At 40.0% G+C, this 72,089-nt stretch overlaps 2 long non-coding RNA genes across 2 annotated transcripts; both read right to left on the minus strand.

The window, feature by feature from the left end:
* Positions 1-27,776: 27,776 nt before the first annotated feature.
* LOC140002032 (uncharacterized) lies at positions 27,777-29,222 on the minus strand. The gene is made up of 2 exons (XR_011807888.1): positions 29,162-29,222; positions 27,777-28,445 (listed from the first exon to the last, which is right to left on the minus strand). It is a non-coding gene; the product is annotated as an uncharacterized lncRNA (long non-coding RNA).
* A 6,719-nt stretch (positions 29,223-35,941) lies between these two features.
* Positions 35,942-60,288, minus strand: LOC106016792 (uncharacterized). The gene is made up of 6 exons (XR_001189752.5): positions 59,969-60,288; positions 55,378-55,439; positions 49,778-49,895; positions 37,323-37,448; positions 36,370-36,530; positions 35,942-36,051 (listed from the first exon to the last, which is right to left on the minus strand). It is a non-coding gene; the product is annotated as an uncharacterized lncRNA (long non-coding RNA).
* Positions 60,289-72,089: the final 11,801 nt, after the last annotated feature.

Raw genomic sequence — 72,089 nt, forward strand, 5'->3', positions numbered from 1 at the left:
CACTACAATTAGAAAAGCGCAGTGGTGAAGATATATTCAAGAAGCTGCTGCAGATGCGCACTTTTGGCCGCCAGCAGCAGCGACCTAGATGTGTATCTGGCCAACGTTCGGAGTGTGGCTGTTCCACTTCTATTAGCAGCAGCTAGTGGTCAGCCTCTCTGAACCACGCTTCACAAAATAGCATGCACAAGCCTCGCTGTTTACACGTTATGGCCACTATCTGGGGTAAACTGAACATCCTCTCTCACTGACTACAAAGCCCTACAGAAATGCTTTTATCACTGCTGTCGTTGCTTTCTTCTAAGATGGCCCCATCTGTCACAGGAAAAATAGGTCCCGAGATCAACCAAGATCAACAATTTGCATGTGTATTTTTGATGCTGCTTGACAATCTGATAAAATCCAGTGTTTATCACCATTAAAACACTTGCAACTGAAAAGTGGCCCGTGAGCCTTCGCACATCCACAGAGCACAAGCAGCTGTGCTCCAGCAGGATGTGCGTTTCTCATTACTCCCAGTTTTGTCCATGAACCTCATGAGGAAAAGCTATCTCAGAAAACCAGAGCATAATTCAATTCTCTACCTCCATACAGCACCTGCCCTCTCTGCCAAGCTGGTGAAAAGTCCCTGGAGTGGCTGATCACCAAGTTTTTGTCTGAGATCTGCAATTTACTACCTGTGATCTGAGAAATAGTGATCATACTCAACCAAAAGAGTTAGTTTGCCTTCCTCTCAATGTTAGTCCTTCAAGAGTCTACTGATACTGCAGGTATTAATTAATCACAGCTTATTTCTATAAAATATGCTGTAGTAATTTAAGCAGTACTCAGGCAAAAATAGTGTTAAGATTGGCTAGCAGCTTGTAATTATGAACATTTTCTTTGTCACAGCTTACTTAGAAGTGATTTACACTTGCCTCAAAATGTTGAGCAGACCTGAAGCGAATGCTCGCAAAATTCTCAAGATCCTTTTTGAGATTTCTCTGCAACCAACAAATTCAGCTTCTTACCAAAAGCAGCAGAATTTGATACCTTCCAACAGAATGACAACTATCTTCCTTGCAGCACACCATTTAGCCACTGATCTGTATTTAGAGTCAGCCAGGGAATTACGGGGTCATTGGATCTGTAATCTTTCAATAAGGACTGGCACCAAAACTTTTGGCTTATGTATGATGTAAGTTGTTTCAGCTCCAGAATCCTTGAGAAAGATCTATAAAAAATAAGAAAATCTCAGGATCTGGCCCATGTATACAATTGTTATGAGTTTACACTAGCTACACTTGTGCAAAACTAGACTAGTTTCAGCCTAAGCAGATCTAACACCTTTAAAAAGAAACCTTAACATTGGCATTCATATCTTAAACCTTCCAATCAGTCTTACAGAAACCCTATTTTTGTGCTTTTTCATGTGGAAATGAATGACTTGCTGTTCTTTTGTGTGATAATTTAGCTAAGCAACAATTATTACTTTGTGTCCTCAGCTGTGGAAAAGACAGAGTTGAGTTACTTCAGTTCATTTGCCTTTCTTTCTCTCTCTGGATTTATGAATTATATATTTTTTTTGTCTTTATAAGCAGAATAAAGTATACATTACTCTAGAAATTCATTTTCTAATCTAAAAAAAAAAAAAAAAAAAAAGATAAAACTTTGCATTCATATACATGTAGGATGGATTTTTTTTTTCCAAATTTTTAATCCATTTTTCAAATTCAGGCCAAATTCTGCCCTTTAGCTTTCTTCCTTCTTAGAGGGATCTGTACATGGAGATTAAGAGAAAAAAAGAAAAAAAGAAAAATAAAAGAGAAAAAAAGATGGGATGGAAGTACTGCCATGGAAAGAAAAGACACAGTGTATGTGTCTTTTCTTCTTATGAAAATCTTCCATCTTTGGTCATAACATCCTTTTATTCCAGAATTGTGATTTTATAGAGTCTTTAGAGAAAGCCTGTAGATAGATTAAAATATGGGTTAATATAAATGCTACAAAGTTGTCTTTATAATAATACATCCAGCAAGTCACACAGTACAGTGGTGGGCCCAGTAGCACAAACATAGCTAATGCCACTGCAAAAATTCAAAGCCCAGTGAAGACTTCCATGTACAAACTACACTAATCACTTCTCAGAAGCAGATTACCTTCAAATGAGAAAATGCGAAGAAATAGCACCAACTGCAGCAAACAAAAACCCCACCAGTTATTTAAAGAAAATTGCACACAGCAATGCTGCCAAGATGCCACAGTGTCTCCGTCACAGTCGGAGGTGGATGGCTTCTGTAGGCTTGGGCAATTCACATTTCAGATTCTTTTCCCACTGCCCACATGTTCAATTTTACTCAACAGCAAGCCCTATTTGTCCCTTATTTACCTTCTAAAGCAAAGCCCACATTGGTGGGAATGAACACCGAGGTGACACTTAGAAAAAGCAACATCATTTGAACAGCTGTAGACAGTCTGTTATTTATCAGAAATTTTAACAAAGGCCAAAGGAAAAAAGCAGCAGTTCAGTAGAGAGCGAGTCCTGCCCTAGCACAGCTGTTACACAAGATGGGAAAATTTCAAAATGAGAAAGTAAACACCACTCTATATTCTAGCGAAGAGGGAAGAGATTTTTCTTCCCAATCCTTGGAAATGGCAAACTTAACACTAATGAAATGCAAACATTCCCCTAACCCCCCAAATATAAAATAGAGCTGATCCAGTTGTGATTCTTTTCTTGTGGCATTACTTTGCCCACACTACCCACAGGGTGAAAAGCTGTGGATGCTGGAGCAGACCCCCATCAGCAGTAAAATAGGATTGCCTTATTGATTGTCACGCACTGACAGTATTGCTGGGCAGAGGCAGAGTTCCCAGTCAGCCTCTGCCAAGCTCGCTTCTTGTTGTGCTGAGATTTGGGGAAATGCCCATGGGGGTAAATAAACTCTTCCTCCAGTAAACAGCCATAATAAAAACACTGCAGAGGGATGCTTTTGAGAGTCCTTTCAACAGGTTCTTGTTCAGGGCAAGAGCCAATGTTCCTTTGATAGCAGTATTCGGAATTTAAAACTGCTCCCCTTCTGCATCAGGGCGCAAACCAATGACAGAGCCAGCATGAACCAGCCTGACTTGGCTCCTCTGTCATTCGGAGGTTCACATCCCTCAATGCTGTTCACTTGCTACTCAGGTGACAAATGCACTGTAGGAAAAATAATCCCAACCCTCTAAGAGGGGTACTGAGAAGACTCCCACCCTGCAGCGTCAGGTGTGCAGAGCACAGCTTTGCACCAGGTAATATGTAGACCTGCAGTGTTTGACCTAGAGACACAAAAGTACTTTACAAGCCACCTGTGGAGCAGTGTGGTCCTCACAACACCCACCCATCTCTGAGGAGAGGTGAGGAATGAGTGCCCCACTGCTCACCCACATGGACTCAGGCCTGTAACTGATGCATGGGGCCTCTCCTGGGGATGAGCAGCGAATGGAGCAGGAAAGGCAGAAGCTCCCTGTCCATGGGTGCTCATCACAGGGTCCTCCCAGCACCTCCATCACCCTCACTCCCTGTAGCTGGTTCCTAAAAATCAGAATGGGCTGGTTTTCCCAAGGCAAAACATGCACCTGGGAAACCATTCAGAGTTATATATTCTGATCTACCTCTCAGGCTGCCAGAGGGTGTTAAGAAGTGGAAATAGTAGCAGCTGTTTCTAGCACAGATATTCGCTATCCTTACCCCTCACCTGGGGTAAAACCAGGTTTGGGGCATTGGCCTCCCCTACTCATCTTCCTTCAAGAAGAGGATATGGGACTCCCACTCTGCCTCAGTGCAGATCTCAGACCAGCAACAGCCTCCAGAGAAGGAGATGGCCGAGATTCCTGTCAGGCACTACCACAGCTAAGTGGTCTTCCAGCCAAGAGCAGTGCTGGCCACCACAGAGCACCCAGGGGTCCATACACCACTACTGGGATGGCACAGGTAAACTGGACATTGCTCAGTACCTTACAAGCTAGTAGGAGATAATTTACAAGCAGGAAGGAATTTGTTGCTTCATTTATGGTTGGACCAGATGATCTTGATGATTCTATGAATCTTAATAATTTAATGTTGTATTCTACTTTTAGCAGTTTTCTTCTCCTTTTATGTCTAGGAAACAACGTGTGGAGATCTGGGCATCTCCTAGAGCAGCTGTGTTGCACAGAAGCTTGTGCCTCACAGCACTGTCACAGCAGAAATCAGTCACTAATCAACACAGGCACTGGACAATTTCTGAGCATCAGTCACGTCCTTTGAGTATTTTTCTTACAAAGAAAAATAAAAAGGCAGAGCACCACAAGAACAAACATAACCCGGTAGTTAAGAGGACAGCTAGGAGACACTGGATACAGAGTAGAGTCTTAGACCTTAATCTTCTACCTCCCGTTTGAATGTCTGAGTCACTGGTTAGGATTATTCTGGGCTAAGCTCTATCCACCTCCCTTGTTGGAAAGGCTTCCTTTTGTGTAAACAACCAGATCTTAGTTGGAAAGTGAACCTCACTCATAATCTTCCACCTCTTCCACATGAAATTCCTCATTGTAAAAAGTAGTCTTTTTCTCCATGATTCAAAGTATATTTATTTTTACAAACAAGAATAGCTTCTATTTGGGGAAGTGAGAGACTCATGAAAAAGTGCTTCAGGGGTCTCTTCAGCAAGCTACATTTCTCACCCTACCTCTAACCACTGGGATGTGGTAAGGCTGGGTAAGTTCAGGGTAGGTGGAGCATCTTGACCAGAAACTCTCTGCAAATGTTGTCAGAGTTAATGCATCCCAGGGTTATGGCAATCTGACATTTGTCGATGAAAAACTGTTTAGTCAGAATTTTTTTCTGACAGTCCTTCCCCTTGACTCTGTTGTCCAACTATTTCCCCTGATTATTCAGTGAGCAGCAGCCGGCTGGAGCACACGGAATGCTCTGTGCCTTATATCATACCCCAAAGGTCCAAAGCAATACACCAAAGAAATAACACTCTAGCTGTGTTTCTGAGCTTTAGCTTAGTTATAACACCATGGGTAATAAGAAAACTCAGCGTTCCAGTTACTAATAGAAATTTTACTAACTTCTGAAAGGGGAGTTTTTAATCATTCACTTGCAATATTTTCCTTTTTAAAACAAATATTCAAGTTTCTAGGAATTTCTGACTACTGAGCTCATGAAATGGAGCCCATTTTTGCTGTGTCTAGGGAAGGATAAAGAAAACATGATGCACAAACCAGGAAAACTGTAGAAAAAATATTGGCTGGAAAGTCTGTGTTCCTGAAGACAACCAAGGATAACATTTAACCAGAAACTGCTTTTGACATTCAGCTGTCAGTAGTTCCCCTAAGCACTGGAGCCTCTCAGTCTGCGAATAAAATTCTGATTCATAAAAATGCATACACTAAATAAGAGTATGAACCTACCAAATTTCTTCAGAAAATTCAATAGGAAATGACCCTTCAAAAACTGATTTCCAAAACTCCAAAGCCTGTTTTTTATGCATGCAAATTGATAAATACACTCATGTATATATAATGCATGATTTTATAGGTTTCATTTCAATTTCAGTGTAAAATCTACTTCTTATTAGGAGAGAAGGATTAGCATCTAAATGTTAGCCAGGTGGTTACAGAACTTGCCTGTATGAAACATGATAGGTTAAATCCCATTTACACTAATTACATCCACAGCAATGCTTGCACATACAACCTCACATGTGTTTCAGCTTTGGAACTTAAAGCACATTAGCTCAAAGTTAACTTAGGACATCCATGTCTTTCTCTGAAATAAGCTGAAGAATTTTCCCTTGATTTTTTTCTTACCCATCAGCAGCTCACCAGAGGCTCAACATGTATTTTCCTGTTCACAAATTACGCCAATTGAAATGCACAAGCTGTGAAATAGAAGAGATGAAAACAAAGACAACAAAACTCCTACCACTGGTCAATCTGCACATAAAATCACACATCAATATAATTTATTATAAATTCCCTAACACCCCCACTTTGAATTTAACTGTTGTCAGTGAAACTGGATATATTGTCTTCTGAACAAATATCAGTTAACAGAAAATATTGCCTGTTTCTCTGGTAAAATAACTTCTGAGTTTTCTCATCAAAGGATTCTTCTGTCATTAGTGGGTCATTACCATACATACAGTACTCTGTACACTTTTTATAGCTAAAAATATATGTATATCTTTATACACAATACTGGCAAAGTTCTGGGATCCATTACTATTATTTTGTAGGATTCAAAAAAGAAGAGAAAAAGAAAAAAGGCATCTCCTTATCCTCCTATCACTAAGGCATAACTGGGGTTGATGAACTGAAGAGACAGAGCAAGAAAAAAAAAAAACAAGGTTACACCATTGTAAGTCAGACGGTTTCAGGGAGAACAACGAGAAAAAAAAAAAAAAAAAAAAAAAAAAAAACACACATTGTCACACTTACTTTAAATAAATAAATAATAGAAAGCATAGAGGTTCTGAACCATATCCTGTCCAAGTAAGTGGAAAGATACTTAATGGCTACAGTGGCTAATATTTTTATCTGATTTAAGCTGAGATCATAAAGCATTTTAGTTCACATGTAAATTCTGTTAAACACAGTGAACCTTATGTTTTGCAAATGCCTGATGAATGTCTTTGAATAGGCTATGCTATGAATAAGATGGGTTTCAGGAAGACATTTAAATGGATAGCAATAACTTTTTCTTGCAGAACACTTTATTCATGTGAAAACCCTGAGCTGGAAGTTGCTGGAGGCTGGTATTGCATGATATACAGGTGCCCTGCACCATCCATGAGCATCTCCTGCCAGTCTGCCAAAAACAGGACACCAAACTGTGGGGGTTTTGGCTAAAATGGCCTTTTTAGGCAAGATATTGGAAAATCAAACTGGTATCTTCACAAAACTCTTCCTCTCCTCTCCTCTCCTCTCCTCTCCTCTCCTCTCCTCTCCTCTCCTCTCCTCTCCTCTCCTCTCCTCTCCTCTCCTCTCCTCTCCTCTCCTCTCCTCTCCTCTCCTCTCCTCTCCTCTCTTACACAGTCACTGTTCCACACATTTTCTTTCTAAAAATTTTTCATTTTAAATAACTGTCAAATTAAAATCAGCCTCACAGGACCAGCCATACCTGACTGCAACAAGCAAGTGGCTTAAACTTATTTCTTTTATTAACAGAGTCGTGTAGTGCTCTTCCTGCCTAACATTTTACCAGAGCATCTTTCAGAAGCATTAGCAGAAGATTACACAGTCCTCCTTGATTATCTCAGACCTTAAATTTATTATGCCCCTATCGCACACAGCTATTATAGTCAACTGCAGGTTTGTAATTGCTCTCAGTGGGAGAAGGTTCAAGCCCTTTATTTCTTCCTCAGAAGGATATTGGGCCTGATCCAATTCAGGCCAGGCTCATACTGTTTTGTTCTCTAAAAATCTATTTCCTTATTTTTACATTAATTCAAACTAAAAGATAGCCATCTTTATCTCTGGCCCTTGACCTTAGAGATAACCCTTCTATATTCCAGAAAATAAATGTGTAGCAGAACATAATATTAATTAAAAGGCAGTATACCTTTGATTTAAGCGTCAAATAAAAATATGACAATATCACAGAAGGAAAAAAATCCTAAATATGGTTCATCATATAGACGGTGGGTAAAATTAAAGTGCAGCTGTAAGCCAGTACCAACAACACATGCATACTCTACTCTGACGCAGATGCCATCGTTCAGCTGGGTCATTGCTTGAATTCAGGGGTCAGATCCTTGCCCACACGCAAGCAGCTTAATTTACCTTCACATCCCTGTTAAATCCTGCCAACCTACTCAGAAAGGGAAGAGCCACTGTCTCAAGGGAACCTTTCTGTGGGGGTCCTTGACTTGATGGTGGTATGAAAAATATGAAATGTTCACCTCTACGCACACATATACATCACCTGCAGTTGTATTCTGGTCAGTTTGCATCTGGGTGTTTTCTTAAAGGAAGATGCATTTGTCTTACCAGTTAATTGTTCTCTGTGAAAACAAACTTTGATGTTTATTTTTTCCAAGATACCTAAAAAATACCATTTCTTATTAATCAGCGGGCATAAAAAAAAAATGTAGCTCAAAGATTTTGTGGGAGGAGGCCAAAATAACAGTGGTTGGGGAGGGGGACAGAAATCATTCAGTTGCTGCCACTCTTATTTAGGCTTGATGGGGTTTCCAGGAACACAGGGTTTAACAGTAGGTCAGCAGTGCAAATGGCCAGTGTGTAGGCTTGGCTTTCACACATCACAAGTCTACAAAAGCTACCTCTCCAAAAAGATGCCTTCATTACTCATGGCCCTCCCCTGGGAATCCTACACAATAATTGCTTCCAAAGAGGGAAATCAACAGAGTTCTTCATCGGACAGAGAGACACTATAATAAGGTTTAGGAAGTGATTATCATAGAGAGATGCCTGATTTAGGAATTAATGTGTGACAAGTCCCCTAGCACTTGATTTTGTTCATAATCTGCACTGCAAGGGCTGCTACTCTTCCCATTCCCTCAGTATTGAGTTTAAACAAGAAGAGGAATAAAACCAGCTTACAGTATTTGCCAGCTACAGAAGCTGTATTTGTCTTCTCTTTAAATGCTACGAATTTCTCCTCTACTACATTCTCAGATTAAAAAAAAAAAAAACAGTTGAGGGTACAAAACCTAGATTTATTACCCATTGTATGCGGAGAAATCTTTCAAAGCTCAGGACTTTGGGATATGGAATTTCCATTTTATAATATCAAAAGGTTTAGACAGTAACAAAATTTTGATGTACCTATTTTTATCAAACAACTGACCAAGCTAAGCTGTAATAATGAATATTTGGATGCTTAATTTATGTTAGTGAACTAAAATGCCTAATAGTTAAAAATTAATTACATGATAAATAACACTACTTAGTAAAGTTAATATTCTTTGGATGGGTATAATAACTGCATTTTCAGAACCTAAAATGTTTTGATTTCATTGATGTGTCATTCTAGCACTAAATTTCCTGTCTCAGATACTTGTTCTAGGGTTAATTTCAATATATGTGTTACCAGAAATTACCATCAATTTTAACTAAATTTTAACATTTTTTCTACTTCAGAGTACAAATCCATACTGTTTCCTCCCAGCATCTCCAGTCTGCTCCATCACAAATTACTCCTAAGACCCCAAATATTGGTGTAAACATTTATAACATAAGTGCTACCATACTTTGTTTTGTGTTATGTGTATTTAGACAAACCCAAGTTTTGATATTGAAGGATTTCTACTTTAGAGAAGCTCTGAAACCTTAACAATTGATATGCTGGACTGCCAGAGAGACTCTGGGAAGGCAATAACTGAGCAGTGATGCTGTAGCATGACAGAAAGATCCAAACTGAGGATGTTTGTAAAAGACTTTCAATGAGCCAAAGAGATTTTATGCGAATCCATTCAGTATAGCATTATTATGGCAAAACTATTAGGGCAGCTCAGTTTACACAGCACAATCATATTCCCGGTGTATGAAAAAAAAAAAAAAAAAGTGTGAAAGTAGAAGACTACTTAGGTTACAAATACAAAAGCTATAATGCTCAGCAATTTAGGGAACTTTCGCTGTTTCCTATAACAACCTTATCACATTTTCTAAGATCTGTCATAATAAGGAAACACTTACAGCATTGATGTACTTAAAACTTTGCTACTGAGAGCAGTCCATTTTACAAATTGCCAATTAGTCATGTTCAAGTAGTTACCACTACAAATTTGCTGGAATAAATGAATAAAATAACAACAGCTTTGATTTTCTCGTTTTTTAATCTTCTGCAACTTGATCCTTGGGAAATTGAGATTTTGAAAGTGCTCAACATGCTGATTTAAAATATGGAACCTGGAATTTGCCCAAAATGATGATATCCTCATAAAAAGGCAGGCTGGTCAAATTTGTTAGTATGAAGCATAGACATCCAGGCTTTAAAGACCCATGTGCTGAGAGAGTCTCACATTGACATGGCTTTAAAGGTCACATACATACTCTGCCTCAATTGAACCCCAAGGGATGCTGTGGCTAAGCACACAAGATGTTCAGATACTACAATTAGGTTTAAATGGGCATATGGCAGAAGAAATCTGTTCCCATAGGAGGAGGAAAAGGAGAAGTAATATCACAAGCAAAATTAAGAAAAATCAGGATGACAGCATATTACTAAACTAATAGAAGGGGTGATACAAAAGGGAGGAGGTTGAGTTGCAGGGAGACACTTGAAATTAAGAAGCCAATTGTGGGAGCATGGCAATGCATTCAGTGCTCGTGTTGACCTTCAGCCAGAGGAAAATGTCATTCCTTTTCATTCATTTGGATTTGGATATTTTTCACATTTATCTAGTGTTTTAGGTACAAGGCAACTAATCTCAAAAACAAGCTTGGTTTGAAAGCTTAATAAATGTGGGAGTTCACACAAGACAAAGAAGTAAATGAGTAAGAAACATTTTTTTTCCCCTCCTGTTCAAAGACAAGCTGTCCTCATACACTAGTCTCCAGATCTCAGAATCTCTCAGATAACACTGTCTATATCTGCCAGGCCTCCTTCACAGAGCAGAAGCTAATTTGGCTAACAAGTTTGGACCCAAATCTAAGATACTTCTTGAGTAGTCCTTTCCTTGAGCTAATAAGATACAAATCAGCCTCAGAAAGAATGAAAATCTTGTGCAACAGTTTTACTTCTGCCATGTCTGAGCTCAGCTCTAAAAGTGTAGTTTCAAATGCAGAAAGGGTCATTTGTCTTCCAAAATGCATTCTGGGGTAGCACTTAGCCCTGCAGTGTCAATAAAAGGGTAAGCAACAGGGTTGTGGCATCCTCTTCACTATCTGCAAAGGAGCATGACACATCTCACTCATTTTTCCATTCAAAAAAAAAATTTATATGAACACAAGAAATTCTTCACATATCTACTATCCTGTTTATTTAAAAAAAAATCCAGAAAACATTAAACATTCACAAGCCCTCCCATTTAAAAATTCCTCAGGTCTACAAAGTGCACCTACCTGGAACAATGTCATTTTGGGAAGGATTTTTCCGTATGGACAAAAGATAAATGATGCAAGAATCCTCTCCTGACACCTCCCCTATTGTATCCATAAGACAGGAAATATCTGGTAGCTCTCACCAGGCTGGGAGCCATTAGAGCTGAATATGGGGTAAGAGAAGGAGAGTCTGAAAGAGGCTACTAAGGGAGAGGGGCAAAAATCTCAGAATCCTCATGGAATTGCCCCTCAGTTTAAGCTCTGAGTCTCGTGTACAAAGCACAGTGCAGACTGTAAGCATCCTTGCTGTGACTTGGAAGGACTGCATGGAGTACATCCCAACTTTCACAATTTTGTGGTCCATTTGTTTGCTTTGTTTTCCTTAACAGCACATTCTAACAAGATTATTTTAATTAGAGTCGTATCTATATACAACTTTGACTGCATCTTAATGAAGGGCTTTTTTTTTTTTTTTTAGTCTGGTATTTTTAATTTATAGCTAAAATATCTAATTACCAAAGAAAATATAATGAAATCCACTAAACGTGAAACAACAAACAGCAATTCCAATTAGCAGGGGGACTGATAAAAGAATTTACATTTCCAAAGCTAGAGCCAGATACTTTTTCTTATTATGTTACCTGCTATTCATTTCATGCTATCAAAGCTCCTTTGCACAACAGAGAAGCATTTACAAATTCCACCCGTGATTCTTCCCCCAGATAACAGCACAGAGGGGGAAGAAGGAGTGGGCAGCAAAGAAAGAAGAAACCAGGGAAGTTTCAGCAAGAGCTTGTGGGGAAGAAACTTGGAGCTTTTTTGCCCCTTTCCTATGTGCAGCTTTTATCTGCAGAAGCACACACAAATCCATCAGACACTTCTGTAAATGTTGCCTGTAGAGCAAGTAGAGCATTGTGACACTAGCTTCAGCTCCTAAGACTCCCATAAAACACTTTGCCTGCACATAGGCAAAATTATGCCAGGAGACATCTGGCTACTGCTGCTTTCATTGATTTTGCTCCCAGGAAGACTCATCATGTACCTCAATGTCACTCTGTATCACTCTGCTGAGGAGCTGCACCCCAGCTTTTGTGTACAAGCTTTTAATTACCGAGCGTGGCTCCCACGAGCGCGGGGACTGATTCACACAATAACCAGCACTGTCACCTTCCCTGTATTCAGCCAGACGCTGGAAATGATTAGCCCGATGTGATTTCTTACAAGACTGAATTGCAGGCTAGACACTGAAGAAAAACACCTCTTTTCAACATAGAAATGGGAATTTAGCAGACGTTAGATGGTACAACTACAGTTGTAATGACATTATTCTGGTGCTTATCACATAAAACTCCAGATTCAAAACTCAGCTCTACGGCATGTTTTAGCTTTGTCAGTCAAAATATTCAGCTGACATAAAAATCAGACAGAGTGAGGCAGGGATTTTTTCATGTTTCGACTTTCCATCCTGAGGAGCCTGAGGACAAATAACTACCCATTTCTAGCCTTGTATGAGAAACCCAAACCATTCCATTTAAAGGAAAAAAATAAAGTTGTGGAGGGCTGTTCATTTTCATTGTGCTGCTTTGATGGGAAATTCTCTTTCTGTTCACTGCCTCCTCTCCTTCCTCCATCTGGCTCAGGAGGCATCAGTGACAGCCAGGAGAGCACACCTACAGGGTGTAGGTGGCACATGAGCCAAACTCAGCCCCCTTTCCAGGCCTGCTAAGAGCATTCCTTGAAAGTATTGCATCTGGCCAGGGTGTAGCCTTGTGCCCAGTGCCTTCCTAACTCCAGCACACAACAGGAATGGCTGCAGGGAGAACTGGTTTCTGATCCAGAAACCCAGAGTAGCGATGTTTCCTGCCCACACATCCTTGTTCCAATCCTGGGAACTCTCCTGACAAATATTGTGAAGGTCAGCTATGGCTATCAATAACAATATGCACCACCAGCTCTGATGACACTGCCAAATAAAAACATGGAGCTGATTTTATCCTTCTCCTCAGTCCTCTTTGAATCTGAATTTTGATCTGTTTCATCTTTTCTTATCTTGTTCCCTTTGTATTTTCTGCTTCCTGTCCCAAAATGTTGGGTAATACTGCTGTGCGCTGGTAGAAAGGCACTCTGCTCCCCAGAGCTGCTGGCAATTCAGCGGTGTGGGAACTGATTCATGTAGCCACATGTAATTTGTATAGCACTTTGGGACCCTTCTGGAAGAAAGACACTATAGAACAGCAAGACCATTTGCATTACAAAGGTTCTGGTGGCTGTTTCTTGGATTAGACACTTTAGATTTGTATTATGTTTCTATGTCAGAAGAAATGGGAGCTGAAATGAAGTATAAAAGTCTTTTCCCCAAAGTCAGATATGCATTCCATATATTAAGTACTGTATATTCATTAGCTTTCTGATTTTTCCTTTCTACTTTCCAAAAAACACCTATTTTCCATATTCTGTTTCATTGCTTAAAACAAAGCTTTAGAACATTCAGATTAAGGTATTGCATTTTGAGTTTAACATCAACATTGCTCTTTCACAGCAGAAACCCAGCCTCAGAGGCAATTCCAAGAATTCAGCTTCCCAGATCATTAGATGAAATAACACAGTTGCACTCTCTGATGGGAGTGTCCCTGTCTTGCAGGGGAAAGCGTTCATCAGTGCCTTCTACAAGTCAGTGTCCAGAAAGGGCCAGTAAGGTTGTTCTCAGGAAAGATGCCAGATTGTCTTTTCCTGGGGAAAAGGTACCTGGAGAAAAAGGGGGCAGAGGTACATGTGAAGAGTCCTAGGTTTTAAATAAAGAAAACGACACATTTTCATATATGAAAATAAAGAGTTAATATGAAGTCAAGCATAAGAGAAACTGTTCCTGAATCCTCTGGCCCAGATGTATAACTGATATAAATAAGATTAGCTTCACTGACTTCAAACCACAATTTACGCCAGATAAAGTTCTGGCTGACTTATTTTTCCCCCCTTAATTCATTAAAACAATTACATGACAGTATCTATAGCCCTACCTTCAGCAACAGGTGAGCAGACAGCATTCTCTAACAATGACAAGAATCCATCCTTTCCTAAATAGCTTTTAGTTTTAAAATGCCCCATTGAGTGTTTTCTTACCCACGCCATAGGACAAACTTCTTCCAACAGGGATATTCCAGACTGCTGGAATTACTCCAAACACATTCAACCGCAAATGACAGTGCAATCATTCAGTATCCCTCTGACCAAACTTATATATACATACCATACACTCCTCTGCCAGCACAACGCTAACTGTCACATTTTCATGTCATTCCATATAAACAGACCCTTTTCCTTTTTTAACTGATTTTTCATAGTGAAGAAGTTGTTTAAATTGATTCTTTTGAGTGGGGGACACAGTCAGAGATTGCATTTTACTTATACAATGAGAGCATCCTATTTTAAGATATTTCAAAGAAGTCCTGTGGTTTATCTACTCACAACATGATGTCTGACTCGATCTGCCTCCTTACTGCATGACGGTCTAATTGTTCTGCACTTTCTCCCACTTGGAGAGGGACCAAAAGTCCACTGACTTTACCACAGCTCCAGCTTTGGGTCAGGACCTCATTTCATAAGAAATGGTCTGTCTGCAGCAGGATTTACTGCTGGTGGAAACTGCTATTCAGTGTGGCTATGGATGTCACAATCTGGTCCTGAGTATTTTTAAATGCATTCTTCCCATAACTTTTCATGCGTGTTCAGAAAAGTTTGAGTAAAACCTTCAGAAAAGATGATGCTACAGCAAGCTACTGCAAAGAATACCACAGTAGAGAGTGTGTCAGTGTTATCAAATAAAACAAGACATACATCTGTTATTTAAGTTATTACAAAGCATTTGGTGTCATACTCAATAAATAATACTCCAGGAAGTTTAAATGTTACCCTGATGGACAGTTAGCAAAGAATAATTTTAAAATGAATAGCATATGTGGAGAGTATCTGATGGTTTTCCACTCTGAAAACTGAAAGAGAGCTATTTGTGCCAGAAATTGACACTCTTCCAGTCATCACCGTGCTAGGGTAGCTGTGCTCCAATACAGTATACAGTGTGCATAAAATATTCTCGCAGTTAAATGTGGGCCAGAAGTGTAGGAGAGAAAGAAAAAAAAAAAAAAAAAAGAAAGAAAAAAAAAAAAACAGCAATGTAGTTAGGAATTCCAGGCTGCTGGTTATTAAAGTGCCCTTCGTTCACCTGCTACATCCAAATCACAGCGCGGTGATTGGCGTTTGCTCTTGTAAGCGGGCATTGTGTAAGCAGTGGGCAGCTGGAACCCTCCGAGAATCTTCACTTGTCAGAGATGAATCAATCATCTCAAAAGATGTCAGCATCTGCCCAAACCATTTTATATTAGAATAAATGGCAGATGGTGGTGTTTTTATATTTAATCAGTTCCACCAAATGCAGTTTCATCTCTTATAAAACTAAACCATCTGCAGTGTGTAGGTGTACAAATCTAGCTAAATGCCCACTGCAGAGCCTTTCCTCTTAAAGGTAAACTGTACATGTTTAACATTCGTGGATGCTAAGTTCAATAAATTTCAAAAGCTTTAACAAACTGCTCTGTTTTTATAAATACTTTTTTTATATTTTTATATTTTAAATATTTAGTATCAGTGGTCTGTGCCTACCTCTCACTTCTGAATCTTATGTAAACTGCTCATACTTGACAGTATTAAAATACTTTCTATGAAAGATCATTCCTCCCTTCTTTCTATAAAAGTGTAAAACTCGGGTCCAGCCTTGTAAAACACTGCACAGGAAGAAACTCAGTGACTTGTCCAGTACAGAAGACCCCAGCTGTGGTATAACTCAGAAAAGAAAAGATCATCCTTGCAGGATCAGATCTGAAAGTCTTGATCTTAGTACGGTTTTATCTTAATTTTAGCAAGGCTTTCAACACTGTCTTCTAGAGCAGCCTCATAGACAAACTAAAGAAGTACAGACTGGATAAATGGACAGTGAGGTGGACTGAAAACTGGCTGAACTTTTGGGCTCAAAGGATTGTAATTAGTAGCACCAAGTCCAGATGGAGACCAGTTGCCATTACCACAGAGACTGATACTGGGGCCAGTGCTGCTTAACTTTTTCATCAGGGACCTGGAACACGGGACAGAGCTCACCCTCAGCAAGTCTGCAGATGATACACAATTGGGAGGAGTAGTTGGTACACCAGGTGCTTGTGACATAGAGATGATCCAGAGGGGACCTCAACAGGCTGAAGAAACAGCCACAAACTGAAATACAAGAAATTCCATTCAAACATAATTTATATATATATATATATTATTTTTTTTTTTACTGTGCATGTGGTTGACCACTAGAATAGGTTGCCAGAAATGTTGTGGAACCTCCATCCCTGGAGATATCCAAAGCTGGACTACATGCAGTCACAGGCAGCCAGCTCTGCTGCTGACCCTGCTCTGCACAGGGAGATCAGAGTAGGCAATCTCCAGGGGGCCCTTCCAACCTATTTAATTCATTCTGTTATCCTGTGGAAATTAAGTGTTCTTTAACTTTCCCTTTTTTTTTTTTTTTTTTTTCCTAGTTTCTTCCTGTGTGGCAGGCTGTTGCTGTCAACTTCATGGAGACACCCATGATACCAATATAAATTTCCCCAGCACCACCTGGGTGAAGCCTGACCAACAGCAGGTTAGACAGCTGATTTCCTACAGTCAGGCGGGATTTGATGGGAGCGAGAGGAGTAACAATAAAGCAGCCACACATCTTAGCACTGACTTCAGTCTTTGCACTTTTTCCATTTCATTCAGTCAACACCAATGTTGGTGCACAAAAACTAGCACAAATTAGAACTACTGACGTATACTGGACTCTGCTCAGATTTAAACTAATAGTGAAATCACTTGGAAGGTCTCAAAGTTCCCAAAGTTTCATAAAGAAAAATATCTATATTCTCTACGAGAAAGAATTAGCAATCCAACAATGGAAAATATTAAGCATCTATCTAGTTATCTAACATTTCAGCAGCTTTGGAAAGTGATCTAAAAATAAAAACTTGCCACAAGTTTAGAAAAAAAAAATCATTTGCTCTGTCATAAATCTGCAGCACTAAAAGTAACATTTTCCTTAGCACAGTGTCAATAAATACAGTGTCAGGCTTTTGTGTATCATTAAATAATGTACTTTTCAACCCAGCAGAGGCTATACCTTGGGGAATGGCTATAGACTACAAGAAACCAGGGAGAGGGAGGAGAGGAACATTCTATATTTTTTCTACTTTTCTATATTAAAAAAAAAAATAATAAATGAGACTGAAACACCCTTATAAAGCTGCCACCCAGGCAGTCCCTGGAAAGGCAGGCACAGAACATGTGAGCGAGGGCTGCAGCCCAAGGTTTGCAGGGGAACAAGCTGCCCGCAGAGGCTGGACACCCCAACAGCATTGGCACGACAGGGACAAGACTATGCCAAGAGCAGCTGGCAGGGAGAAGGGCTCAGCTCAGAGGGATTTACACCTCCCACCTTACACCCCACGCAGGAGAGGAGCAAAGCAGGGCTTGTAGTTGAACAACCATTCCTTCCTGGCGTTGTATCTAGGACAGTGGACTTTGCTCAAGGTCACCTCCTAGGGCTTTCTTCTGGTCCCCAGGGAACGAGCAGAAGGAGGTATCTCAGCCGGGAAGTAGGGCACCCATCTAGGTTATCACAGTGGTTTCCGTTTGCAGCAATTCATGGAAAGCTTTTCTTCAGTTTCAGCCCAAGTGCATTCACAAACACTCCACTCGGGTTTCAGTCTGAGCTTGCCTGTCAAATACGGCTCATTTGAAACAGTTACTCCTGAAACTCCTGCTTGCTGCATGAAAGTGAAAACTGTTCCTATGCTGCATTGTTTAAAAAGTTGTCTTTTTTTTTTTTTTTTTTTTTTTTTTTTTTTTTTTTTTAATTCTGGAGAGCTCAACACTTATTTTTGAGTTACTAATTAAGTTTTGGGCCTTGAATTCCCCCTAGGTCAGTCTTTTTTCAAAAAAAATTTTAGGAGTCATCCAGTACATGCCTATTCACCTTACCAAATCCTAGTTTCTGTGTGGGAATCATTTGTACTTTCACATCAGGCTGTTTTCACCACAACTTGCTTCAATACAGTTTGTGTTAATAAGCAGGAAAAATCCATCTTTGAAAATGTTTCCTCTGAGGGTTGGTGTCTGGGCACCACAGCAGGGCAAAGAGAGGGCTAAAATCTAGGAAAAGTCAGACTGTCTGCACTGAGTGCTAGAGCTGGAGCCTGGGAATTTTCCTAGAGGCAGAAGAATGAAACAGAGCATTGATACAATCCTACAGAAGCACATACTTTCCCTTGATAAAATCACACAGATTAAGAAGCTGGGGAGGGCAACTTAAGCAACAAAGAAATCAAGACAAAGAGATGGAGAAGGCAGTGGGCCAGGGAAGGAAGTAGGAACCAAATGAAACCAAGCCTGTGAATCAGAGAAGCTGTACACCACATGAGGACTGTGGGCTCCTGAGGAGGTTCTGATATAGACATGAGGAACCCCTGAGCATGGGGAGACAAAAGGCAGAGAGTGTACATATGATTTCTTCTTTTGAGACAGAGAAAGATGCATATACACACATACAGATTTTTGTACATAAGCACACATTTAGCGTTCATAAATTTGCATACCATACATATATATGCATCCATGCAAGTGCATGGATGTGATATTTCTTGTGCTATTTCAGTAGCAATCTGACTGGTGCGCAAAGAGCGCAAAGAGTGTTTGCCTGTTTGCTATCAGCTGCCACATCCCCGAAGAATAAATTGTAAACTCACTTTTCCAGTAGGACTGACGTTCTCAGAAAAGATGAGATGACGTTAGTCAGGAGCTTGGTGGGGAGGCCAAAGGGGCTAATACAGCTGTGAAAGCATAACAGGCAGACAGGCTGTTTATTGGAAAACCACCAGAGAAGCCAAGGAAAGAGACCATGCCACAAACCACTCATTCAAAATGGAGCTTGGGAGTGCACCACAAGCATGAAAGCATAGCTTAGCTTAGCCAGGGGTGCCCTACCAATGCTGTGACACTTTTGAAATGATAGCTTGATATTTGTATGAAATACTTACTTGATTCATTCTAACTGGCAGGAAAATCATTGGTCCAAAGGGAAAGTCTCTGCATTATTAATTTAATAATCAAAAACGTTATTCAGAATTTCCAAACAGATTTTTTTTTCCCTCCCAGAACTGCACAAGTGTATAAACACTTCATCTACAAAATCTATGTGTTTAGCTGCAAGGGACTGCTATAATTATTTTAGCTGTGGATAACACCATGAAGTACTGTATCCAGCCACTGTCCTCAGATCATCGAAATTAACATATATTCAGAGATTTTATTATGGTCTACAGAGATTCTGTATACGCAGCTTTCAAAAATGCAGCACCACCAGAATAGTACTGATCTTAGCCCACCCAACATACATAAATATACAGCATCTACGGCAAAACAAAACAAGCTATTCCGTGACTTAAAGGCCTAATGTTGCTAAATGCAGAAGGCAAGAAAAAATGGTAGGCAGGCAAAAAAATATTGATATACTGATATATATAGGTTGGTTTTCTAGTGAAAACCCATGCCAGAAACAGAAAGTACATGATAGAAAACACAAAGCCCCAGAGGCAGGGGATGGACATCAAACTGATAAATTGGTACAGGAAGGTGCCATGGCAATAAAGGCAACTTCTGAAAGGCCCTGAAGTTGAGCTTGGGAAGCTTTTGTTTGATGTAGCTGAATGGGAAGCCAATGAGTGGCATAAAGGGAAAGCAAAACTACTACTGGATCACCTCATCTACTGTCATGTCAAGTCTCTATTCAATTCACAGCTTACAGATTTACCAGCTAGCACATTCCTGACTGCAGATTTCTAACTGAGCCAACTGTGCAGAAAGTTTTCAGTTTGGCTCTACCAATAACGCCGTTTTGTTCACAGAGCAGAGAAATGCCGGAGGAGAGAGCTCTCGTTTTCTGTCACTGCCTTTGCATGACATTCAACACGCTGAGGGTGGCATCCTTACCGAAATGCACCATGCTTTGTGCAGCCCTGTGAGGGACCCAGATGCAAAAACAACCCCAGGGTCCTGTTCTTCAGATAGCAGAGACCAGATTCGTTGTGGTCTTGAACAATTTTGCCACTGGGGACAGGAAAGAGGATGGAGCCAATTAATTTGTACCAACAACGTTGCTTCCCAGCCTATTTATAGTGTGACATTAACAACCCTGGAGGACACAGTATTTGACTGTCCAACTTGGAGAACATAGCTGGAAGGGAAGGAGGGGAAGGAACAGCAGAGGTAATGGAAATCATAACAACATGTAGGTTACAGAGCCATGAAAAGTCTCTTCTGTAACTGAGGAAAATGCAGCAAATAGGAGTAGAGAAGGTGGGCATAGGGGTTCGGGGCATGATCTTCAGTTAGTCACACCCAATTAACACAAATGAACTCCTCTGAGAGAAGTAGAGCTGTTCTGCATTTACACCAATATAAATGAGAGCAGAGTCTTACCCAACATGATAACTACTTCTGCTGATGATTTCTTTTGGTTTGTTTCTTTCTCACCCCACAAAATGCTGAAAAATGGGCAAATGAACATGGAGCTCTCTTACAATAAATTGGATGAGTGAACAGAGGAAAATCAATTTCTTTATGATGGCTCCTACTATGAACAAAACCAGAATGCCTAACGAGTGCTGGAATGATAGATGGAGTTTGAGGACAGAGTCTATTATTACATTATGTTAAACTAAAACAGCTTTGTTGACTTCAATACATTTATTCCAAATTTTGCACAGATAGAGATTGTGACTGGAATATATACAGTATACAAAGTTTTGGAGCAAGTTCTGGAAAGTAGGGGCTTCCTGCTTCCTTGACACTGAGAACTAAATTGGACCAATCACCAGTTGCTCAACACATCACGAAAATCATCTAACATTGCTATCAATAGATATGCCAGATGAATTAATAGAAAAAATCTCTAATTTATGAGGTTTAAAAAATAAATTCTTACCAGGGTTAGAACTATGGAGAAACTTTGCAAGGACATTAAATAAGTCATTTAAAAATAGTAAAAACTTGTTCTTTTCCATTAAGTGCAACTGACCAGTAGAAGACATGTCTATAAGACGTTCTCTAGCTCACAGCTTAATTAGAAATTAAAATGAATGCCATATGCAATAATTATGACTTGTGTTCTCAAATCTTTTTTTTCATATATGTTCCTTTGAAGCAATAGTTTGCTTACCCTGTTTCATACCTTTTATAAGTATTAAACAAAAAAATAGGAGTATACATTATTACAAACATATCCAGACTCTTGTTCTGAAGTCATGCTTCCAGGGATTTAGAAGGTTTCAGGTGGGCTGTCCAAAAGGATCATAGAATCATCTAGGTTGAAAAAGACTTTTGAGATCACCAGGTCCAACAATCAAGCTGACCTACTGAGTCCCATCACAAAACCATGCCCCTTAGTGCCACAGGATCCTCCACATTGCAACTGGACAGCCCACCTTAAACCTTATAAATCACTGGACTATGATAATAACGTATCAGAGAGATATTAAAGGCAGCAAATATCACCTGTATTAAGGCCTAATCAAGGCTTTCAAATAATCTTTCCTGTTGCCAGACTCTTACAGTATTGCCCCTGGCAAATCTGAAGATAGGCACCAGACCAGAAACTGTTCTTATCTGGAATACTAATTTCTACAATGCTCCATTCAACTAATGAACTTCTTTTGTAATAGAACGTGTTCATGTCAATGCTAAAAAAAACATGTATACATTTCAGGAGCCATCCTGACTGACATTAATATGGAGCATTGAGTCACAAGAGGAAGTTACCATTTGTGGGACATTCCTCATAGTGCACATTTTGGAGAGTAGATAAGGATGATTGGGTTCTTCAGTTTGCAGTGGCTAGAAGATAGCGATGTTTCTGGTCTGCAGATGGCAGGGGAGGAAGAGAGATACTGCTGCTGTCAATGGCATGTTGAAGTGAAACGTGTCCCATGTTCAGACTGCAAGCATCTTTGTGGAACAGACCTTGCACAACTCCAGTAACAGCTCAGCCGAAGATGGTATTTCTTATACATATTAGGGTTGACTAACAGGGCAACCTCCACAGCCCTGATTTCTTACATTTCTTTTCCTGACAAGGAATAAAGGAATGTCTTTATTCCTGATCCCTTTATTCTGACTCCTTATGTCTTTATTGTATCCTGCAGCACAATACCAGAGGAATAGTGGAGCACAGCACAAAAACTCAGTGTATTTATTTGCTCTTTTTTTATTATTACTATTTTTTACAGAAACAGAATCTTGAAAAAGAATGACATAGAAAGGGAATATCTATCTGCAGGCATATAGGCATAAGACAGACCCTGAGGGCTACAAAGGACTGCAGTCTTTTTCTGAATTACAAATATTTCAATGTTTCAATATTTTTGACGCTGAAATATTAGTATTTCAAAAAAAAAATCTTTTTATATATCCAAATGTTAAAAACTAACATTTTTGCTTAATTTATACCTAGTCGCATCCCTAGTTATTATTTAACAAAGGGTTCTAAAATCTCCTGCTAACTGTTCACAAGTAGTCATGGTTTCCAATGACACCTTCTGTGCCAGTCCCCTCCTCAGTAAAAATGGAGAAATCTTGCGCTATGAACCAAGTCATCATGACTGATTTCCCCCAAGTTGAAACCTAGTTTTGCTAAGCACATAAACCTACTTTTAATTTTAATCTCTGTTCCTGGAGAAGGTATTGAAAGGTAAAAGTTTTGCTGATTAGAGGTTGCCTTAAGCACATCTTCAATGCTTTGCTGAATCAAGTCACAAATGCTGATTAAGATGGAAAGCTAACTCTTATCACGAGGAAGTTGAATAAAATCTTAGAAGACATCTACTTTTTAAGGTCAGATTCTAAGGCCTGATATTCACTCTCTATCTGTAACATCTCAGAAAATGTATGAACACATCTGACAAACCAGGATGCACGTTTGTTGGCCACTCCCGGTTACTAGACAGGCTAACAGATTTGTATCAGACACGCATGTGCATTTCCTGGCTCCCCTCAGTAAGTGACCTACTTGAGCTGCCTGTGTGGAAGGTTATGGTTTAAGAAGCTAAGTTTGTGAATTCCCCTCCTCGTGCAGCCTGCAGACAGCAGTGCCCATGAAACTCCTATGGATCATTTCAGCGGACGTCTTGAAAGGGTTTGTGCATGCCAATATCTACCTGAAAGTAAAACCACACCATTAGAATAAATTCAGGACATTCCCTGTCAGCTACAGAATACAAAAAGTTCTCTTGTGATTTTACCTCAGTGCAATTCCCATTGGCTTAATGAAATTATAGACAGCAAATCATGGCAAGGCTGAATTCAAGATTTGCAGGGAGGCAGTCAACATACCATCCCCGCAGTAGGAAATAAATATGCATCAGCTTTGCAGGAGACCTTTGTACATAGTACAATGCCTCCTAGATTATTGAACAGCCTTTCCTATCACCTACCACCTATATTATAAAATACATGCTGCCTCCCGTCCTCTGAGCACAATTTGAGGAGCAAAATCACTTCTCTTTCTGTCAACTCCAACTAGGCAATGAAACTTGTTATTACCTCCCTCCTCACTCAGCCTCCTTGGAGAGCAGTGTTCAGATTTCTTTTCTCCATGGTACTACATCAGTCACTATTACCAGCCTTCAGCCTTTGCTGGATCTATTACACATCATTCTGTAAAAATGTTCACAAAGATTGCTTTCCATCCCAGGTCAGGATTCGATGCATATCAAGAAGGCCTATAAAAGGAATAGAGCCGTCAGACATCACGTCATGCTGAAACAACCCCAAAAAACAAGTCGGCTTTTTAGAGGAGACAATGGGCTTTGAACTTGGTAATTACCAGTTACTCCTGATGACTGTACATAGGGAAACCCACAACCTCTTCTGTTCATGGAGGCTGCAGATGTAAACCCTTCATTATTGTTGCTGCTATACAAATGTTCTTTTGCTTTTCCGTGTATTTAACCTTTATAATGGCAAAGAAATTCAATCTTTAAATCTGCTTTAATTATATTTCTTCTTGACTGTTGTAATAAGGTCTCTTGAGTGACATCTTTATTTGTGTAAAAGGCAAAAGAGTTTGCAAAAATGGGTTTTAAAACACTACCCTGGCCCACAAAAGTATTTCTCTCACAGGACACAATAGACAGAGAAACAATACAGTGTTTGCCTAGGAAAAAAAGCCTAAAAGGGAAAGAGTTTTCAGGGATCTAGTTAAAACTCAAAGTGTTATGAAGATTACAGATGGCTCTGCAACCTGAGAGGGCTTCACAACATGGCAGACCCCTTTCAAGACTATCTAAATTGCCTCTAGTGTCCAGGACAATATAAGATTCATAAGGCACAAAGGCATCTTTGCTCATCTCCTGTTAGATGTGTTTTTTCTGGTGCCATTTATAAAACCATAAGGTTCCACTCGTAAAATTACCATATTTTGAAAGATATTTAAGCACCCCAATATTCAGAAAATAGAAGCTCAAATACTTTTAAAATTTGGGCCCATTAGCAACTGGAAACATGGTCAGATTCAAGGAATAGGTAAATGCAATTTCATTCACTTCTTTTTTTCTCTTTTAATCATCAATATATCTTTTTTCATATATTGGTCTAATTTAGACTGCAAGCTCTACTGAGCAGAAATATACTTTTACATGTATAGAATGCCCCATAAATTAATGGCACTAAATGTGTTTTTATAATAATAAGTAAGAAAAAAAAAATCAATGATTCGGTGAAATGATACTTTCCTCACACTAGCAATTGATATTAATGCCTCCAGCAATAGCTGATGCTGGCTATCAATATCAGAGTCTCAGAAAGATCCTGGAAATTGTGCTCATGTGTTTCTACAGTGCTTGCATTTTTGGACTCTTGGAAAGTAATTGAATTGTGATAAAGCATTGCAATACAAGATGTCTCTTGGTTCCTTGCTGACATGAAGGCACTCTGCTTATCAGTGAATTAAAGGCAACTTTTTACATCCGCATGGATAAATCATTGCTGATATATTACCATTGCATAAAACGGCTAGGATATGTGCAACACACTCAGCTTTTGTTTCATTATAAAATTCTTTGAACAGCGATAAAACTGCTGTACCTCCCTTTATATAGGCCTTTTGTCCTCTCCCAGCTTTTCTAAGTGCTTCTCTGGCCCACATTGCAGGACACACAGTGTGGTTTCAGGCATATAGTTTGCTCCAGTGGTATGTATGCAAAATGAATGCAAAACATGCAGCCAAGATAAGCCCTGGCAGATCTGGAAAGCAGAGCAAAAGAGATCATTTTGCTGGTAGATCATTACCTTTAAAATCTCATCTATTTGGTAATTATACCACTAACAGAGGGAGAATTTTTTTTATTTTTTTTTACTTAGAGATATTATCCTGTAATCATATATAACTTTCCAGGATGCCTAGTGCCTGTTTGAATGCTCAGAAATTAATTGTTTTATTCACCTATTTACACAGGACAAGGCTGCTAAATAATGAGACCCATAAACCTTCATAATTAAAGAAAAAATATGGCTAGCGTAGAAACAGGCACAGCCTTTGGTGGCATAAAAGGACACCTCTAGCTAGTTAACAATAGCCAATGCATTCCTGATCATAAGTGCAATGATTTTAACAGCTGGTCTCATAAAATAGATCCCCAAATTAATACATTTAAGGCAAACTTGAGTTGCTAGATTAGGGCACTCTGCTCAAGCAGTGGGAGCATTCGTTAAATTGCGCATCAGATACCTATTGTCTGAATGTGGTACTGATAGTCACATTGTAAATCTGATTCTCTAATATTCTTGGGATGCAATACACTGCATTTTTTTCATCATTTCCTCTACATGTAAACTGATCTCTTGCATTGAAGCAGTACTATTTAAAACAAAAGGATTTGATTTATAGCCAGTCCCCAGCCTCATAAATCACACCTGCAGTGTGGTGCTCTGAGCTCCCTGTGTTCTGCCAGCATTTACCTTTTATAAATGATTTGGGTTTACCTCCCATTGTGATGGAGTCTAATACAATTGCATTCTTTTCTCCCAGCATTCACTCTTGCTGTTGCTTATTATTCCCACTGGGAATTCAGTCCTAGTTTTTGCAAGCTTGTCAGGGGGGAGGGGATTCTTCGTGGTGTGTTCTTTTTTTTAATTAAGGAACATCGAGTTATAAATTTATGTTCACATTCTGTAGCATTTTCTATCACTAGATATACTGTGCAGTGACTTCTTTCCTCCCCATTGACTACGCTTATATTTAAGTTCCCATTTGCTAGGCTAATGATTTGGAACTTAAGCAGGACAGTAGCTTGAAATGTCCAACACACTGAGCATTTGACCTTCAGGGTAACCCAAGTACATACATCAGCCACTGCACAGACTGCATAAGGACCTTGAATTCTCACTTTAAAAAAAAAAAATAATCAAAAATAATGTTTTGACACACACACACACACCCCCCCCCAAGGTGACTAAAGTCCAAGGATTTTCTACTTAAATCTCAGAATCTATGAGTGCCCAAAGATTAAGTGCCCAAAATATACTTATATAATATTTTGCAATTATGTCTCTACTTTTCAATCATATTGCAGTTCTAGTTGGTTAAGCACAGTTCAGAAACTGGGAGATACAAGACTTGCTCCTTGAAGCTGGCAGTCTGAAGTCTTCATTCAGGGAATCATTTCTAAGTCATGGCATCATTTAACTGAGATTGATGGAATCTGTGCACTTGATTTCCCCTGTACCAAAACAACAAATGACTTAATTTGTTCAATTAATGACCATCATTACTGTCATTTTTATGGTTACAGAATACTGCTGCTATCATACCTACAGCCAACAAAGAGTTAATTATAGTCTGAGATTGGTAAAAGCCACAAAATCAAAGTTATGTTTCTGTCACGGATATTCTATACAGCTTTGGTTCCGTTTTGAGTCCAGCCTTACAAACTTTTAAAATGGAGTCTGTTATTTGATGAGATGGTTGCAAAATTTAGACTTAAGATTTGGATGACTGTAATGTGTGTCAGCTGAGATCAGACTCAGACCTAAAGTAGCTGGAAAAACATTTCTGAAATGAATAGTCGTTATTCAGAAAAACTACTCCTTTTCCAACATAACTCACAGGTGGACTGGAATAAGTGGACCTGTTCCAGTTCAATGAAGGATTAAGTTAAACACTTCTATTTTCAAAGTAGATTAAGTGAAACAAGAAGACATTTTGATTCCCGAATTAGAAGTGTCCACACATGGACTTAAGCAGGAAGAGCTTCTGCACTTGAAATGCAAGCCTTACTTTCATCCAAATTAACTTTCAAATAAAGGCAGAACGCCTTGAATTACTGAGTCCATTGTCTGTAAACTCATATAAAAGCATTTTTATGAAAAGTGGTCTTCTCAAGTTCATAGTGTGGGCATAAAAATAATCAGTTGTAACAGTTCTTGCTAGGTAATGACTAGCCTAATTTTTAGAACCTATTTTGGATTTACTATGTCTGATGTATAAGAACTATTGATTCCAATAACTGCTTCCAAAAAAGAATTCAGCAAATTCAAATGTTCTGAACAACTGTTTTAATTTTCCAGTAGTTCAAAACCAGATTTTCTTCCAAGCAAAAAAAAAAAAAAAAAAAAAAAGGCATCTATAAATTGACTCATAATTACTGAGAAGCAAATACCACTTTTTAATGCCAACATTTGTTACCTCAAGTTTCAGTTTCTTGGATTTGTAATCCAAATTTGAGAGAGCCACGAGAAGAGACGGTAACTCTGCAAATCCATTGTCCATCTGATATTTCAACTTGTTGTGGGACAAAGTAGTAAAACAGTAGAATGCATGAACCTCCTCACTCTTTGGAATTATTCTTTGATTCACAAGTTAGTTTTACTTTGGAATTTAACTGTGGCAAAGTTCAATTATGCAAATCCTGGTACACATGCATAAGGCTAAATTAAGTCTTACTGTCTAGTCTTGTGCTGCCCCAAAAGCAACCCTGCAAAGTGTGTAACTCCATGGACTGTTGCAAGTCCTCCATTGTGATTTGTTTTTTGTAAGTACCGTCATATATTCAGCCTCCCATGAAAAGAGGTCTAGGATTATGGGCTTCATTCTGAAGTAGCTTCACATGCGCTACATCCACTGAAGTATTAGAGAACTTTATTGTGGGCTCAGTCTAAAGGTACTTCAAGTGCTTTTCATCCAACTGCATGTTAGGCATCATAGTCATGACATACAACATATGCTTATACACTGGTTTCAAATAGCCCTAAAATTCCAAAGTTTCTTCTTGAAGGCAGTGTCTGTGTATAAGGTCTTCTCAAAAATAAATCTGCAATAAAAAAAAAAAAATGCTGTATGTTATGTAAAAAAAGATTTTTGGTTGAATATGTGAAGTCTATGTTGTATGTCATGTAACAAAAAAAAAAAAAAAAGACTTTTAGTTCAATATGTAAAATCTACTTTTCCATCAAAGGAGTCATTTGTGTTAACTTTGAAGCTTGATTTAAATATTAACAAATCTGCAAGATTCTTTGTTGTCTTTACACAAAGCAAAAAGACATTAAATGTGCCCCACAGTCTACCATGAATGTAAATTATTTTAGTAAATGTAGATATGTTTTAGTTAATTGTTTTGTTTATAATGTGTTGCAGCAACTACATGCTATATCTGGAACACTGATAAACTCATCACTTCTTGGATACTGGCACAACCAATTTAAAGAGGACTTTAAATTTATGCACACTAAATTTACATTTGCTCACACAACTGTAACAGCTGGAAATTTGCAGTTTGATTTGCATACAAAGCTTTGACTCCTTCATGGACTGCACTGAAGACTAGTATCTACAACTCTACTGGAAAGTTGGCCCCCTGTGATTCCTTACATGCTAGTATTTTGGACATGGTCCAGCCAGCTGGTTTCTGAGTTCACATTTATATCACAAAAAGTCTTGCAATCCATTATGTTATTGGAATCCAAACGCCAGCACCAAATGCTTCTGTAATAGATCTGATAGTTTGAAAATACATTGAAATATCCAGACCTAGCAAAATAGGAGTGGCAATTTCCACTTCTCCTGCAGCCTGTTCACCCCTGGGAGAAATCTATATTTAAAAAAAAAAAAAAAATCAACCAAGCAACTTGCAAAATAAATACCTGATAGAGCCATTAATATGCAATAATAGTCAATATGGATGGCTTTCCTGGCAGTAAACTACTAGCTGGAGGAACCATTAACTTCAAGAAATTTTAAAACATAGGGTGCAATATGATTCTGAAAGCACTTATTCACATTATCAGTCCTTATTCTAACAATGTAATCCTGATTTGTGAGAGCCAGATTTACTCATTAAAGTAATATCCTATGCAAGTACCATAACATACTTACTGTTTCTTAGGTACATTAATAAAGTACTATTTCTAGATCATTTGTTAAAGAGTTCTGCAAATACTTCTTAGAAAACAATTTTTAAAAAAGGGAAAGAAAAAAAAAATATTTTGCTTTCTTAAGAGCTTCAAATTTTAAAGCTGAGCTATACATTCCCAGTAATGGTCTTGCTTCAGTACAGTAAGCAGGAGGGAAACAGGACTTGCTCTCAACATTTCAATAGGCTTAGCACTTTCATTAACTAAGTGTTCCTCCACTGGTGCTCAGTTGGATACTTTTTTTTTCTTTTTCATTCTGAGAAAAAAATAATTCTTGTTCGTGGCCCTACAATTGATGTCATCACTTTGCAAAAATACGTACACAACTTTACTATTTCTCCCCTGTAAACCCTAGCCACCTTTCTCTGGATGGGTCAAGTGGTTGCAAACTACTTATCATCATCCTAGATCATTTATGCAAAATTTATGCATCATCACTGACCTGCCTCTAGAAATGTGATATTTTTGGTTTATACAGAAAATCCTGTTTTTTAGAAGAATTCTTAGAATGACAGAAGTGATTGCCAATGCAAATAACAATCAAATGTTTCTGCTGCAAAAGAAATTACTTATTCTCAGATGTAACATCAATCTCATCTTATCTAATTGCACATGTGGAATAATTCTCTCGATGCCACAGGTTATTCTGCTTTCTTGATCCTTCATGAAAACGATTGGTATGCTCCCCAGAACAGGTCTTGAGACATTTTTAAGGAAAGCACTTTGACAAAGAGAGAGCAATCTTTGAAGAAAAAGAGCTTATAGAGAAAAAGAATTTTCCTTAAATGCAAAGGAGGTAGAGAAGGGTAATGTATTTCTCAAAGGCTCAGTAATGGAATGCACAGCTTTGCACTCCTAGGTGGCTAGTTCAGATATAGCTGAGGTTGTCAGTCATCAGAAGTGGTAAGTCTAGGCTTAGATACTGATAGGCTGCAAATATCCAAGAGGCAGAGTAATTATTTACAGCAGCACAGGAGACTGAGTGGAGGGAAAATAAGGAGAAATTAATGTTAGCTTTCAAAATTACATGAAGACACATCTCTAGATAGAATACAGTTAAGAGAAATCCTATCTTCAGGGTGAGGTGGACTAGTGACCTAACAGTTGTTTTCTACAAGATGCTTTCAGATCTAATATGACTATTGCTGCACTCAGGTCAACTGAAAATTTTCCCTAGACTAACTTAGAAGATTGCTGCTGTCCTTCTTTCAAATATTCATCAAAGCTCCTCTGTCACACAATCCATAAAAAATTAATCATCTATGGTAGCTAGGTTCAGAATGGCTGGCAAGGTTCATTATTAAGTCTTTTTTAATTAAAATATGACTATTAAATTCAATACTTAAAATGTCATTGCTATGTTCATTATTTTGAAGTTATTCCAAGTGTCACTGAATCTCAATGATTATAGAGCTAACCTGTATATTCTATATCACCATCAACACCATTGCTTTTGCTTTTTATTGTCTTCTTTCAAGTTACATGTAGCCTCTTCAGGCCTGGGGCTATGTCATCCTATCAACTAACTAGTACATTGGATTCTGATACTGCCTGGGCTTTCAGGACACTGCTGCAGAACAAATCGCCATCATGATCAATATCTGGAGAGCTATGACATTGCTAGATGAGAGCTTGGCTCAGTGACTCCATTAGCACCATCAATACACATCTGATGGCCATGAAAGCAGCTCTGTGATGTAGTACAAGTCACTTCAGAAAAATCATTGACTGACTTAGTACACAGACACAGAACTGACAATTAAATGAACTAACAGCTTCAATTTACTTGCTGTGATCAATTCAAGCTACTGTGTAGTCATGTGGGGTAAGGGTAGGAGCAGCATGACCACGCCTGAACCCCAGCTTCCATTTTGTGACACAGTCCCCCAACAGAGAATTTTTCTGTCAAGGGCAAATAAGACATCTTAAAAATTATTTTTCAAAGTTAATCTTAAAGGTGCTCTTTCAGACACAAATAAAAATATTTTGGCCAAAAAAAAAAAAAAAGTAACAATTACATGAAACAGCTGTTGAGTGGGCAGCAGATACTGTTTACAGTGGGCAAGGAAACCTCCTTCATCTTGAACAGTCTACTGAGTATTCACAGATAACCCATACCTGGGTCTGACTCGTTGCTGTTTCACTTATTGGCTATTTAAATCTGTGCAAAGAGCATGAAACTTGGTCACTCTGTGCAGACTTTTACAGCTACTTTGCACCCCACGGAGCAGCTCCACAGTGCCAACGCAGCAGTTCTTGTGCCATTACTTGCAGTAAAGCCTACATTTACAGTATGTTTTTCCATGCTCCTCCTCATCCACTGTTTTTCTTCATCCTGGATACAGGAATGGTTTGTTTACTTTTCATATCCTATCCTGTCTGAAAAGGGTACAACACTCTTTAAAACTGATAGAACAGTAAGTTGCACTGAAGTGGCTTTCTGAAACTCATCCAAGTTCTTCAGCACAATTGATGCTGTTTCCTTTTAACATAGATGTGGCAGAGTTGAATAGACTCCCTGGAGACTCCAGATATTTTCAGTAGTGACAAGAGCCCATCCCAAACATAACTTTCAATCTGTTCATCCCTCCTTGAATACTAAGTAGAGCCTTTTCCTCTTACAATGTACCAAAACTGTGTCTGTAGATCAAAACACCTCCAGCACTTCAATACCACCTGACTTGCTTTCTAAGATATGCATATTAACACCACAATTATTCCCATTGTTAGATGTAGATCAATCTAAAAAGACTGTGCACTGCCTTTTATCTGACCAGCATAGGAAGTTCCACTAGGAGATGCACATTCGTGTCAGGGGCAGCACAGAGCATCTTGAAATTTAAAAGAAACTAATGAAGAAAGGATTCAACAGAGAGAACAGTAGAGATTTTATGCAAGCCAGAAAGTGTTGGAGTCCTAAAAAAATAATTATTAAGTTCTAAAATAAAGTGCCAACCTTATAGTAGATCTATATAACAACATGAGTCAAAAGTAACTTCAGAGAAAATTTACACTTTTTTTCATCAGTGATTGATAGGCAACTATGTAAAAGAATTCCCTATCGTTGGTCTTGTAACTCATTTGTATAGACATAGGATCTCTGAGAATGCAGTGCAAATTCAGTCTTGGCAGAGCCACAGTTATTATGGAAGCAGTATCTTTGATTTTTCCAACAATTGTCTGCATATAATCTCATCTAAAATCTTACACTACAACAATAAAGTTTGGAGACTGTTTTTGTGGAGTTTATATTATTTTTTTCTTGGACTGCAAGATAATTCTAAAGAAAAGAAAACAATTAAGATGCATTGTTTGAGCATGATCAGTCATTCAAATAAATACATCGTTTACAGAACACATTTCTCTCACATTTCACATACTCCAAGTTTATATGTGTGACCCCTCCTTCCAACAATTTGCATGCAATGTCTGAAAATTCTTCTCCTACTAGAAAAATAAAACCCTTCCTACAGACATGCTAGACCCCCTTCTAATGCCTTTTCAAAGGGAGATGGGTCTCGGGATAAAATGCAAGACATGAAAGGCCGGAAGATTGCACACAATTCTCTTGTGAAACAAGAGACATCATGCTCTGACAGTGCAGCCAGCCTTTCAGCATTGCTATATGTCTGCAATCCAGCCTGTCTTCAGTCTTGGAGCACAGCTGCAGTCCCAGGGGTTTCCTTCCCCCAGGCCCTTAACACCAGGCTGATTCCTGGCTTTGACATCCTCAGCTTCAGCCCTTCCACAGTTCCCTGCATCCCAGCACCCCTTCCTTACACATGCATCCCTGTGCCGGGGGCTGACCACCCACAACACCCAGTGTGGAGGCACCGTGATAACAGCGCATACCAAGGATGCAAAAGAGGTCTGAAGAATAACTTACTCTGACAGATAACAGAGCCAATTAAAAGCAGTGACACGATGCATGTGCAGTTCTACAGAAATCTATGACAAAGGAACAGAAGAGCAGTGTTATCCTGCTATCTCAGCTCAGAAGAGAATTTCTACTGACTTCGTGGGGCATTGTATCAGTCAAAGAGTAGCAAAGACACAGTATTTTGTGGTCTTATGAGATTTCACAGTTGTGTGACATATGCATTCAAAAGATAACAACTTCAGGTTCCTATTATTATGAATGCATTAAGCTATGTTTAATAGTGAGCACAGCATCATAAATATTTCTGAAACCATTTTGTTTATCTTCTAGCATTGAATTTGATATGACTAGAAACACTTCAAAATTTGTTAAAATAGTTTATAAGCCAAGTATTGTAACCATGGAAGCTCATGCAAATGATCATGCATATGTACTTGAAAAACATGCATGTCACATTATATTTGGCATGATTATCAATTGGCATTTAAACAGTGTAAAACTGGTTGCAAGAACAATTTAGAGTTGTACTGAATGGCTGTATTACTAAATATCTTCATATTGTTTAAGACAAAATACAGCATCTAATTCTAATTTTTAAATGATTGTTATTATTTATATGGACTTAGCTGTCCTCTGTCAAATAATCTCATGCAGCCCTTGACCCAAAAAGCAATTGATCATCTAAACATAGAAAGGTTTGGTTTTGGTGGTTTGGTGGTTTTGGTATTGGTGGTTTGGCACAACACAGCATCCTTTTTGCAGTTTGTGGACATAAGATCCAGTGTTGTAGTACACCAGCAGTGAAAATTCAGAAAACACACCTCCAAAGGAAATTAATTGGAATGACAGGCTGCCTCATTCTGGAACTGAAGCCTAAACCAAATTGTGCCAGGAAACCAAACCTGATTTCCTCCTATTCCCATTGTTTACTGGGGGTGAACAGGAGGTGCAGGGGGGTGAACACTTTACTTTGCTTAACACTTCACTTAATTCACAGTTCCCAGTTTACTATAAGTTTGACTTCAGTGGAAGTAGTGACCAAATGCACAAATGACAGTTCATCCTCTGAGTACTAAACATTACACAGGATATTAACAACCAACTTTTGCAAAGCCTGACAGCACAGGCTTTGTTGTAAGTTGTTGAAAACTATGCACTACCTAGCCAGTTAGCAGTGTTCACCCAGCCTCCTATGGGTGGGAGGCTAACCTATCCCCTACATCCTGCTTGGAGTAGGGTTCATCCTGCACGTTCAAAAGCTATACTACCAGGAATTAAATCCGTTCTCCCTCTTAATCTGCACTGAAGGAACTAATTATTTTTTAATAGTGCCATGCTTTTTGTCACTGAAAACAACTTTCTCAAGAACGAGACAGGATAACACATTTTTTGTCGTGCCTTTAAGTCACTGAAGGACAAGATGCCTGATCAAGTAATCACAGAGCCACAGGGTCACAGAGTGACTGAGATTTGCAGGCCCTCTGGAGACATCTGGCCCAACGCCCTTGCTCCAGCAGGGACATCTAGAGCAGGTTGCCCAGGACCATGTCCAGATGTTTCCTGAATATCTCCAAGGAGGGAAACTCCACAGCTTCTCTGGGCAACCTGTGCCAGTGCTCAGTCCACTCATGCAGCAGAAAAGTTCCTCCTGATGTTCTTCCTCCTGTGTTTGTGCCTGTTTGAGTCTGTAGCCAGACAAAAAGATGACAGGAAACAACCAGCTTGCATACTAGGCCAGGTGGCAAGACAAGCAGGCATTGCTATATGAGAAAACAGAAACTACACCACACCTTTCTCTGCATAATCATAGGGTCCATACGCCTAGGGAACAGTTTTTCACTCCGTTAATGATCCTGTCATGAGCTTTGCGATAGAGACTGGTTTTGTGACAAGCTCAACTTGCTCCCTTCACACTCTCCTAGCCATATCAGGAGATCAGCCTCAATGTCTTTTGCGATGGGCACACTATAAATAAATTACTGTGAAACTTCTGCAAACTGTCATCTCGAAAGGGCCAAAAAGCCTAATTTTTGTCATTATGGAAGCTTAGGGGCAGAAGTTTGAATCTTTGTTCTGTTATTTATTTTTTTTTTCCTCTGTTAAAATGTCAGTTTAATGTTTTTGGAAAGATTTTGCTTTTTTTTTTTCTTCTTTTTGTGGGCATATCATCAAAGCCTATTAGTGTAATACTTGCTATCGTTCATTTACTGGAGAAAACTCGTTAAACACATGTCACTTCAAAACTGCGTGACATAACATGAAATTAAAATGACCTTTATTTTGGCACACTTCTTCACTGAGTTAGGGTATTACTGAGTCCCAAGTGCTGCCTGTTTATGAATGCCAGTCAGGCTACTACCATGGCTCTAATGCGCCCAGAGATTGTGCAGCCTATGAACAACTGTAGCTAACTGCAAATACTGAAGTAACCGTGGGGTAAGATCCACTACTTTGAGAAAATTTATTAATTTATGTTGAAAATCTGACCAAATAGAAGTGGAAGCATTGACCAATTACTCACTTTTGTCAGATGTTGTTTCAGTGTTTGGCCTCCTGTCTTGAAATCCCTGAACTTGCATGTTGGGTCTAGGTTACTTCTTCCCATCCATATGGTTCTCACACTACGTCTGTAAGAGTGACAGCTGAATGAGTCACGGTCATGCTTAACTTTAAGCACAAAGGTGTCCAATTCTTGTTCTTAAAAATGCACATGACTGCATCATAAAAAAAACACAGGCTACAACACAGAGCTTCAAAGCACTGCCACAGAGTGCACAGATGTGTACATCAACCCTCTTGCACCCACCACCCCACTTTCAGGACCCAAAATAGCCAAACAAGAATCAAATTTCAACTCATTTCCTGAGGTTGCTCGACAACTTTGGACAGCATCAGATGAATGCTGTGGATCACTAAGTTTCTGTCCCCTGGACCTTTTAACATACATTCAGCCGTCTCCCTCTCTCATCAGGGGACTCCTCCAGAAGAGGTGCCGAGCTCCAAGACAAAGACATGACTGATTCTTATATCTGTTCCAACAAGGGGCTCCATGGCTATTGCAAATGCAGCATTTCACTGTGTCCAACTGAGGTCCTTCTCCTGAGGCCTAACAACACAAAAGACAGTTTGTAATAGCTCCCTTTGAAATCAAATTAGTAATGTTTCAAGGCATGACCCGTAAAGGGTTGCTGTCCAGAATCTACATGTGTTTGACAGATACATCTTCCACCTAACGGGCCTCTTCAAGAGTACAGATGGAATCAAGATGTGTGAACATAGCTCCAAAAAGAGAGCCATGGGATATCAGGATACACAGCAAAGCACTCTATCTCAACAGATGAAAAGGAAACAATATCAGATACAGTGTGAAATAGCTCACTCCAGCTGGTAGGCCAGATTCTGACACCATTATATAGGTGAGATTATTGCAGACGAAGATGCTATTCCATATGTGCAAAAGCTGGCAAAATATAGCCCAAAGTAAACTACAAAACCTTGTGCCAACTCCTTATAAAGGTCACACAAAGTCACAATCTCCTTTTCACATATGCTCATACACTGCAAAATGCAAAAAATTGCTGTGGGCTGCAGTTCCCCGTGCCCAGGTACACTTATGGGCTGGAGATTAGAGCCTTCACACAGCAGCTTATCTTTACCTAGCTAGACAGTCGTTTGTTAGCTGAAGGACTAAGCATGGTAACTTATGTATGGTGTGTGATTGGTTTGAAAGGGCTAATAAATATCAGGAGAGGACATTTTGGAGATATATATGCTAGTGTATCTGATGGCACAGAAACTGTGGGTCTTGAGGGTAAAACAAAATGAACTGAAAGGATAGAAAAGAAAATGAGTTTTCAAGCTTGCCATGATGTATTTGCTTATTTGCCAGAAAACTTACCACCCTATTGTCCTGAAGGGCAAACCTCTCTGGAGCAGGGTTATGAAGATGAGAACTCCTTCCCATAGTGTATGATAATAGGAAACTGATAGCTGGCCTTTCCAAACACCCACAGGCCCCATTTGACTGTAGAGAAAATTAATTTAAAGCAAATTAATTTAAAACAACTTCCTAATGCAGGCCAGGCCTCAGCTTCATAATTCATTTTCACATGAATTCACAGACAAGAAAAAAAAAAATCACGGTAGTATATCAAAAAACCCTACAGCAGCCAAATAAAATGAAAAACCTGCTGGCAGGAACTCCACCAGCTACTTCTTGCTGCCAGTGTCTGCTGCCTGAGAAGAGGACACAGCTAGAGATGAGCTACATATATTTTACAAGATGAAACGGAGTTCAAGGCAAGTCCTAAAAAAGATAGGCTGTACAACGTGTCAGGACCAGCCATTTCTGAAAAGAAACTAGGTACTTTAGGGTAAGACTAGGAAAAGCCTGGGAAAGACAACAGCAGAGTGCACTGATGGTATACTTAACTTACATTAGACCCCCCAATGGCTCATTTCTTCAATGACCTTCAAGTTCTGTCTGCACTAACAGGAACAGCAAATGTTTCAGGAAATGGAACAAATTTCTGCCTAATTACGAAAAGGACAGAGGAGCATGCAATGCTCGTAGGCAGTTCTGAGATAAGGTTATAGCCACGACTTGGCCTAAGTTGTTACATATCAACATTTTCAGCTGCATTTGATTACATTAAAAAGCCATAAATCACTGATTAACGCACATGATTTTCACACTGTTTTTCCAGGAAGTTACTTTAGTGAGCAGGTAACTGTCACGTTGATTACAGAACTAAATGAGGGTGCCATCCTGATAAACCTGGAGAATAATACCCCTATGAGATATGTGTAATACGAGACTCATATCCTGATATGAACGAATAACCCAAAAAAGGATGGAATTTGATTAACTCTGTGTTAGTACAAATCTTCCTTCTCGGGCTACCAAAGCAGTCAGTTGTCACCTTGGCTTTGGTCATTAACAGCAGTCCCTCAGGACAAGAGCAAGAAAACCAAATCATTACCTCCAGAATTTGATGGTAAAACACTTTGCACATGAATGCTACTGTGGCAGCAGCTCTCTTTCTTGGATTATAACCCTAGTTAAACCTTTGACTAAGAAGTTAATAAATGAATGGTAACCTGATCATTCTTATCAGTGTTTCTGTAACAGCAGCAGAGTAAAAGCTTCCCATTGTGTCTGAAGCAGTAACTGGCATTCTTCATGTGATTGTGATTTGTAAATAAGCTTGGCCATGGAAATTGTGCAGTTGGAGTAGTGGGAAAGAGGAAGCTTAAAAAAAAAAAATAAGAATAATACATTAATTACAAGTAGAATGGAAGCCCAAAGGCAATGATCAGCCTGTCTCACAGACTGTCACTCAGGTTAGCGAGTGTTAGCCAATGCTTACGCACTGAATTCTCCCCTGGAGTGGTACCTCTTTCTTTTCAGTCTATCATGACATATTTACAGCTTTGTCTCTCAGCAGTCTCTAGTGAGACTCCAGGGATCCACACTGGCCTATCATGAATGTTATTTTCTTGTGCTGCTACTGCGTAGAGCCAATAGAAGATATTCAGCAAGGAATTAAGAGTCTGTGTTAATGTGATTTCTGTCATCCCCCTATATCCTGGATTAGGTTAAACATACTTTTTTTTTCCCCCTTGCCTGCTTCAGCTGTTTCCAAGCATATATGGTGTAGAAGTAAGTTTGCATTATCTACATCTGTACTAGAAAATTGAACAAGCCTAGGACCGTGTTGGGTGATTACAGCTACTGGTTACAAACAATCCCTGTCCATTCTATTTAACCCTCTTAGCCTCCAAAACAAGATGGTCATGTGCCTATGCAGGATGGGGTCCTGGTTGGAGCTAATCCCTGAATGGTACCCATAAATTATTTGGGAGAATCTTAGCTGGACCTGACCAAAACCCAGCCAGGGTCTCTTCTAACACTTTAAGTGCAGACAATATAGTGCTTGGGAATGTTTCCTGATGTTATTTTTTTTAAATGGAATATACATTTTTATAGAGAACAAAAAAGAAACCCAAATTCATAAAGAATCCAAAGTCTGGTGCTTTAGTTTTACACTTGTGCTGTCTTTTGTTTTCATTTAACTCCCCCTTTTTTTTGTCATACAGTCTAGAAAGCATATGAGGTACAGGAAGCATGTGAGCATATAGAACAGAAGCTGTCAAATCCCATAATAAATGTTTCTTTGCAATCATATCTGTTCTCTTCTTTCCTGACATGCTCTTGTAGAATCACATTCACATATCTTGCACACTAAAATAAGAAATACCAACGCATACTAGCAAAGAGCCAGATCCCTCCTCACCAATGTTCCTATCAGCCAGTTCTTTGGTCAAAATCACCTTACAACCTTCCAAAATCATTTCTTACTGATTTACAAAATTATTCTACACTCCTGTGAACAACCTGATTAGCTGTAAATGTATTATCAAAGCTAACTCATTATATTAGACCCAGGGAACACTACAGGTATGTAAATTATACAATCACTTCCAGAAATGATGCAATGCACTCAAACCAACTGCCTTTAAGTCCTTCATGTAGGAAAAGAGACTGAGCCTCTCCTAAGGCTCAGTGGCCTAAAACCATATAGCAGATTTAAACCAGAAATTGAGTCATGTTAGAGAGCACAGAAGCATTTACAGGACAGAGTGCCACAGTCCTTGTCTGAGTGTGACAGGTCCTACTCTAAGGTCCCTGCTTACTGGGTTATTCAAGCATTCACTGCTGATGCAAAGTTAATCTGTTCCTGTGCAGTTGTGCAGTGAGGCCACATCATTCCTCAGTTTCACTGTCCCTTCTCAAACAGATACACAGGCAAAAGGACAGTGGTTTCAAGTCTTTACAAAGGGGAAAAGTTCTGCTCAGAAACAAAAATCCCTCCCTAGTATTACCTAGTAGTAGTAACTCCAAGATTCTGAGACCACATTTAGCTTTACGGAATAAAACATAACAAGCTGTCAAAATGTGCATAAATAAATTAGAGCCATTATTCCAGCTCAGAGTTCTGGGGACATAAACAATCCTCTTGAAGTTCGCTGTGACATATTTTGCAGTGGGAGCCAGTCATTAGCATTACCTCCTGTATGCAGAGAGCTGTACATGCATTCTGTCTTAGGGGCTGGCACCGCAGCACAGAAATCAACAGGCCTGCCTTGGAATAGAAAAGAAAACAATCCAGGGCCAATTCCCTGCCCCTGAGCATGAGTTTGATGGCATAGCTCGTGTCCATATGGCTAAACTCTCTCCTTCTGCTCACTCCCCAAAGAGTTGTCCTCATCCATATCTGCCTGCTTGGAATAGTCCCTGGCTCGTGCTGCTGTCCTAAGCCATACCCGTGTGCCACCAGGGAGAGCACTGGCTGGCACTAGCATCATGCTAAGGAGAATGCTAACAGTTAAACACCACAGATCACTAATGTTACTGCTCCTGGCCCTGCCTAGTTTACTAACACATATACACTCCATGACTTCTGCTATAATATTACTCTAAAAGATGTTTACTTTCTCGTAAGTGACTTTCAGTTGCATAATAGGAAATATAGTGAGGTCCAAAAAAAGGCATGAGGAATTAAGATACACATACATTTTGGGTGCACAGGAACATAAAGGAGCTGTACGAGGTGAGGCCACAGCACTCGCCAATGAGACAAACTTAGGAAAAGCACGAGATCAGGGTAAGCACGACATATTTCCTCAGTACACTGCCCTGCAGCAGCCAGTGATTCGTAGACTTCCTGAACCAAAAGTGGGATTTGGGTATTCAACAGCCCTCAGGATTCTTATGAAAGAAAATGAACTCTGGACTTAAATGCCGCATAATTAAAAAGTCAGCAACAACAGGCTTTAGCAATATGAATTATAAACAAGGGGCAAACCTGTTCAATCAGAAAATGTATTTTACATCAAAAGAACATCAAAACAAGGATGAACAAGAGTATTGTTGTTATAAGACTGCATCAAGGTGAAAGCTACAATCTCTAAGAGCAAAATGGCACTGACATCCTCACAGAAGGCCTTTGCTTGGGCTCAGTGCACATGAAACAAAACAAATTTCATAGTGTATTCTAGGGAGAACCTGCTGTGATAGAAATCCAAATGGCTAGCAACTCAGCAGCAAAGAGTAGGATTCTTTCTATTTAGTAACTGACAATTTCTATCACATAGTTTTCTCTGGACACTTTTTTTTGTTCGTCCCTTTAAGGGTTTGCAATCATGACAGCTGTGTCTTTGGGTCCTTATGGGTATTTTTGAGCTACTTTCTAAATCCATATTAGGAGCTGAGGCAGCCACTGCCGTAAGAAGAACTTTTCCATTCTTGAGTGGGAAATTCCATGAGATAAAACATTCTTGCATTTTGTCCAGCAGAAATACTGTATTTCCATTGAAAATGCCATACTAATACACTCATTATATTTTTCTAGAAATAAATAGGGCAAAAAACTTCTGACCCTCTGTCTCCCCTTTTTTTCTCCCTCCCCACCCCCACTCCCCTTCTGCTCTGTTCTTCATCATAGTATGAGGAAGTTGGTCAAAACAAAAATCTAAACACATTTTTTCCCTCCTAATAATAAAGTAATGGATATTCCCTTACTTTTGCCTTGATGTATCAAAACATACTGAAGGAAAACCATCCTGCTTTCCAAAACTTGATGTGACCATTGATCAGTGTATCCCTATGAGTAAAAAGTCAAGAAAATGGGGCAGGAGACCTGCATGGATGAGCAAGAAGCTCCTGGCAAAACTCAATCAGAAGAAAGTACACAGAATGTGGGATAAATGACAGGCCTCTTGGGAGGAATATAGGAATTTTGTCAGAGTATGCAGAGATGCAATGAGGAAGGCTAAAGTCCATTTGGAATTAAATCTGGCAAGGAACATCAAGGACAACAAGAATGGCTTCTCCAAATACATCCATAACAAAAAAATATATATAAATAAAGACCAGGGAAAATGTGAGCCTACTGCAGACTGGGGTGGGTGCCCTCATGATGAAGAATACAGGAAAGACAATTACTGCAAGTCTTCTTTTCTTCAGTCTTTACTGCTAACACTAGCCTTCAGGAATCCCAGACCTTGGAGAAAAGAGAAAGTCTGTAGAAGGGAAAACTTTCCCTCAGTTGAGGATCAGCTTAGAGATCATTTAGGCAAACTCGACACCCACAAATCCATGGTCCCCAATGGGATGAAGGAGTGAGGATGAAGGTCCCCATGAGTGCTGAAGGAGTGAGCAGATGCTACTGCTAGGCCACTCTCCAACATCTTTGAAAGGTCATGGAGAACAGAAGAGGTGCCTGAGGACTGGAGGAAAGCCAAAGTCACTCCAGTCTTCCAAAAAGGCAAGGAAGACTCAGGAAATTACAGGCCAGTCAGCCTCACCTCCATCCCTGGAAAGGTGATGGAACAGCTCATCCTGAAGGTCATCTCTAAGTATGTGAAGGAAAAGAAGGTGGATTACCAAGGAGAAATCAAGCTTAATCAATCTGATAGCCTTCTATGATGGAATGACTGGTTGGGTAGATGAAGGGAGAGCAGTGGATGTTGTCTACTTTGACCTCAGCAAGGCTTTCAACACTGTCTCCTACAACATCCTCTTAGGTAAGCTCAGGAAGTGTAGGTTAAATAAGTGGACAGTGAGCGGTGCAGTCTAATTTGAGACCTGTAGCTAATGGTGTCTCCCAATGGTCAGTACTGGGTCCGGTCCTGTTCATTTGTCAATGTCCTGGAGATGGAACAGAGTGCACCCTCAGCAAGTTTGCTGATGAAACTGGGAGGAGTGTCTGATACACCAGAAGGCTGTGCTGCCATTCAGAGAGACCTGGGCATGCTGGAGAGTTGGGCAGAGAGGAACCTCATGAAGTTTAACAAAGGCAAGAGCAAGTTCCTGCACCTCAGAAGGAATAACCCTATGCACCAGTACGTGGGTTTATGAAAGACAGGTCCTCCTTAACTATCCTAATCTCCTTCTATGACAATATGACCTGCTTAGTAGATGAGGGAAAGGCTGTAGATGTTGTTAACCAGACTTTAGTAAAGCTCTGGTGAGGCCGCACCCCAAGTACTGTGTTCAGTTTTGGGCCCCTCACTACAAGAAGGATGTTGAGGCCTTGGAGCATGTCCAGAGAAGGGCGTGAAGCTGGTGAAGGGTCTAGAGAACAAGTCTTATAAGGAATAGCTGAAGGAACTGGAGTTGTTTAGCCTAGAGAAAAGGAGGATCAGGGAAGACCTTACCACTCTCTACAACTACCTCAAAGGAAGATGTAGAGATGTGGGGGCCAGTTTCTTCTCCCAAGCAACAAGGGATAGGACAAGAAGAAATGGTCTCAAGTTGTACCAGGGGAGGTTCAGGCTGAATATTAGGAACAAATTATTTACTGAAAGGGTTGTGAGATGTTGGAAGAGGCTGTCCAGGGAAGTAGATGAGGGTATATACCTACGGTTATTTAAAAAGCTGTGTAGATGTGATACTTAGGGATATGGTTTAGTGGTAGACCTGATAGTGCTATGTTAACAATTGGGCTTGATGGTCTTGGAGGTCTTTTCCAAACTAAATGATTCTATGATTCTAAATATGTATAGGGAGGGTGTTGAGAGGATGGGGCCAGACTCTTTTCACTGGTGTCAGGTGACAAGATAAGAAGCAATGGGCACAAACTGAAAACTAGCAAGTTCCATCTCAATATGAGGAAAAACTTTTTTACTCTGAAGATGGGAGAGTGCTGGAACAGACTGCCTGGAGAGGTGGTGGAATCTCCTTCTCTGGAGATATTCAAAACCTGCCTGCATGTGATGCTTTGCAACCTGCCCTATGTAACACTGCTTGAGCAGGTATGTTGGACTAGATGATCTCCAGAGGTTCCTTCCAATCTCAACCAGTCTGATTCTGTGACACTGTGAGAGGAAACATTCCCTAGAAACTTAACTAGCACTAAAACGTTCTTGCCTTGCCCTGTACTTACTCACATCTCAGTCACAGCCACACAGGTGCAAGTTTTAACATCTGTGATCTGACTCCTTCTGAGACTTCCCCTTTACCTCCATGTACTTTGTAAACATGACACGAGAATTACTGCAATATTTTTATTTGGGAAATTAGGGAATTAGAAATTAAGCTGGAGCTGGAGACAGAGCCATTTTGACTAGGATACAAATCAAGTTGAATTCAGCCTTCAGCCAAATTTGGAAAGGAGGTTTAAGGTTCTGCAAGGCAGAATTCCCATATTTTACATATCACTATGTGATATATAGTAGAGGAAGGCTGATTATGTCATTTGATTTTGTTCTGCCAAAGATGTCCTAAACTATAAAATGGTGACAGTAGTACTGCCAACCTCACAGGGCTCCTGTGAGGACAATGAACTGATTTGCAGTGCTCCTACACCAGGCAAATATTAAACGAAGGGTAAGGCAGCCCATCACCACCCTATGGCCTCCTCATATATCAGAGAAGCATACAGGGCTCCTGGAATGCAAATCACTCTCATTTCTAAAATACTGTTGTTACTGATTACCAGCTATTCAAAAGGAGCAAACAACAAGCCAACAATTTTTCCAGCAAAGGCCATGTAAGAAATTCTGGGATCACTAGATACTGGCAAGGGCAATACAAGAAACACAGTATCCCAAGACACATAGGAAGGACTAGGATGGGATCAATTTTATCAGCCAACAAACTTCATACAATTGTCACTACCCACAAACAGGCTGATTATAATATTATTTATACATAGTAAATTAGATTTCCTTTCACCAAGAAGAACAATCTTTGCTCTGCTGCTCTACTCTGGATTGCGAGGAAAGTAGGGAACCATACAAGCCAATAATCACAGATCTTTCCTTATTTTTTTAACCCAAGTCAAAACTGATCTGGCTTCCTCAGATCACTTATCACCTTCAGATCAGAACATAGCCACTATATTAATGCAAGACATAAAAATACCATGCTTACAGTTCTATGTGCAAGTCTAAATTAAATATGGGAAGGGGAAGAAGGGAGTACAGGGCAAATGAATCTAATAAAAGCAGATCAGAACACATTTGGATTACAAATGATTTCAGAAGAAAATCCAGGAGAAAGAAACTGTAAAATGATTCCTCAAACTAGCCAATAACTCTAGTATGCCAGCCACAGAGCAAGGACTCAGTGCTCTGTTCTAGCTTTATAGCAAAGGGAAGTAGTTTTATGATGTGGAAAGTATTAGGAGGGTAGTAGGTACCACAAACTCCTCAGAAACATTGATATTTTCAAAGCAGTTTCAAACATCCTCTCAGAAGTAACAGTTTTATATGACAGTGCCCCCAAGCTTCTCACTCCCCTCTACTGATATTAATGTCTTGGAATATACATGGAAAAAAATAGACATTTCTACAAGGTCTCCTCACAGTTTCTTGAAAAGGACAAACACAAAGAAGGGGCTTTTCAGAAATACCCTATGAGGTTCCCCATTTCTTCCCCCTCCCTGCGTCATGGCAAGAGGAAGGGCAGTTATAATAAATACAGGATTCCCCCAAAAAAACTAAGACAGGCTTTTTTGAAAATGCCATGTACACAAGATTGTTTCCCATTTCTTTCCCCTCTGGTGGTTAGAGTCCAGATTACATAGGCACACCTTATCACTGAAAACAGACAATTAAATATGGGAACGGCTGTCAAGCAAATGGTCTGTGTTCTTGTGAAACCATTTCACCATTCTTCCACAAACAGGAAAATATTTAGCAAGAGGTGTGCAAACTGGGTACAGATGCAAGAGTGTGATTGAAAGGTGGATGTCATCTGCTGACAGCAGATCTAGACATACAGATTCAGCATGAAAAATATTCCCTTTTTCCTCCAGACTGAGAATTTTCTTCCATTGGCCTAAAATGATTGCTACTTTTATTCTGAAATTTCAAATGTTTTCTATTCGCACTTCCAATAACAAACTATCATCTGCAGTCCCATATTTACAGTATTTCTCTGAAAAACTCCTGACCACAGCAAAAATGTTCCCCTGCTTGCTCACATAGACCAAAGCATTTGAGCCATTGGAAAATACAGCAGAGAACAAAACATTCAGCTGTTAAAGCCCACACATCCAGCTAGCTTCTCTGTCCTTCTCTCTAACAGCCTTGCAGAATTTCAGTTCAGTGACATGAGAAACTCCCAAATCTGGGAAGTGGTCAGTCTGCAGAGAAAGTACTTTCCAACTGCTTTGATGTGTTCTGGTGAAACTCTACATTACTCCAAAAGCCCTGGAGACACACACTGCAGTAATATAAGGGATGAAATTTGTCCTGATATTTTTCACCACTAAAATCCTGCATAATCCTCATTTTGAAGACTTAAGTGAGACTTAAGCAGTACATAGCCTCGTACCGGGTCCTCTTTGTGTTGGCACAAATTTCACCCAGGCAAGACAATATTTGCTCAGGTGCAGTACCTTGGGTGAGAGTTAATCCCTTTCATTTCTGACACAATAGTTATTATGTACAATAACTAATAAAAGCCGCTCTCAAGATCGACAACCTACACATTTTCAATTTCCTCTCATGTACTCCTTAGCCTTTCATAAGCTCCTTTGATCCTGTATAGGTGTCAATCTTTGCATGCTTATAGGTCACAAGAAAGTTCATCTCATGTTAATAGCCCAGTCACCTTAGGATGCATTGATTTTAATCCATTTCCATTTCCAAATTTAAATTTACCATCCTGTTTCAGACACTTCATTATTCTCAAAGATGCCAAGTTGCAGGGACTGTGATTTTGCTTGGACTCTGTATTAAAGAGGAAAAAGTCAAGTCAAATATGAAAGCTTCCTTCTTGCCTGGCCTGCTGGGGACGGACATGTGCATATACACTGTCCCCTTCTTTATCAGTGTAAAGTTTGGCTATTTCAGGGAGGATTTATTTGGGCTCCTAAACCAGGAGCCCGATTTCATGAGACAGTGATCTGAATCATCCAAAATATACAACAGCTCAAAATACAGCTCCTTCACCTCCATCACATTCACATGCTCAGGACCCACTGGGAAATCTGCAATGAGGACTCCATGTCTGGGGAAAGGCAGAGAGGCTGCCTGAGCAAGGACCCAAGGACCCCTCAGGGTGCTGCTGATGGTTTCTCCTCACTTCTCCCCCTTTTTCTGTTTCTCCCCATTTCTTCTACTGGAGGAGTAAGATGTCCTGCATAGTTTTTTCCCTTCCCCCCCCCCCCCCCCCCCCCCACAAACCACCAATACCAGACCAATGCTCCCAAAATTCTGCATTCTTTGCTTTTTCAAACAGGACCAGATGCTGCCAGTGAGCAAGGCTAGAGGGACTGGACTTAATCTTTTCTGGGAAGGCAAACCTTATAGGATTGTTTGTTTTCATTCTGCTGTAAGACATTCCAGCTAGTGGGAAGTTTCAAGAACTTGTTCCAATGGCTTGTTTCTCCTGCTCTCTCCCATGACAAATTGAAATCAATATTTTTGGATTCTTCTCATTCCCTTAAAGACTCTCTCTTGCCTTCTCCTCCCTCTCCCCCCCCTCCGAGGTCACACAAACTTTGCTTTGGACTCCAAACTATTTTTCACATTACTCATTTTAGGTGTCTAAAAAGCTTCTTACTCATCAGCCCGTAGAAGGAAGTGTTCCTTCCAACCCCCCAGCCCCCACCCCCTTTTTTTTTTTTTTTTTTTTAAAGACAAAGAGATACATATCTCAGCAGCAGAAATGAGATTTCCTTCATGCCATCACAACAAGGTGTCCCCAAGCCCCATTTGCTGTTCCCTGCTTGGCACGCAATTGTTGGCTTTGCTTTGAGCCTCATTTTCACTCAGAGCCCCATTTTTCTGGGGAACAAAGAAAAAAAAAAAAAAAAAACCTCTGCCAGTCAAGGAAATCTAGGGTAGCTTTTCCTACAGGTGAAGTAACTGCAGAAAATGGTTGTGGAGCTGATTTCTCACCAAACACTGTGTTGCCCATCACTGACTTCTGGTAGCCACCAGCTTAAACTATGCTCCTAACTAGAGATTAAAAACCCCACAGCCCAGTGTCAGTCTCCAAAGCTCAGCAAGGATTCCTGTCAGCAATGGCTGGAGAAGAGATGAGCCTGTAACACAGGAAGTGGCTTGTGAAGCAAGACGCAGCCTTCCTCATTTACCAACAGTTCCCTTTTCTGCTTGACCCCTCTCCTGGACCCATTTCGACTAGCCAGGGAATATAACAGTGCAACCCTACCTGTCAGCAGGGAAGCATGTTTGTGCATCTCACTGTTCTATCTCTACCAGAGCTTGGCTCTTGGATCTCCTCAGGCTCCTGATAACCTCCTGATGTTACCACAGCTGTTTGTTTAACATAAACCCATAAAATTCCTGAGGTTACCACATCTCCCTTTTCTCCTGTCCACACCCAGGACCTCCTCTCATCTTCTTACATCCAATAAACAACTCCCTGCGGGGTCCACATTTACTGTGATAACTAACAAGTCCATTAAAACTTCAGCTCTGACACACATTTTATACAGCAGCCTTCAGTGCCCTGATGTCAGGTAAGACTTTGCTGAGGCATTCAGACTTTACCAATAAAATAATATTTGTGTTCTCACAATCATCTACTGAAATCTCCAAGAATGCCATAGCAAGAGCTATGAAGTACTTTTAAGGAAATATATATATATATATATATTTATTTATTTTTTTTTTTTTAATTATTTTTTCCCCTATAGAAACTTTAGCAAGTTTAACTTTATATAGATAGGGTGGAAAGCTTTTCACAAAGAAAAAAAAAAAAAAAAAAAAGATATTGCTACAAAGCCAGTTTTGTCCAGCTCACCTATTCCTTTGGTTCAGAATGGATCAGATGCAAGTAGCACCATAATCAAGTTTTTCTGGTTTGGACCCTGGGTGGACAGAATATAGCTGAAATCCAGATGAGCCACATTTTTTACATCAGGTAAGCCAAGATCACATACAGGGCAAAACAAAGCAATTCGCAAATGTCCCTATCTAGGCTGCAGGTCTGAAAAATATGCTGAGCTGCTTGTGCTTGTTTGGAAACACTCTTAAGTCAGCAAGAAGGTCTCTACTTGCTGCATTGCTTCATCCCTACCTGGGACAAGGTCCTGTGCAATTGTTTGTACAGCTGGATAGAGCATTCAGGATGTCTGTTTGAGACGCAAGTCCTAATTCCCCTCCTCTCAGTCACTTGAGAATATATTTTCTGACAGGCTGTATTATACACAGTTTCTTCATTCAGTTTTCTCTGAAGCTGAGATTTTGATAAATGCGTAGGTCTACAATTATACAATGTAATAGTAAAAGAGGATGAAAATACTGGTCAGTCTCTATTAAGAGTTTTTCTTTTAATAAAACAAATATCAGAAAGTGCTTATTTGTACATACCTTTCTGCAAGTCCTCGGCCTGTTTCCCAATCAAAGACAATGTTGCTCATGCAGCAGCAATAAAGCTGTCATACCGCCTTTGGCTGTAACTTGCAATCTGTCCGTACCCAATACTCCACTGAAAAGAAAAGGTACAGACAGGCCCTCAATCTGGATGAATTGACTGGCAAGGGGCTGTGCTACCTAAAGTTCAGCTTCCTTTTTTTCCTTGGCAAATGCATTTAAATCCTCCAATACAGACTTACACCATTGTATCCAGGTGCCTTACCCACAGAAGCTTCAGAAATTAATCACGCTTTCTCTGCAATCATGGAAACATCACTGATTTAGCATGGAATTACTTTTCAATTTTTCCCCTCATTTTTTCCACCTTTTCCCACTCCCCACAAATACCTGGCTGAAAATACCACATATCGTATTTTACTCTTGCAGAGGATTTTATCTGTGACAGTTAACAAGATTCTGCAAATGATTTTTAAAACTGTTACATCTTTGACATTTCTTAAATTGTTTTACAGACTTTGTTGCTGTTTGGTTATGCTCATAGACACCTGTAAATTCAGTATACTCAGAGATAGTCTCCTGTCCCACACTTTCGCAAACTTCCAGATTTGTGACTCATTTTAGGAAAAAAAAAAAGTCACAAAAAAAAAAAAGTACCTTTTTGTTATGTTTCATAGGAGAAATGCAAAACACTTACGAACAAGAACTGCAAAAGAAAATATTGGAGCAGGGAGCTGTGTTTATAAAGTCTTCTTGTCAGTTTAATGTATGCAAAATGAAAGATACTCTATAAAGCTTGTTAATAAAAAATATTCCCAAGCTAAACCAAAGTCAACGGCAGTATTTTTGCTCAACTTTAAACATTATTAGTTTCATAACTAATTATCTCACAATTGCTAATATTTTGCCTTGATGAACTCTGTGCTGCCTCTTCATTATGAAAGTGCTGCAAGGTAATACAGCAGTTACATGACAATGCAAATAGGACCCATTCAATTTGCACAAAAAAAGGTTGCAAGGAGCAATTAGCACTTCATTAATATGATATAAAATGCTAATTTGCCATATATCCCAAGTGACTCAAAACTCCTTTCCATCCATATGTGCAAATAATAGTTAATATGATGCAGTGTGTGTGAATCAGGTTCATGGTGCATTAGCCGGAATCCCTGTGTCAGTTTTCTGTATAATAGCTATTAGTTAATATGAACAGTAGCTCATATTTAACCTATGACAGCAGTGTTAAATGATAAAAGGATCTGCTGGCAGCAATATCTCATAATTCCACCCCTGTAAAGTTCTCCCTTCCTTGCTATCCAGGATGAAGTATTGGGAACTGACTTCTAATCTAATTTATAAAGCAGATTGAAATGAAGTGCTGGTAGCACTCAGCTCGGCTGCTCAGCATTTTGAGAGGCAAGATCATTCCCGGTGACTTGCACAGCTCAGGCATTTGAGCACTCACTGGCAGCTTCTAATGATCAAAGTATTTGACTTAAATAATTGATTTATTTATACCAGTAAAGAAGCTCCAGGGGGTTGTGAATATTATGAGATATAATCACACCACTAGGGAATTAGAGACACTCAGATGTGCCTTGTGCCTGCTAATGCCCTGAGGGTGTGATTAGGATATCACACATCAAAGGAATTTGCTCTAAATTTTTTCATATAATAAATTAATAAAAGTAATTTATTTAAATAATTCCACTGATTTAACAGGACAGATCTGATGCGAGATGCTGTGTGCAATGAACTACTGTGGGTTGATGCAGGACAGAAGAGAAGCCCTGACCATCTCCAGTAGCTGCCACAGCACCAGCAGAATACTCTGGGTAGCAGCCCATGATGAGGTGTTAGCATCACCTCAAAGCTTACTGCCTGTGATGAGCATTCCCAGAGATTTTAGCCAACCTGCATTGTCTGAGATGGAGTAAACAGTGCTCCTTCAATGAATCCTTTCCAGAAGAGAAATGTTGATTACCAGTGACACAGAAGGCAGTACAGCATGCTGGCACAGGCAAGCTCAGCGAGAGTTGAAATACCTCATAGATAACCCAGTCTTCTCTGACCAGGTTATTTGTTCAGGTTTTGAAGAAGAAAAACTGCCTTACCTGTTTATATGGTGTGGCCATCGTAGACTGCGAGTGTTTTACAGTCCTTAATGCACTTTCACCCCAGCATACAAAAACAATAGGGAAATGTCCTTATTTCAATTGCATTCATAAGAAATTGAGTCACACAAGAGACCAACTAAGTTGCTTAAGGGCACACAGAGTCTGTGTCAGACCAGGGAATTAAATTTGAACCGAGTTTCTGTAGTTTGCTTCTATTCCAGAAGTACATGGGCTTTTCCACAAGGACATTACAGAGCACATTACAGCAACAGGCAATTAACATCATGTTATCTTTAACCTCATCTCCTGCAAGGGAAGTATACAGACATTTCAATTCCAGAGGTACAATTCTTTCTTATATCCAGGACTCACAGGGAAGTAATAAGGGCAATGATAGGAAACACAAAGGCAGCCTTTCAGAAAAAGGTTGTGCTTAACCCCTGTGGTTCCTCTTTGGTATGAAGACAGAAAGCAGTATGTGGGGACAAGTTGTGCCTTGGACAAACTAGTACTCCAGGTGAAAAACATGATGGCTGTTCTTGGGTTGCAAAAAGAATGAGTAAATAAGACTTGTTGAAACCACGTCTCTACTCCCCTGGGGTCAGGCATAGCCTGTCTTTAATGCCCTCCAAAGATGTTGCAAAAGAACTCCAAATCAGCAATGCTGTTTAAACAAGTCGTGCAAGTTGTAAGAAAAGAAATCAACAACAGTTATAAATTTATCCAAAAGCACTGTCTCTGTGGCTAAAATTAGAAGGGAAGCGTCTTCAATGGATTTGTTCATGCCTATGGGCAAAAGCCTGAGGCTGCGTTCGATTATTCCACACTTAAGTGCCATTCCCATCCTTGTGTATCTGTTCTGATTTTGGCACAAGAAGCATTGTGCATGCCTACTGGGCCTACTATCAGCCTATGTCACAGCAAGAGGTACCCAGAGACATATCACAAATCAGATGTCCATCATATCATACGTGTTTTTATTGCAAGGGTCTGAAGTCAGCTACCCCAAACACATCCAAAATTCAGTCTCGCTCACTCAGGGAGTTCAAAAGAAACTCCTGTCTTGGAATTTCAGGATTTAAATTGAGTCTGGAGTCATGCAGTCCACTACCAATTAGCCTGACAGTGTTACACATAGCATGCTGTGTTGAAAACAAATGTATGCATTTCTCTGTGTTTATAACCTCTCTCTTTCTTTACATCATTCTTCCTACAAGCACATAATAAATACAGTCAATCCTACTAATGTAGTTTTACAGGGGACTTTTTTCTCTCCCCACCTTGGGCATACAGCAGTATTCACTCAATGGGATGTGACACAGGCTCTGTGAGAATGCAGCCCCCACATTTAATAGAGCTGGTTCTGCCCATATTATCTTGTAACGTGACATCTATTTGCCTTGTATTAATTATGTTGCTGTGATTTCTGGGTTAACCCATCCTGATTTAGCTTTGTAGAATCAAAATGAATACAGTTACTGTAAAGAACCAGAAGAACTCAGAAATAGTATTTATATATAGGCCCATTTTTAAAAAGAAAGATAAGAATTCAGCAAATCACTGACATAACTATGATCATTCGAGACAGTCATGTCACCAACTCTGATCCCACAATTTCAAATTCTTCTTGTTTTCTGTGACTGCCAACTTGAGCTTCAACAGCCACCTGATCTGAGGGAGTCTGATGCTGACTGGGTAATCTCAGAGGTGATGCCAGGCTGGATTATAACACGGTTCAGGAATTCTGATCCTAACACTACCTCAACATGCATCCCACAGCATGGACGCCTGTTAGTTAAAACTGCAAATACAAGGAGTCTACCCTTGAAGCACACGGTCAAGTTTGCAATTATCCAGTGAAGATCAAGGACTATTAACAACATCAGGTTTTAGAACAGAGGGGTTGGTTTGATTGTTTGTTTTTTAACAGTGTCTGCTCTGTTATCTCTATCAGCTGTGACCTGTGTGTTACTCTCAAGGATAACAACAGCTACAACACCTTGAGCAAACCAGCTTCTTAGGAACCCAGAGAAGTGAATCACTGAGAGACCAGAAAGCACAGACCTTCAATGTCTCAAAGAAAATACTTATTATTGATTGGAGACAAAACTTGAATGTCAAGGAACGTAACAGATGATGCTTATAAATATGCCAGAACGTTCCATGATTATAAGTACAAGTATTATTTATTTCTATATATGGAGGTCTATAAGGGACTATGAAATTCTCTTTACTTGCATGCAGTGGTGCCCTTGGCTTTAGCTAAAGTGAAGGGTGGCTAGAATTTCTCAAAACAACCCCAACAGAGCAATGGGGAGCATGGAGGGACCTTGTGTCTACTATTAGTGTAACAACAGCATGCCAACTGGCAAACCATGGCTAAGCACAGAGGAAGGAACATAACTGCATGCCAATGCAGGCATGTGAATCACAGGACAAAGGTGACTAAAGAGTAGCTTTTGTGAGCAGGATCTGGCCTTGCAGGCTTGGCCATAGCAAACCAGGGATGGTAGTGACTAACACATGGCTCTGATGAGCAAAACCACAGAGACAGCCCAGGAACAAGAAGGAAGGTCAAGGCTTGGGGTGATAGTGCATCATTTTCCCAAGGATACAAAAGTGTGATATTTGCATAAACTGAATATCTGGCTTGCCCCATCTTCATCCTCCATTGCAGTAATTCAGTCTGAAGGTAACAGATGAATGAATCATCATGCCAACTCACACCCAAGTGAAAGATGCCAAGTAAAATCTAGGGTTGAAAAGGAGGAATATCAGGGCATACGAAGCCAACAGTAAGCCCAGCAAGGCCAGGGGTCTTTGGAGATGAGAGGCATTAGGGCAGATCTCTGATGGGTGGTTTCCCCTTATCCAGAAAGCCACCCGCCTTGCAGCCTCTCACACCACCTGAATTCAGTTAGAAGCTACTCTACTTCATCCCAGTGCTGGTGTCCCAGGCATTGTGAAATCTTAGTGCTGGCAGTGTTTGCAGCTGTAGGAAATAAGATATAAACTCTAGTGTCATCAGTACACTGCTGACAATGGAGCCTGGTAACCCTATCACCAGCTAGGGCCTGAAGGAACAGAAAGAAAAAAAAAAAAAAGAAAAAAAAAAAAAAAAAGGCAGTTAAATAAACCACAGACTTGGTGATCAGCAACAGACCTGCCTGTTCATTCTGCCTGGAAAGGAAATTCCCTCCTTTTGAGCTGGCTGTTAATGTGCCACTCTCCTCCAAAAATGTGTGACATAACATGGCATTGTCCTCCTGAAACAGCCAGGCTTCTCAGCAAAAGTTTCAAATTTGGGACTTCAGTTAGATGATTAAATCCACACTTACTCTCCTGGAAAAAGGCGCTCAGGGGCTTTGAATGTTGAGAAGTATGAAAGTGCCAACATGAGGCACAGCAGCTTGAAAGTGTCACTCCATGTACAGATCTCCTGGTCTAGCCACCCCATAGTCATGGAAGGAGATAGCCTACCTTGCATGGCTGCTTCGTGCAGACTTTGCGGGCCACATGGACCTTCTTTTTGAGAAGAGGTTCTGTGAATCAAATGAAAAAAAATGTTAACTGCAGGGCCAAATTCAGTCTGTAGTAAACACTTGTAGAGATAGAGCCAGTACCATCCTGGGAGGAACTGAGTGACATATTTCTACATGAAGTAGAAAGAATAACACTTATCTTTTTAGAACTTTATATTGCTCCTGATAAAATCAGTAGGAAATTTGTCTTTGGTTTCAGAGGGAGTAGAAGCTGTACTATAAATTTTAAATAGAGTTTGCAAGGTATTTTTTTAATCTTGCCTTCTTCCAGAAAGTTACAAAATGAGAACAGCTTCTTTGCAACTGATGAAAACAAATGTAGAACTCATTACTTCTTAGCACCCATTGTACATGACAGAAGCACTATGTGTGTTTTTTTTAAAGTGCACTCCCTGTTTGATGAAGAGCTGCAATGATTTTAAGTAAAATGTTTAAACCTAACTCCTCATTACTTGTAGTCCCCCACCCCCCTGCTTGCCTGACAGGCTTGGAGGCTGTGAAAGGAGGAATGTAATGAGTATACATTAATGTTATATACTTTCCACGGTTCTTGTTCTGGTGTGACCAGATTTATGTACAGAGTAGCTTGAATGTAATCCATCAAGATTATACATAGCATTGGTTTCAACATTTCTGCAGGTAGCACAGCCTCCCAATTCTCTTAGCTGTGGTTGTATGAAAGGAACTGAGATGTGGTGACACAATGTTCATTTGTTTTGGTGGCAAGACTCAATTAAAACAACATAACGGGGTTTAAAAAAATACTAATCTGTGAAAAAATGTGAAAGTGAGTTAAGTAAAACCTTCAAATATTCCCTTGTTCAGGACAAGCTGTGTGGGCTGACAGCTGCTCCCAGGGGAGCGAGAGGTCTTAGAAAAAGCCCTGCTGCGAAAGGACTGGCTGTTAAGGCAAATCCCCACCAGTTGGAGCCCTGAGGAGGGTGAAGCCCAGCTATTGATGCCCAAACACAGAGAAGACATTGTAAAGGAAACATGGGGGATGAGAATGGCAGTGGAGGAAACAAAATCAGGACCATGTCCCACACGGGGGGACAACAAACTTGGGAAAGAAAGAAACTACTTTTTCGCTCAACAGTTTTCAGGAAGAAAGACATGTCCCGTGGTGTTCAAAACACCACCTGGGCAATTAGGGTCACCCCATGCTACTTCTGCTTGAGGCATGGAGGAGAAAAAGACTGTGGGTTCTTAAAAAGAAAACATAAGTACAAGGAGCCTTCCTTGCAAGGAAGAATCATTTCAGTTGCTGCCATCATTGATGGACACACACAAAGAGTGACCTGAGTATTTCTATCTTCCCGTTTTCATCATAGGTCTTGCAATAGCCAAGGTTGTTCCCAGAACCCTAGGATCCTAGGGCCTTGTCAGCAGTGGTCCCATTTTCCAAAAAGGATTGAAGTCCAACCAAGTCATGTTTTAAAGTCTTTTCTTTTCACACGCAATCTACAATCACAGGTGTGCTGCAAACTGTTAGAAGTAAGTTTTAGGCAGTCTCAGGCAGGGGTGGGCAAGGGAAAGGAAGAAGGGACACATAAGGAGCTTTGGCTCTGTAGAGTAGCTCAGAGTAGCTTCACAGAGCTAGGATTGATGCAAAGAAAAGCTCTCATTGTTATTATACATTGTCCAGAGCCATAAAAGGATTGAAATTGAGGGCAATAATCATAATAATTTACATTAGAGAGTGCCTTTCTTTGAGGAACTTATAGGTAATTTTACACACCTGCAATTCTGATATGCCATTACACCTCTCTATGTTGTTACACCTATAGCTGTGTCATGGCATAGCATATAGAAACCCTGAAAGTTAAAATGCCGTGCAAGGACACAAAGTCATAGCAGCTACCAGGACCACAAAAGTCCTCCTCCCAGACCTCTCACTGAATAGATCTGTATAGTCAATGCTGTTAAGTGATATGAATATAATGACCAATGAAAAACAGAAACATTGAAGGAAGATTAAACACTAAAGGAAGACAAGCAGTTTCCTTATTTAGCACTGCAATGCTCTAAGTTTCTTGTATACCGTTCCTAAGTTCTTCTAATGCATGAGTTGCAGAAGAGCAGAACAAATTGCTGGAGTCCTCCACATGAAAGAATATTTCCCATGTGTGAAGTTGGATTTATTTCCCTAGAATTTTATTCCCCCAGAACCTCTTTCCATGAAATAAATACACTCAGGGAGAGGAATCTATTTGCAACCTCCATCCTTCACAGTGAATTGTCTATGATAAAGGTTGTTCCTACAAAATAGGCAGGGTATTCAGCTGTGGAAGTATAATTAAAAGACATCTGTACAGTTCTTGGAATCCTCAAAGAGAAGATGTGGCTAGCAAGACCTGGGACAGCCCATTAGCAGCCTGGTTTTCTTATGACAAACTTTCATGTACACCCCATGGCAGTTTCCCTTAAGAGCAGCATTGCATTTGTTTAAATTTGCATTAAGAAAAGCAATGCTTTAATTCTTAGAAGACAAAATCATCCCAGCAATTACTTTACAAGACAAGCAACTTTGCCTTCATTTCAAAATAAATAAATAAAAGGAGCTGTGTAGTTCTGGTGTGCAGAGAGAGCTGCAGGAACTACATGGAGCTGGCCACACTGAACCTACCCCAGCAAGGCTGAGGAAACTCACAGCTCTCCAAGATGCACATACTACAGACCTCTAGCTTGAGACACCAAGATAAAGCTGGGAAAGAGGTGTTTTAACATGCTGCTGTTTTAACATGCTGCTTTAACATACTCATAGCTTCTCTTGGACCCCTGTCTCCTGTGCTGGCACATCCATGCTCATGAACTCACAGCAACAAACAGTGAACAGTCCAGCTGATTTGACATTAGGTGGGCTATTCGTTGGACTTGATGATCTTAAAGGCCTTTTCCAACCTAAATGACTATTATAGAATTAAAACTATGAATTTGCAATGTGGTGCTGCTGTGTAGGAACTCCAGCCGTAGTCCCCAAAGCACCAAGGATACTCTGAACTGCCATATGTGGGGCAGAACAGATTTGTTTCTGGACTTATGACAGATCATGTCTTGTAGAGGCAGCATATGTTTGTGTTTCAAATGGTTGTGCTTCTATCAAACAAATCACAAGGAAAGATACAGCAGTGTTTATGTTTTCACAAGCCTCACACAACAAACTAACACCATTTCCAAATAACTGCCCTAGCTGACCACACAGCAGCAAGCACCTCTATTACTGCAAATAAAAAGAGCAGTGCTTTAATATAGGAATAGTTTGCAAATCACGAATTCCCTTTTCCCAGGCCCCAGTTGTTACTTTATTATCACCACCATCTTTAAATCCCAGAGAAGGAGCTAGGGATTTAAAACAGATTATCAACATTATAGCAACATTTATGGAACTTGGATCTAAGCAGAAAAGTTGTAAGAAGGAAGACTTCAGAGGAATTACTGGAAAGTTGGTCTGTGTGCACTGCTGGAATGCTTAATGCTTCTCCAGCTAAGTTTCGGTTTGGTTTTACAAGCATGGCATCCTTTGCACATTAGCACATGGTATATGAAACTTCACCCTGCTTTCCCAAAATAGCAGCTCTAAATGAGTTTCATGGTAGATGTCCTGCTGATCATACATGGGTTTATGAGCAATACAAAGAATCAATAGGATGCTTGCACTCCATGCATCAGCCCAAGTACAAGCACACTGCAGAATGCCTGCCTCATGCCCACACAGCATTATTTGCTGGCAAATGGGCAAGGAGACACAAATATAGTCATACTACAACTCAAGAGTAAGTTGAGCTGAAGTAGTAGCACACAATGGTGGAGGAACTAGAGAGGAAGTGGAAGGGAAAATATGGTAGCATGTCTTCTGCACTCTCCCTTCTTCTACTAAACACATGCAAGGTCCTCTGTAAGCCAGCAGTAAGCTTAGGATCCACCTGAGGGCATCATCTTGACACAGCAACACACCATATTCACATGCAGCACTGAAACCCTTAGAAGGGAATATTAATACTTATCCTTCATACTATAAGACTCCTGCTAACAGGACACAGGAGTTAGCTGGAGCAACACAGATCATGAGATGCTAATCTCTGATATAACTAGAACTTTAAGAGCACTAAAGATAAATTTCCCCAGCAAGACAGATCACATTACATCTTATAGAGTTATGGAAAGGCAGCCAACATACTGTGATCCCCATTCCTACTATATGATCAAGCACATCCTACTCTTTTGTTCAAAATATCTCTGTTTTGTTGCGTGACAAGAAACCCACACAACCAGAGAGGAAACTGCAATGACAAGAGTCACCTCAGCCCATGACTGGGTTGGAGGTGTGTCCATCACACAACTGAGAGTGATCCTAATACGTGACTAGAGTAGAAGCATCCCAAGCATGTGGTTCCAAGTTCATGAGCCCTCACATCACAGAGTCCAACATTCATACAAGAGAAGCCATCACACGTGACAATTGGACAAGAAGGAGTGTCCCACCAAAAAAATAAATAAATAGGCAGCCTGCAAATCACTCCCTGCCTTACAGCTCCAGGGACTTCGAGGCAGCAGGTCTTGAGCGGGATGAATTAATGCCAGGTCTGGATATAACTTGTAAGACCTTAAATTGTGCAAACCTACTACAGAGGCAAAAAGGAGGGGAAGTATTGCATATATTGCATAGTTTCTAAGTTCTTCCCCACCCAAAGAAGCTCAGTAAGGTGAACGGCTGCATTGCCAGCAATTTTCTCCTACAACGTCTATTTCCCAGGAGGCAGGGACCAGGCCTAGTTAAAATAATCAGGTCCCAGATCATAACATCTTGCCCTCCTTTCTGCACCAGGAGTACCATTATGCTGGTATGCATTGCTCAGCCTCTCACTATCACACATACAATTAAGTTCAGCTTCTAAAAGCCCTACCTGTAATTGGAGCCAGCTGCAACCTTTCTGACACATACTAATTGCCAGTAATGATTTAAGTGCAGTAAATTCACATGCTGCAATTGTTTTAAATAAGGGAATCTCTCATAGCTTTTCCCTGAGAAAAATCTGTTAATCTTTGCTGCTGACTTATCAAATCCTCGAGTCACCTGTTTGCCATCATTTTCATGAGCTGATAACGTGTTTATTAGAGCCATAATATGCAGGTGGAAGCGTAAAGGTCTCATTTGGTGGAGTATGAATTCTGTCTAATATATCTGCATGGAAAAACTTGGTTTTACCATTCAGCTGTGCCTTTGCAAAGAATAAAATCCAAAATAGTATCTTTTATTCTTTTCAAATAGAGAATTAGCTTTTCTAAGCTCAGTACATATCCCAAAATACCTTTTGGATGAGCATGACAGATTGTTTTTTGTTAAGCCCAAGATATCACTTCCTATGGTGAATGCATGTAGTCCTAGATAATTTCAGCTTAATTGTATTCCCCTTTTAATTACATATATATATATATAAGCAAGTTCTACAAAGAAATATATGCCATGTTGATTCTACAACGCTGGCTTAAGAGTTCTTCCCGCAAACTATTTTAATTTCCTACAGAAGGTACCTGAGATATTGCAAACAATACATTTTGGGCAAAATTAACCTAGTATCTCCCTGAAATATTCAATCTCCTTTCTGAGTAGTGGAAGATTTTTTCTTCTGGGTGGGAGATATTTTTGGTTGTGGTGGGTTTTGGGTTTTTTTTTGGGGGGGGGGAGGAGGAGGAGGAGGAAGAGGGAAGGGTATTTGTTTAATTTTTAAGGCATGCTCGTAAAATTACAGCAGTTTGAAAATGAATGCGCAAGGTTTGTCAGTCTACTTTTTCCACCAGTAAGCTACTTAGAGTGGACAATCACATAGCAAATGGGTTCTGCTGCAGCTGAGTTCACTGGCTCTTCAGCTGGTTTATCTGTGTGACTACATGACCTCAGCTCCTAGGGGAATGCATATGAAAAACTAGCCTTAAATGAATGTTGTCATGTCTAAGACCAGGAGAATAAATACACTGTTCCAAAATAAAAACGATGCCGGTTGCATTACAGTAAGGAACCATTCCATTGCTCACGAGTATAGTGAAGGAAACAACTGTCTAATTCTTATTGTCAATTTTTTATTTTTTTTAATCGGAATATTGAAATTATCTTCCCATTTCAGGACGTATATCAATAAGACTTACTATATGCCACTGCCATCACAGACTCCACAGTTTCCCACAGTTTCCTTTTTTGTTTTAGAAATGTCCTTAATTCTTGTCTGTGTCAAGTAAGTGAGGGCACGGACAGACAGAACCTACAGCAAATCATGAACAACCACATACAGTGTGGGGCTTACCCCAGGTATTTACTATCTCCAGAAACATGTTCAAAACCCTTGCCTGTGAGACTTTAGGATCCTCCTGCTTCTATCACAGGGCATTAACAGCAGGGGAAATGTATGGGCCAAAACGTGAAGCAAGGATACTCAGCCAAGTATCTTCAATTATATGAAAGATAAGAGAAATAAGTACTAAAAGAGAAGTACTAACCAGACACTCAAAGAATCAAGGCAGCTTTTCCTTGTGAAATAACAAGCTTGAAGCTGAAGAGAAAGAATATACGAGAAAGAAAAAAAAATATATATAAAAAAAAAAAAAGATGCCAAGTGAAAGCCTAGATTATGACTGGGACAGCCAAGCTTTCCAATTGCAAGAAGAATTTCATCCAAGTTAGGACTCCTCAGTTTGGCTCCTGAGAATGTAAAGTAGAGGCCTAATTCTAGGACAGTATGTGGTTTACTATAAAACAAATCTAGCATATAATAATTTCCTTCCACAATTCCCATGACTTGTGGCATGGGCCCAAAACCTCTTCCATGATTCACGTCCAAACCTCCCAGGAGAGCTCTGATGGCCAAATTGTTAGTTTTAGTGCATGAGTAGTTTGGGTGAAATGACAAATGCTAACACTCAGTCACATTGTGGAGAAGAGATGACCACAGTTATGGGCAGACAGCAGAACTCCACTGATGGTTTATTATTAGTATCTTGAATATGCGTAAATCCCCCCCCCCCCCTTTTTTTTTAAGGTAAATAACATTTTCCTACCTAACTCGCCACTCCTCAGGGACAATTTGTTAGTCATTCCACAGCACAGGCCAATTCCTCTTTTCCAGAGAGGAGAACAGAATGTCTCAGCAGATCGAATAATCAAATGCACTGACATTCTGAGGTGCCTTAAAATTCTTAAAGTCTGCTTCTATGCCCAATAATCTCCTGAATCTGCATTTTATACAAACTCTGAGCCAGTGCTGACCATGCCCAGACTAACACCTCCTGGAATAGCTTTCCCTACCACTGAAAACCTTGCCAGAGTAAATAATGTACCAGTTTGCTGATGCAGTCTATTCCAGAACTCCTCCTAGCTTTAACCTTTCCAAATAGTCTCTGAATCTGAAAATACAGCTAATCTGTGGCTTCAACTAGTCAATTTATTCATTCCAAATTTCATGTTTGTTGTTAATTATCCCCTTTTTCTTCCTGTTTGCAGATTAATCATGGATCAATCCATCAAATCATGCACAGAAACAAGTCCCAGCCTCATGGTCTCTGTTCACTACTCACTGATCAGTTATACCATGCTTTTTTCCTCCTTGTCCCAGTCTATATGGCCAGAACTCTTGAATTGAAGAGAATACTGACAAATATTAAATAATATATATACCTTTGGCACAACTTTGCAGGAAAAAAAAAAAAAGGCATTTGTGAGCATTTTTTGTAAGCACAAAATTTGTGAGTATTCTGGATTCACCAATTTTCTAAAATACCTCCTCAGATATCCCACTATTAGCAAGAAAAATATTAGAGAAAAAATAATAATTAAGAAACTCGTGGAAAAAACTTTGCAACATTTGACTATTAAAACAATCACTGGAAAGACTGCATTGTGCAGTTAGCTCTATCTAACCACCTCACCTAAAACTTGTGGCAGTTAAAGATAAGTAGACAGTGGCAAGCAGAAAAGCAGAGGTAAGCCTCAGAGGACTAGCAACATCCTTTTTTTTTTTTTTTTTTTTTATATCAGAACAGTTCCTGCTTCACATGTGGTGTCCCACACACCCAGTGGACCACGAGCTCTGAGTGGGAGCAGCAAGCCAGCTATTCCTGTTTTTGAAGCAGAAGTGAGGGCAGAGAAGGAGAGGACCATGGTGACCACTGAAGAAGCAGAATATGAAGAGCAAGATTTCCTGATTGAGGTTAGAAGAAAACATGACTGAAGAAAGTAGTAGTCTCCTAACATATTTTCTGACGCCTCCCAGAGATATCTAAGCAGCACTGGACTTATCAGATAGAGGTATTGAGAAATGGAAGTGAGCCAGGGCCCATTATGTGAGGACAGGGGACAGGCAACAGCAAAAGCTCAAGCTTACAGAACAACGTAAAATATATGGTGTCTATGCAGCCCCTTAAGCATGGAAAGAGTAGGGAAAGAGTTGGGAGACAAAGATGGGCCTGAAACCCTGTGTGTTAAACAGTCAAGGGCATGATGGAAAGGAGTTGCTTACAGCCATTGCAAATCCAGTAGTGCTGGTAAGAATAAGAGTTCAGGCCAGGCCAAGGCACTCCGGCTTGCCAAACTTGGAAGTGGCTTCATTCATACCTAAGCATCCTCTCAGCCTCCTATCTGATGGGCTCTTAATGCAGTTCCCCCATCTCCCATGTGTGAATAGGCAGTTGTAAAGTTATGTTCTTACTTGCTGTAGGTTACCAGAGCTGTAATAACAGTGAAAAGTCTGGAGAGAATTCAGGACAAGAATCAAGTATTTAAGAAAAATGCCTGGTTAACTATCATTAATAAAAACCTCTTCACAGAGCGGCAAGTTTCTGTATGTTATTTATCATCTGAACTTCCCTTGAAAACAACCACTAGCCCCCCGAGGACTTTTCCAACAGTCACAGAAGATGTCTAATGAGGCAATGTTTAAGAGACCTAATTATAAGAAAAAATAAACCTTGATAACCATCTTATCCCACATACAGCTCTAATATGACTCAAAGTTTATTTTAATAATCCTTATAGGTGAACACAGCACAGTCCAAGCTGCACTGAACTGATGCAGCTACTGAGAGATGGTGAAGAGGAGCTGGAAAATCACCCACGGCAAGACACCGGACCAAGTGGAGGTTAAAGAACAGAGACAAGCTACAGAGAACTGAAAGCAGCAGCCTTGAGAAAGCAGGGCTTTGCCTTGCAAACTAATATCATTATATCAATTTTGGCCACTTTGCTCTGATCACCTGTGTCAACAAGGCATTTCCTCTGTTCTGTACCTTGAGCCACGTTGCTGCACCTGCCCTTGAGGGAGGAGTTATTGGATTAACCCAGCTTCCTCTTATCTGTGTTTACTCACCAAAACTACTCTTCAGAGAAAACTCCCTGAATCAGTCCCAGAGCTGCAGTTTCACTCATATGCAAAAACCCGGATGTAGCATTAAACATGCAGAGCTAAAAAAAAAAAAAAAAAAAAAAAAAAAAAAAAAAAAAATGACCTCATTGTGAGTAACCACCACAAGCCAAGCTGGGTGAAGTCACTGGGGATTTTTCTTTCCAGCACGCCCACACCACTGGGACTCTTTCTGAGGGACAGACACCTGCAGTGCTGCTGGGCACAGCCAAACCATTCTTCCTCACTTTCCCTGAACTGGGGGAGAAGAAAGTGGGCAGCCAAGAGAACAGATGAGGAAACAGGTTCAGACATGTTGCTTTTGCTACCTGCACTGGGCCAAAAGCAAATAAAGAAAGAAAGATGAAGAAAAAAAAAAAAAAAAAAAAAAAGGAGAAAAAAAAAAAAAGGAAGATGATGATGGGAGTCATAAGGAATTTTGCTTAACACCACTGCTGGCTCTGCTCCAAACTCATGACCCTTACAGCATGTCACTGAAGGATTGCTAGGCAAGCTGCTGGAGTCACTGAAGCAAGAGAGAGAAGTCCCCAGATTTCTTACTGTATGTAATTTTGTATACCGTGAGCTAACCATAAAACCCCTGAGATACCTCTTGGTTTTAATCTTAAAATGGGCCTAACAAAGACACAGAGGACAAGGAAGGGAGAAGAAAAAATGAAGGGGTAGGGGTGGGGAATCACACAGCCTTTAGCTTTAAAGCTAAAGTTCTGATATCAAAGATAGCAGGCTTCAGCAACATTTTGTTATGTGAAGCAGTCATTCAATCCAGACCTGGGAATAAAATCTCAGGGCTGACTGCCCAATTGCTGAGGCGGAGTGAGACACAGTTCATAATGAGTCTTCCCACAGAACAATCGGCTTCTTCAAGGTGAACTGAGATCCTAACCAAAGGACAAACAGGAAACTGTTAATGACAATCTTAAAAGGTTAGATAAGAAAACAGGTGCTAAAGTGCCTTATATTTATCTACTTGGCTTTCACCTGCAGATATTTGTCACCACTTAGTGCCTCCTGTGCAGACCTCTACTGACCCACCATATTACTTGCAGAAGCCTTCACTTCACATCATTTGTGCTCAAGAACTGTAAGCTCATATCTGCTTGTGAAAAATCTGAAAGTGTTCTTAAAGGCAAATGAGTTTGCATTTCGCTCATCTGTGAATGGCATTTTGCCTTTGTAGAGGCCATTCTCTAATAATATAAGCCCGTATTTTTGTCAAAAACAGTGATTTGGATCTTAAACCCAGGAATCCAAAAGGTTTCATTCAATACATCTATTAACTTTTAGCATACTGATTTCTTGGGGCAGAGCTCCCTTCACAGCAACATGAAACTCAGGAAGTTTTCATCACGACAGAAGGACCAGTTCAAAATTCAACAAAGCGTTCAGATGTAACTCTCACAAATTTAAAGCTGTAACATCTAGCTTTCCAGGCCCTTGTGCCATTTCTACTGGCAGAAGAGTAATCCCTGCCAGTAGAAGGAAGCCTATACCCATCAGTATGACAACCTGCAATTTCAGAAAAAAAAAAGCCACAATTTTCTATAAGTGGGCAGGAGAGAAGGATATCAGCACACTGAAATGTTTTCTCGCGCTCTAATTCTAAGCACTTATACCATTGCTTCTGAAGTCCCCTTCTTCTATCAAGTGGAAAATTTCTGAGATTCCAGAGGCACACACGTGACTTGGCTAGAAAAATGCAAGGCCCAACCTTTTAGCACACAGGCCACCCACATGAAGAGATCACTCACAGGACCTGGGATAAGAAATCTGAACTCACAAACAAATCAAGAGTTTGATCTTGGGCAGGTTTAGCAGGGCTCAGAGTCACATCAAATGAGTCAAACAGGAGGCTCTGGCTCTTTGCAACCAAAGCTTTATGATAGAAGAAGACACGGATCAATATTGAAGAATAACAAAATGCTGTGAATGTAGGTTGGTTGCAGAGGTACAAAGGAATACTAGAATACTTTTGAGTTGTAGGTAAAGAGGAGATGGGAAAACACAATTTCTCACCAGAGGAAGGAAAACTAGGAAGGAAGTGAAAAAGAGGAGTTGACAAGCAAACAGGACACTCAGATAATACCTGTTAAATTGAGACTTTCTCAATACCTAGAAGACAGAACGTATTTAAGGCGTAATGATGCCTTAATACCACATCATTTTCTGGTATTCTGAAAGTTTACATAGCTGCAAGGCAACAGTTTTTCCCGATAAAATCATTCAGCAAGAAGCTTTCTAGTGATTCACTCAACTTCTAAAATAAACACTATCACAGCTGATTATAAGCACTTACCCATGCTGTAACTGCTGTCATGTTCAGATACACAGAAGTATAACACTACCTTCAGTAACAACACCAGGAAAATGACATTAGTTTTCTGAGTCAAGCAAGGTCTTTCTTTCAGCTCAAGGGCATTCATCTGTTTGCCTGTAACACGGGAACTTTTGAATGTCATATCCAGGCAAGCCCAATGTTCAGGAGAAGTTCTACAAATCAAAGCACAGACCATATGATTTTGATGACAACCCGTTCACCCAAAGAGAAAAGTGCAGAATGCATGCAATCCCTCGCCTCTTCCTAGCCAAACCAATAACTTTATTTCCCCCTACAATTGCTTATACACGGAAAAGAAAAATAACAGTTGCTATTAACCATCTGCTTCTCACCCCATTATAGTTAAAATGTGGGCAACTGAATAATTTACTTCTTTTTGCTCTGCCTCAGAGATAAGACTGCTGCGAATGAAAAGCATGTTTTCAGATCCTAGCACAGGAACAAATAAGGGACCTTCAGCAAATGGGAGAAGGGGGATAGGAATTGGGGGATGGGGACAGGGGAACACCCTGTTTCTTGGTAGAGATTAAAATGGGAATACTCTAAACCTAAAAGCACAAAATGGTGGCCAGCAGGAATGCCTGAAGAAGCAGTAGATGGAAGGGTAGCTTGGAGAGAAACCATGGGGAGAAAAGCATGATGAAATGAACCCTGGGTGCCTACAGCACATTCATGGTTACAGAAAACAAACAACATGGTGATTTCCAATATTATATCTTTCCAAAAGTAGTAACAACAGCCCCTCTGACAACCTTTGAACTTTTTATGAGCCAGGTTTGTTGAAAGAAGTGGGTTGAAATGAAGTCATGAGGGATGCCGGACTTACTCTGTGTACTGAAGGGTGCTAGAGAGGCAAAAAGACAGGGTAGGCCATAGTACAGGCCGAATGTCACACCCAGGGACAGTCAAGGAGCATGGTGTTGATCTGCACGTATGCATCTAAAGGCAGGTGCTTGCTGATAAAGAGGCGGCATTTTTACCTCAGGGTATCTAACACACAAGTCAGCTATCTTAAGGTTAAAAAAACAGTGAAGATGAGGCACTACAAGTTTTACCACGAGGTGACTTGCCAAGATGATTGTTGTGCCCCTGCCCAGGGTTGACCTGAGGGAGTTTACCTCACGGTAAAACTAATAGTGTGTTACCTTCACTGAGCTTTCCCATTCAGGCAGTTGACATGTACCTCTGTTACCCTGAGGAAAAAACACTCCAGTTGTTCTAACAGTGAAAGTTTGGTGATTCACATCTAAGTGCCCTTTTCAAGAAACTGAAACCACTTTTCACTGGCTCTAGATGTCATTAGTATTTTTTCTTTGCTTACTTTCATTTAAAAGCAGATCATTTGACTAATACACAGATGCATACATACAACAGACAAGACTCTGCAAATTCTGCAAAGAGTCTTTCCATGTACTGTGAATACACTTCATAAAGATCTGCAGGTACTGACTGAGTAGTCAGTTTGATTTCTCCACACAACCTGAACATTTCATCATGGCACTGTCCTGCAAACAGTTGAGAGGAAATTTAATAGAACACGTTCAATTCTTTACCACCATCACTCTGGAGGAATTTTGAATAAACTTTATTATTCAGCATTGAAAAATATGTCAAAAGTCAACATGCAAGTGAAAACCCTTTCATGCGTACCCATACCTTACTATTATGTTCATGTGCCAGTATCACTAAGTCAATGAATACACATTAAACCTTTCACAAGCATTAATTATTCAGAATAAAGCTATTTTTTTTGCTTAAAGTACATATTATTCAAAAATTATCAGAAGCTTCCACACTACACTAATTGGGAGCCACTTTCATGTTCCCTGAATCACAAGACAGATATGCTGGGCAATCACTGTAAGCCCTTCAGGGCAGGGGCTGGCCCTTCTTTGTTCAAGAAATGGCCAGTATATATTTTTACTCATAGTTCACTACAAACAACGATCAGTGACAATTAGTAGCAATCTCAATGATCTGTAAATGCTCCTTTACAAAGGATTTTAGAGAGCGGTCTTTTAACAAAAGGTCTTTTAATTAAAGCTGTCTTGGCCTTTCTGCAGAAACAGGCGAAGGAATTGGATTGATTTTTATGTGTCTCATTCAACCAGGCAAGATACAACAAGGTAGTCAAGCATCCTCTGACCCCTTCCACATTTCCCTGCTCCAGTAAAATGACCTTTCCCATTCTGCAGCACCATGAGCAGCTGGCTGATGGACATAACTGGCAGCTGCCCTCAGTACAATACTCAAAAAGGTTGTGTATCTCTACACAGCAGTCAGAAACACATGTTGTGCCTGCTGGAAGCCTTTTAGATGCATTGGCAGATAAACTCCCAACTGGTGTCTCTGGCATTTCCCCCTGGGATAACACAACATAACCAAAACTGCCTCCTAGCAAAGAACCAACACCTCACGTCTGCTCTGCCTTGAGTGAGCCACCGTTTCAGATATCTGCCCCCTTTGCATGACTACATTAGGAGTTCAAGAACCTGGGAGATCTATGCACCAGCATAAGTCTCATACATAAGTCTCATAAGTCTCAACACAAGGAAGCTCAGTCATATAGCAAATAGAAGTTAAGCAGGCATACATAAACAGTTAGCTTTGGGCCTAGATTCCTCCTTTCCAATAGTGTAAAGTTTTCCAGACTTCCAGGTACACAAACACAGAAAGTTAAGGTAGAAATAGTTTTACAGTCACAACTAGTGCAGCCACTAAGAATAGGCAGGCATAAAAAATGACATTTTAGCCATCTCTTAGAGTACTTCAAAGGTCAGGAGCTTATCACACTTTATTTATTCATTTTGATTACAGGACAAGGTATGGATTATATAGTGGCTCTGAGTTGGGACATGCAAAGATGGTATTAACAGTCACTGTAACATACAATGCAATAAAATATGCCCTGGATTTTCTTTTATTTCAGAGGTTTTGGTCATGTTTACAAACCTTACTGTATTGATATAAGGGCTAAAAAAATGTATTCTGGTGGGAGCTGAGATTCCCAATGCCACCACCTTCATCCAGAAGCTAGAAAAATGTCAAATATTGTGAGAATCACAATACAAATCACAAGGGAGGGTAGGCAACAATCTAAAAGAACCTAGAATCTGCCATGCCAAATCAGGCCAACTGCTCAAGTCCAGTATCCCACTCCTAGCAGAGGCATTTAATCACTGCCTCTGATTTAAAGACAATAACCCCATAATGCACCTGGCCAATTATGAAATGCTGTATATGGATAAGGGAAAATCCTTCCTGATCCCTACAGAGACTAGCCAATGTCCTGAAATATGAGATTTAATTAAGCCTGTCTTATTACTTCAAATGTTACAACTATTCATAACATTTTCTAGGCCCTTTTCAATCCGGCATGGCATTCACATTTACAACCTCCTGTGGCACAGGAGTCTACCAGCTCAGCTTCATGCTGTGAGGCACCTTCTGCAAAAGAATGAAATTTATGGCCCTTTTTTCCTCATTTTCTTGACACAAAGCCATGCCAGCCAGAAATGTATGTTTTTTCAGGTGACATTACCTACCTCAGCTAGTCACCCCCAAGCCCACACAGCTGTTGACCTGGTGAATGGGACAGGGCCTTAGTGCAGAAACAAGGTGACACAAAAAACAATGACATGAACCTTCTCTTGATACTTCTTTTCCCCTACTCATATTTTTATCATCCTCTCACCTGTTAATGAAACTTATAATGAAAGTCTTCTTAACAAAGGGAAAAGGTTGTTGTGGGCTGAGTCTCTGGTTAATTTGCATGGTCATCATAGCAAGAGTCTATAAGTAACCAATGTCAAAACAATCTGTGAAAAAATGTCAACCAAATAGCATTTTCACTCCTATCAATAGCTCACAGAGTCCCTAGGACAAGGCTCCAGGTGGAGCAGCTGTTCCTCTTTGCTAGAGAAACCTCCATCTCACATTTGCCCTTGCCTCACATACATGATACCCTGTTTTACAAAGTACAGTGTTGAAGTTGGACTAATATTGCTACACATGGAAGGTATTGCCACCCTTAAAGCAAGATACTATAGGTTTGCCTGCAGGGGAAAGATGAGGATTGTTATCTACAGTGGAACAATTGTTAATAAAAACATTTTTTAATTATATTATTATTACTTTAACGTCCATTCTGGAACACACACTGCTTTCTACCACTGCAAATGCACAAAAAAATCACTATTAACATTTTGAAAACAGCAGATAAGATAGAAATGCAAAACCTTAGGTACACGTATAAAGAGAAAAGGAAGGAAGGAAGAGGGAAGGCTACAAGTTAATAATTGTTCAAAATCTGGAGTCTACAGTAAAGAGGGAAATAGTTTCGTTCTGTTAAACAAACATCTTAGTAATCACAGGGTCTCCTGCATGTTTGTCACAAACCTCTGTGTAAATTACAATAAAAGGATTTGTAGATTTGTTGGTTCAGACTTTGCCTTATACAAAGTCACTTCTGAAGAGAATTACATTGGAGGAGGGAAAAAGAGGAACCGAAGGAGAAGTCCATTCAGAGAAGAAAATGTTGTAGTTTTGGAAATTCTCCTCCCTGAAATTGCACAGTACCTCATTTTGGAAACTCCTGAGTAATATTGCAGCAGCCCTGGAACTGAACGAGATTCTTGGCAATGCCAGCTGACAATCTGCCCCAACTGTGGCTGTAATGCTACACAGCCAGCGAGGCCAGAACCCTGGCAGCCCATTGCCTGATTGTGTGGACCACTATTGAACTGGAAACAGTTTCCTCTAGGGAAAACTGATATTTCCCCTGTGATTTTTTTTTTTATGTTTCTTGCTGGTAACCTGTATGACAGAGAAAAAAAATATCAAGAAACTGGGGGTGAATTCAGCAGAAGACCCTCAAGATGGTTGGAGGTTGGAGCACTGGCCCTG

Source organism: Anas platyrhynchos, chromosome 3 (genome assembly GCF_047663525.1).
Source record: "Anas platyrhynchos isolate ZD024472 breed Pekin duck chromosome 3, IASCAAS_PekinDuck_T2T, whole genome shotgun sequence".
NCBI classification, from domain to species: Eukaryota; Metazoa; Chordata; class Aves; order Anseriformes; family Anatidae; genus Anas; species Anas platyrhynchos.